At 33.9% G+C, this 71,485-nt stretch overlaps 6 protein-coding genes, 1 non-coding gene and 1 pseudogene across 11 annotated transcripts in view; 4 read left to right on the forward strand and 4 right to left on the reverse strand.

Annotated features, from left to right (window-relative positions):
- Positions 1-528: 528 nt before the first annotated feature.
- On the reverse strand, positions 529-1,071 carry LOC114722705 (thaumatin-like protein). The gene has a single exon (XM_028908798.1). It carries the CDS (start codon positions 1,069-1,071, stop codon positions 529-531), a length of 543 nt encoding a protein of 180 aa, XP_028764631.1.
- Positions 1,072-9,824: 8,753 nt separating this feature from the next.
- On the reverse strand, positions 9,825-10,508 carry LOC114722709 (protein P21-like). Its single transcript, XM_028908803.1, has one exon. The coding sequence runs from the start codon at positions 10,506-10,508 to the stop codon at positions 9,825-9,827; it is 684 nt and encodes a 227-aa protein (XP_028764636.1).
- A 12,020-nt stretch (positions 10,509-22,528) lies between these two features.
- On the reverse strand, positions 22,529-25,239 carry LOC114722715 (uncharacterized). Its single transcript, XM_028908810.1, has 6 exons — positions 25,226-25,239; positions 25,009-25,123; positions 24,745-24,920; positions 23,909-24,188; positions 23,138-23,301; positions 22,529-22,753 (listed from the first exon to the last, which is right to left on the reverse strand). Exons 1-6 carry the CDS (start codon positions 25,230-25,232, stop codon positions 22,599-22,601), a joined length of 897 nt encoding a protein of 298 aa, XP_028764643.1. The 5' UTR covers positions 25,233-25,239; the 3' UTR covers positions 22,529-22,598.
- Positions 25,240-30,132: 4,893 nt separating this feature from the next.
- Positions 30,133-42,877, forward strand: LOC114722708 (protein EXPORTIN 1A). The gene is made up of 32 exons (XM_028908802.1): positions 30,133-30,430; positions 31,163-31,279; positions 32,737-32,829; positions 32,929-33,000; positions 33,373-33,480; positions 33,554-33,636; positions 33,747-33,885; positions 33,965-34,033; positions 34,115-34,216; positions 34,388-34,450; positions 34,550-34,594; positions 34,933-35,040; positions 35,215-35,316; positions 35,677-35,883; positions 36,124-36,183; positions 36,616-36,726; positions 37,273-37,370; positions 37,451-37,559; positions 38,617-38,682; positions 38,793-38,891; positions 38,971-39,051; positions 39,158-39,247; positions 39,947-40,032; positions 40,154-40,234; positions 40,317-40,499; positions 40,696-40,762; positions 40,897-41,007; positions 41,118-41,225; positions 41,332-41,469; positions 41,554-41,691; positions 41,763-41,867; positions 42,219-42,877. The coding sequence occupies exons 1-32, from the start codon at positions 30,332-30,334 to the stop codon at positions 42,339-42,341; spliced, it is 3,261 nt and encodes a 1,086-aa protein (XP_028764635.1). The 5' UTR covers positions 30,133-30,331; the 3' UTR covers positions 42,342-42,877.
- A 1,807-nt stretch (positions 42,878-44,684) lies between these two features.
- LOC114722710 (ER lumen protein-retaining receptor-like) lies at positions 44,685-47,806 on the forward strand (annotated as a pseudogene).
- Positions 47,807-51,297: 3,491 nt separating this feature from the next.
- On the forward strand, positions 51,298-56,861 carry LOC114722707 (ADP-ribosylation factor). Of its 2 annotated transcripts, none has more exons than XR_003738182.1 (7): positions 51,298-51,584; positions 52,628-52,718; positions 53,826-53,941; positions 54,106-54,165; positions 54,245-54,310; positions 54,775-55,042; positions 56,357-56,431. XR_003738182.1 is itself a non-coding variant. In XM_028908801.1 (7 exons), exons 1-6 carry the CDS (start codon positions 51,528-51,530, stop codon positions 56,546-56,548), a joined length of 582 nt encoding a protein of 193 aa, XP_028764634.1. In that variant the 5' UTR covers positions 51,305-51,527; the 3' UTR covers positions 56,549-56,553; positions 56,633-56,861. The 2 variants fall into 2 exon arrangements, 1 of the variants encoding a protein (XP_028764634.1); XM_028908801.1 differs by lacking the exon at positions 54,775-55,042 and adding an exon at positions 56,633-56,861 and having other exon boundaries at positions 51,305-51,584; positions 56,357-56,553.
- Positions 56,862-60,146: 3,285 nt separating this feature from the next.
- Positions 60,147-60,220, reverse strand: TRNAT-AGU (transfer RNA threonine (anticodon AGU)). Its single transcript has one exon. It is a non-coding gene; the product is annotated as a tRNA-Thr (tRNA).
- Positions 60,221-62,134: 1,914 nt separating this feature from the next.
- The window catches only part of LOC114722714 (probable GTP diphosphokinase RSH2, chloroplastic), an 18,349-nt gene continuing 8,998 nt past the window's right edge, over positions 62,135-71,485 (forward strand). For 2 of the 4 annotated variants that reach the window (XM_028908805.1, XM_028908807.1), the window contains exons 1-4: positions 62,135-62,560; positions 68,714-68,772; positions 68,845-68,976; positions 70,433-70,573. In XM_028908805.1, coding sequence (XP_028764638.1) covers positions 62,212-62,560; positions 68,714-68,772; positions 68,845-68,976; positions 70,433-70,573 — 681 coding nt within the window. In that variant the 5' untranslated portion in view covers positions 62,135-62,211. Of the gene's footprint in view, positions 62,561-68,713; positions 68,773-68,840; positions 68,977-70,432; positions 70,574-71,485 lie in introns of all 4 variants that reach the window. The other 2 variants (XM_028908808.1, XM_028908806.1) reach the window with 2 other exon arrangements.

A 71,485-nucleotide genomic window follows, 5' to 3' on the forward strand; every position in this document is an offset into this window, starting at 1 on the left:
AATAAAATAAAAGTGAAAAGATAAGTTTAAAATTTTAGATAAAAAGGTTTGTTTCTTATATTTAAGGACAACCACTATATGAAGAGATTGTTCCTGACAAACAGGGACGGAGTGTGGGTATATTTTCAATGATACAAGTTCACATGTAGGTAGAAATTCTCGGTAGTACTTCCACCAACTCATTAAGGCAGGTTAGGGATGGCTAAAACCCAACCCACCTACAAACATATCGTTTAACCCGCACTGCATAGGTTCAATCCATCATGAGCCAATCAACATCATGTCAGTTGACCCCCGTATTATCACTCCATGTAGTGACAACCGAAAGGTTGCATAAGAATTTAACGTAAAAATACTACTTATGTGGAAGCTCGAGGGGTCAAAGGAGCTTTGATGACAAGACGACCACAATAGCATTAAAGACATCCTACATGGGCAGATGTTCTGAGAATGAATCTCATTGCATTTACTGCCTTATTTGAAGGTAGGAATATGAAAACATACTACTTTACATACTTGCATCTAATCTTAATAAGGGCAAAAGACGACCCTATAGTTGGTTCCTGATTTGCAACTACGAGTTTTGCTGTCCTGTGGGTAAAGATAAGCGTCAGGGCACTTATCGCCGTAGCATCGGAGGCGAGGGCAATTAGAGGTTGGACTGAACTCCATCGGAACATTGAAGCCAGTTATACTGGATATCATATAGAAGTCCATACCACCCCATGAGTTAAGTGAGAACTCCGCCAGGGTGGCCGGCGGTTGGCCGGCGAGTTGGCAAGAGAGCTGGCCTCCACAATCACCGGTGTCGCAGTGCCCACGTCCCGACCAGTCAAAGTTGCAGTTGGTTCGGCCCCATATGCGAGCACTGCCGGTTCCTGATGCTATGCCGAAGCCCCACCTCTCGCCGGGGTTCAGCTGTCGACCTCCTCCTGCCGGGATGGCGGCCGCCCACACTGTGTAGGGGCAACTGTTTGTGACCTCAAACCAGGCGGCCTGGGTGAAGGGGAAGTTGATGAGAGCTGGAAGGAATAGTAAAACCAGGAGGTGGCTTTTGATGATGAGTGCCATTTTTTGAGCTAGGGTTTAAGGAAAGGCGACTGGTGTGAAGAAAAGAGATATCAACGTGGGGTATATATAGGGTTTATCAGGCTGGGTTGTTCTGAAATTTTTGACGATGATGATGTTATCGAAGTGATGCAACAGGCCTGACACCATGGAAGTGGGGCTCGATATTGTGCTAGTCTAGTCACGATATTGCCCTAAAATATCTTCCATTTGCTTAATCGTGCATAAAATACCATCTCGAGGAGGATGAAGATAATCGTGCGATATAACTAGGCATTATTCACTCTTGTTTTTCTACATATTTTTCACTTGCAAAACGATATTAAAGATAAATAAGCAATTTATATTGAAAATAAGTGCTACTACCTCCCCTCCTTAATACAATGCTCATTTAATTTTTATTTTGATCATAAATATAAGACTTCAATCTATTTTATTTCTCATATTTATCTAGTAGTCTTTGTAATAATAATAATTCTATTAAATACACTTGATCAGCAAAAATATTTTAGAAAAGACAACCACTATTATTACAAATAACTAACTTAACTAGTTTTTTTATCTACTCAAATTAGTTAACTAGCTCTTATATTAAGAACCAGAGGTTATAATTCATAAATGTTACCTCTTTTTCTATGTGTTGCATTGAGTTTCACTTCTCATAGTGTGTGAATAATGTGGTGCATCACTTTGTTTTGGTTATCGCCTAATATTTCACATATCGATTTATATTGGTAGATTTTGTTACAAAAAGAATTCTAGCAACAAATTATGTGTCATCATGTTAAAGTCATTTCACGGGTTAAAAACTATTAGTTGGATAAATATATAAAATATTATAATATATTATGTGGGAACTCAGAGTCTTTTTAACTTACTTTAGACTTGAGACTGATCTCTATTGGACTGAAAGTGTTTTGGGATTCAAACTTGTGTTCTCCTCTTATAGAGATGAGAACTATTAGCATATATTGTTAAGTAGAATAGTTCAGTTGATAAAGAAACAATTTATCTATAATACAGCTTTGGATCCTATTATTGATGTGAAACTCAATGATAAAACAGTGTTTGTAAATCTTTTTGGGCTTCAAGCAATTTGTTGTATCCTTTTTGCATTATCAAGATCTAACTCACATAAACTTTTATAGCCTGTTGGTTTGATCTTCTCTACATATATATTTATCGATTCTATTGTGTATGTTTACTTGGGTTTATACATAATGGGAAGAAAATGACATTATATGTGATCATAATCTCATGTGCATTAGAATTATACGTTTTGAAACTCATGAATGTGGATTACATCACATGTTAAAAAGACACTCATATCCTTATTTATATTCCTTAATTCTTACCTTCGTAATTATTCCTCCTTCTCCTTCTACCTCACCTCATCGCCTCCTCCTCCGCCCTCTGCCTTCGTGTCGGCCTCGTCAACTACCTCCGACACGTCTCTGCCTTCGTTGTCACCCTTTTCATCCCTATAAATCGCCGCCACTAGCTCTTACTCCTCCCTTTGCCTTTATCGATCACCACCTAAACTTTCTTCATCTTCCTCCTACCTAAATTTGAAGGTCGTTAATTAGACCAAAATATGTGAGACGCAGCAGCCCCGCCCCTGTCTTTCCTCTCCCATTGTGATTTCATCATCATGAATTTATTCCAATGTGGTCTTATGAAAAATTTATTTTTTAGTTCGCAATGTGATTCTGTGTTTTGTATTTTTTATTTTTTTTTAATTGATTAATTTCGGAGTGTGCGTGGGTGGGGTTAATTATGTTATGGCAGCTAGGGAAAGGAGATTGAAGGGAAGAGGGGAAAGAAACTATAATTTTTATGGAAGATCGAATGGAAGGAAAAGGGGGGGGGATTTTTGTGAGGCGGTTATGGTTATGGTCTTTTCACTTTTAAGATCGCTAAAATAAATAAAAAAAATTAATTTTGTTTCAATATTTCCAGTGTTATATTACGTTCGGTTCTTCATATAAGGGCTAGTTGACTAATTTAAGTAGTATATTAAAAAAATTAGTTAAATTAATTATTTATAATAAATAGGTGTTGTCTTTTCTAAAATATTTTACTAATCAAATATATTGATTAAAACTACTATTATTATAAGAACTATCTTGTAAAAATAAATAAAAATAAGAAACAAAATAAATTAGAATTTTATATTTAAGATCAAAATAAAAGTAAATAAACTCTTATATTAAGTACGACAGGTAGTATCAAACAAACCCATGATAATCAGCATTACACTCCATTATATTCTCCATCATTATATTCCCTTGCATTAAAAAAAAAAAAAAACACGGCGGATATTTTACAAACCATTGATGTGGTTATATTAAAAAGATAGTGGTTATAATGATGTGATGGTAATGAGGGTAATCTGTAGATAGTGGTTATATTTCTGCCCGTGCCCATTAATTTCTAACTCAGGTCAATTTTGTATCCATACGTGGTAAAAAAATGGAATTAGAATATATATTATTTCAATTAAAGTTCACAAAAATCAATTAGATTAAAAATCATTAAGGAACTTGAGATGTATTTTTTTATTGGTTTACCCATATTGACAGTTTGTGTCAATAATCATCAAGTATTGATTGGCAAACACTTAATGGTTATTTTCAGTAATCGTTAAGTATTTAATACAAGAAGATGATTAATACGTTACAATACTTGACGGCTTTAATTTTTGTAAAACCATCAAATATTTTTGCAAATATTGAGGGTATTTACCATGTGAATATACGATGCTTACATATTTGATGGTTTATAATCGTTAATTATGATAAAAAAAATAACCATCAAATATTTGTATTTTTGTTGTACAGTGAACATGTATAAATCTCTAAAAATTTTGCGGGAGTTACTTGCAAATAATTTCACTCGCTAGCTGACTCGAACCAGATGCGTAATAAAACCATAGAGACTTCTGGAGTTTTAGTTGACTTTTGGTTTTTGATGATTTCAATCTTGTTTACTATGTTCTTGTTGGTTGGCTTCTTACAAAAGTTTACAGATCAAATTCTGATCTTTCACTCTTTTAAATAGAATTCTGTGAGTTTTAAAGTCTATTTTGATCAATAATGTTGAAAGAAAAATAATAACATTTATTGTACTGTATGTATAACTTTGCAGCATAATAGAATATACTTCGTCCCTTTTATAAGATCTTTTTAATTAAATTACACAGTTTAAAAAAATATTAAAATTAGTTAAAAGTAATTAATATGTAGTAAAATAATTTTTTCTCCAAATATACCCCTATATATAAACGGATAAACGTAAGTGAGTAATAGCGAGATAAATGAAAAAGAGAATATATTAAGTACATTAAATTAGGAGTAAAATAGGTAATACTACATTAAATACTCAATAAAACTCAAAGAGGATCATATAAAAAGGAAAAAACTCATTCTTATAATGAAGAACAAAGGTAGTAAACATTAGCATGAGTCTATGTAAAAACGTTAAATTCAAAAAGTGAACTCGTGAGTTTGATAACAATAATCATAGCAAACAATCCATCACCACAAACAAAAATATTACAACTACTACTATAGATGGTACTTTCTATATTACTCCTCCAGTCCTGAAATATAAAACTTTTTTGTAGTATAATTTATACTATAAAAGGGGTTTTATATTATGATCGGAGGAGTAGCTAGATACTTGCATCAATTAGTAGAGGATAGTTGTATAGAAACGTAGTAATTTTGTCCAAAATTTATGTGATCGGTTAGACACAAAAACATAGACAAGGAAGGGGGGAAAAAAAAGGATGTTTACGTCAGTCACATAATTGAGGTTAATATTTATCGGCATTAATGCACATGGACATAATGAGATATTTATTTCTTTATTAAATCATCCTTCACTTCACATAGTTAAGTCTTCCAATTAATGCAGAAATACCCCTTCTTTAAACATTTAAAAATGGAAGTGAATAATGACTACAACTTTAAACAATTCAAAGAATCGACAACTGTAAATAACGAAGGCTGCTTAATTACTTAGCTTTATAATTATGACTATATTGATCATGAATTCGGTGCGTTAGTAGTGCTGCAAAAAGTAATTTGCAGTGGACAGTCCCGATTAGTAAAAATTAATTTTATTTAATATAATCGGTTTTACTATTTGAGCAATCTTTTAGTGCTCATCCACTAATGCCCAGGGAAGAAAAATATTCAACTTAATATAAATTATATACATTTCAATGTGGGTAAACGACAACTTCTTGCTAACTAACAAAATTGAATCTAGCAAAAGAAACTAGTTTCTCATAACATAAAGAATCAATATTTAAATCCTTACTAAGAAAGATGTCTATATTTAGTATATGACAGTATCTTGAACAAGAACGCTAACCTCTGTAATAGCGAGATACCTATGCATAATTTTTTAATAATACACTCTTCATAGTTTCCATGAATGACCAAAAGGAACATGGTGAAGCCATTTCATGGTAATATTTCCCCGGCAGTATATGACACGAAGAAGGAGGAACCAAAGGAATAATTATTGTTAGGCAAAATTACATATAGTTCTGAGGCAGGAATACAGGGTAGAGGTACCCAAAAAAATTAATTTATTTTTGTAAAAGTTGACTTATAAAAGACACAACTCCACTTATAAATATGAAAATTTGACTTGTTATCGCTATTCAGGTTTAACTTATAAATATGAATTTTTTTTTTTTTTACCTCTTTGTGTTTAATTTTCTTGCATGAAACTTATGGGCAACTTTTTTTCTTATGGTTAAGCTTGAGATTGTGTGATGGATCTTGTGGTTAATGGTTATGATAATAACAAAATCATGATTTTAATCATTTCCTAATATATTTTTTCTCAAACTAATATGATAAGATATGAGAATTATGCAACATTTAAGATATGTCATAGTGCTGGATACACTATAAAAAAAAATCGGAGTGCTGAGTATACTTGGAAAATAAGAAAAAGTAGTTGGATGCATCTTTATCCTATTTTTAATTAATAATATAATGTTATATATATATATATATGTGCTAGTTGTCTAGTTGCAAAAAGGAGAAAAAAAATCTTGATTGAGCAAGAATGGAGCAAACTGTTTGATTGGATTTTAACCTAACATTTGGACATAATTAAAAGCCACCTTCTTGGCCTACCTATTTTTGAAACACAGTAATTTCTCTCCATTTTCAGGTTCTAGAATCTTTAATTAATAATCATAGGAAAACCATAGGATAAAGGTATGCCAACAAGGTCCACCAAAACATCATAATCCTAAAATGGTTCCTCGAAATTTTATTTCTATGAAATTTAAAATTTTTATGAACTATTTTGAAATGGTAAAATGATCTAATTATCCTTATATTGAAAAAAAAATATCTTTCCTGTCCGTCGCCAGAATTTGAGCAACAATATATATTGGGAAAATCCCATATAAATACCTATTGAATTCTAAAATCCCAAATAAGTCACTCTAATTTCACAAAAGACAAATAAGCCTACAGGTATTAAATCGGAATTTGCGAATTTTGACAAATTACCTCCATGCCCTTTTTCTCATTTCCTTATCTTCTCTCTCTTCGTCGTCTTTTTTACGGCAGAGACACAGCTTGTATGGAAAATTACTTTATGCCGTGGCTGCATCATTCTTTCAATGGATTTTGTTAGACATTGGAGACGCAATTGAAATATTTTAGGATCGAGAAGAGAGATCGCCATTGATTTTGGGAGCACACCATTCTACAACGGATCCTCTTCTTCTTCAAATAGCGGCCATTGCGAAACTTTGTTGCTTATATTTATGAATCAAAAGAAGCTGTGGGAACCAAAATATAACAACTATGAGTCATCTTCTTTAGAGAGAGAGAGAGAAGACACGGCTAGATCTTCTTTTTCCTCAGTCATGGGAGCACTAAATATAGTTACTGTCATAGAACATTCTGGTTTTTGGTAAATGTCATTAGTGCAGTTGTCAAACCCATTATAAATGTTGTCAATCATATTATTTTGTAATAGATTGACTTTTGTAGTCTGAATGACAAGAAAATATTATAGATATTAGTTTAATCTTAATGCTACCTTGTCATTTGAATATATTAATGTAACTTCTGTCATAGGCTTGTTGTTTTTTCGTAAATATTGTCATTTTAGTGGTCAATTCCATTGCACATGTAGTAAATTATGAAAGTTATTGATATTATGTTTATTATGATGTTTTTCTAGTGTACTTGTATACTACCTTGTCAATACATTTTGACCCTTGTTTAATTCCCCCAAAGGCTAGGCTTAAAACAGGTTGCAAAACTTGCTATGGATGTAGTAATTTTCATTACGTAAGTTATCATTCCCATTACATGTTTAATAAAGTTGCCTGCAAATGAACTAAAATTGGATTGCAAATAATCAAGTTACAAGTCTCATAATGCTTTTGTGCAACCTGTTTTAAGTCATTTACATATTATTTTACAAAACAAGTAACGAAAATGACAACTTGCATAATGCAAGTTATCATTTCCATCAAGCGACTTGTAACTTGATTATTTGCAATCCAATTTTAGTTCATTTGCAGGCAACTTTATTAAACATGTAATGGGAATGATAACTTGCGTAATGAAAATTACTACATCCATAGCAAGTTTTGCAACCTGTTTTAAGCCTAGCCTTTAGGGGAATTAAACAAGGGTCAAAATGTATTGACAAGGTAGTATACAAGTACACTAGAAAAACATCATAATAAACATAATATCAATAACTTTCATAATTTACTACATGTGTAATGGAATTGACCACTAAAATGACAATATTTACGAAAAACAACAAGCCTATGACAGAAGTTACATTAAATATATTCAAATGACAAGGTAGCATTAAGATTAAACTAATATCTATAATATTTTCTTGTCATTCAGACTTCAAAAGTCAATCTATTACAAAATAATATGATTGACAACATTTATAATGGGTTTGACAACTGCACTAATGACATTTACCAAAAACCAGAATGTTCTATGACAGTAACTATATTTAGTGCTACCATGACTGAGGAAAAAGAAGATCTAGCTGTGTCTTCTCTCTCTCTCTCTAAAGAAGATGACTCATAGTTGTTATATTTTGGTTCCCACGGTTCTTTTGATTCATAAATATAAGCAACAAAGTTTCGCAATGGCCACTATTTGAAGAAGAAGAGGATCCGTTGTAGAATGGTGTGCTCCCAAAATCAATGGCGATCTCTCTTCTCTATCCTAAAATATTTCAATTGCGTCTCCAATGTCTAACAAAATCCATTGAAAGAATGATGCAGCCACGGCATAAAGTAATTTTCCATACAAGCTATGTCTCTGCCGTAAAAAAGACGACAAGAGAGAGAGAGATAAGGAAATGAGAAAAAGGGCATGGAGGTAATTTGTCAAAATTCGCAAATTCCGATTTAATACCTATAGGCTTATTTGTCTTTTGTGAAATTAGAGTGATTTATTTGGGATTTTAGAATTCAATAGGTATTTATATGAGATTTTCCCATTATTATATAAGATCACTACCAATGAAACGACAACAGCTTTTTAATTAAAGTATTGACAACTAGTACTCCCTCCGTTCCTTATTATAAGAGACGAATAACCGAATTACGTTGATCAAAAAAACAGTTAAAATTAGTTAAGAACAATTAATATGTAAAAAGTATAACTTTTTTTCCAAAAATACCCTCATTAATAAGGAGAGAGAGCATGAGAGAGAACAATGGTAAATTATTAAAAGAAAGAGAAGTGAGAATGAGAGAGAGTGTTAGTTGGAGACAATAAATATGGGTAAAATAGGAAATTAACACAAAAAAGTAGAGACAACTTTTAAGTGTCTCTTATATATAGGAACATGCCATAAGCATCAAATGTCTCTTATAATAAGGAACGGAGGGAGTACTACTTTAGCGACTAAAAACTATGTGATAACAAAAACAATTTTTTAATTCACCAACACCTAAAATCGCAGAGACTGAATTCCAAGAGAATAGTTCTAATTCATATTATTGTTCCATAAAAAATAATTCTTACATTCTATTGTTAATATAAGAGCTAATTTGACATTCAATAATTGGTTATAAATATAAGATCCTAATTCACCGTCTCTCATATTTATTTATTTTTTTAAGGTAGTTCTTATAGTAATTATATATATTAAAGGTTTTATCAAATAATAGTTACAGTTTATAATACACAACTAACTTAAGTCATTTATTTAATCTACTCAAATTAGTCAACTAGTTCTTATATTAAGGATAAGAAGTAGTATATTATAACTTTTTCATGAATTATAAATTTCTTAACTTTCTAAAACTCAAATAAGAGTATTGATTCGAATACATAACCTGTTTATATACATTTTTGCAAAAGCTATTTTAGCATTCGTCTGATTTTATGATGTAATCATCGTATTTATGGTTTAATGATCCCATGCAGCAGTGCACCAGAATCAAAGAGATATTTTGGAAAATTAGCGCAAATTTTATATAAATAACTAACTTAATAAATTAAATTAGTTATTTGACTCTTATATTTCACGATAAAGTAAACATAGGTTGGGAATTTAATATAACCTCATCAGCAAGTTTTTTTTTTTGGTGAAACCTCATCAGCAGATTAATATACCAGTGCTTGCACCGTAGATATGGAAGATTGACGCACGTCTGATTGCATATAGTCTTTTATTTGGAGTGAGAAAACACAATACAACGTAACGTACGACGTACATATTCTAATTCAAGGGCAAAAGACAACCTTATAGTTGGTTGTTCCTCCTGGGCAAGTGAAAGTGCTGGTAGCATCATCCTTAGGGTAACTATAAGCATCGGGGCACTTATCCTTGAAGAATCTTGAATAATTAGTGGGTCCACAATTCCCAGAATTGCAACAATATTGATCCGTTTTAAACACTGTGCAAGCGTTATTACAACCACCTGGAGCTCTTAACTCGTTTAAGCACTGCCGGTTGATGTCAGCGGCGCACCGGATTCCGCGGCACCGATTTGACGTCGGACTGAACTCCATGGGAACATTGAAGCCATCAATAAGTGAGATATCAAAGAAGTCCAGGTTCATGTATTGGTTTAGGGCAAATTCTGCAAGTGTGTTTGGGGGTGTCCCATAGGCTTGGCATCTAAGGAGACCTCCACAATCGCCGGTCTGGCACCTTCCACGGCCCGACCCGTCGAACTTGCAATTGGTTCGGCCCCATATGCGAGCAGCGGTAGTGCCAGCAGCCACGTCAAGGCTCCACATCTGGCCGGGGTTCAGCTGCTGGCCTCCGCCTGGCACGGCTGCCGCCCAAACGGTGTAAGGGCATCTGTTTGTGACGTAAAACCTAGCGCCATGGGTGAAGGTGAAGTTGATAACAAGAAGGAATAAGGAGAACACAGTAAGGAAGCTCTTATTGATAACTATCATTTTTGTGATTGCTTGGTGAAGAAAAGAAGTAAAAACAATGGAGTATATATATAGGGTCAGCAAAGTGGTGGTGCTTAATTAGCACATTAAAAAACTGGTGGTGATCGGTGAATCAATGTTATGATTGGTCCAGGCAAGAGTTTTGAACAGACTATGATCAAGATGAATTTCTTTAATTTTTTTTTTCCTTCTCTCCCCGGGTTTAATTAAAGTGATCGATGCCATTTTGAATGAAAAAAATAAGAGTTGGTCATAGTTGTGTTTTAATAACTCTTATTTGTTGGATTATGTGTATTTTATACATAAATACGTTCTGAATGTTTTGTGTATTTGTGAATTAATAACTTTTTATTTAAATAATATTCTTTTCAGCCAGCTTATATATGAATAATAAGAACTAGTTTGGAGTTAAATTTAATTTTAAATACAAGACATCAATTCACTTTGTCTATATCTATTATATTTGTTTTTTTTCAAACTAATTTCCTAATCTAAAATAATAAATAAAATAAAATATTACATCTAGGAGTGTTTTCAAGATTAAGTCATATTTATTATAATGAACTAATTAATTCATCTAACTGCTTTAATCTGCTCAAATTTCTTAAAAACTCTTTCATAAAAGACAAGAGGTAGAGTACTATTTTGATCATCATAACTGAGTTATCCCAATTTAATTATAATGAGACTACTAACACTTTAACTATTATTATCACTTTGAATGGTTTTGAAGTTGACATTGTGCCATATATTATGGTTGGAGAACTGGATCCACTTGTCCTGAAAATTGCATCTGCACTTTTTCCTCCACTCACGAATTTAAACAAACAAACAAACAAACAAATAAATAAAAGAACAAATTGCCAAATAAAGATTATTCCGCTTAAAATCAGTTCAAACTACCTGTGCATGCATTTTTTTTGGTGTTGCATAGAGTTTGAAGAATGTGGTGAAATTAATGTTTGGTTTTTAATTATGAATTTTCATAGATGTTTTGTAATATATTAATATAATTATATATTGATTGGTTTAAAAATAATATCGCTTCTTTTTTAGCCAAACAAAATTGTATATCTTCAAAACAAATGTGGCGAAAGGGAAATACATATTCTATCAGTAGTGGTCAGAAAAAAGTCTTTTTACAGAAGTTAGAAAATGGTTTTTACAATCATTATACAATCAATTGGTGTAGGAAATTGTTAGCAAAAAAATGGTGTAGGAAATTTAATAGCACCCTCTGATATTTGTAGAAAACATTTTTTTATCCCGGTTTATAATTTGTTTTATGAGCAAGAACTTGATTTTTTTTTATTTTCGTAAATTTAATTATATGCAGAATATGGATGTGGTGGAGTTGTTTCAACAGAAGCACAGATGAGTATAGCTATGGAATTATAGTACTCATATGAGCATTCATTAGGGGGAGAAAGGAACTAATAAACATCAGTTCTAGTGAGGAAGGCTTTAGCCTTTTAAAGACGGATCTCGAATTTGAGTTTTACTAACTCCTGCATTACCTCTAGCTTTGTTCTTACTTGTTATATTCTAATTATATATGTTCATTATTTTGCCTTGTCTTAAAAAAATAAAAAAAAAAAGCAGGAAAATCCTTTGGAAAAGCAATTCCTAATTAGACCCGACAATGATCAAATTTGACACAAACAAATAGCCATATAAAGAAAACGCTTCACACATCTTTGTGCAAGATAATATATAAAAACATAATAATTTGTGTTAAATTTTAAGTCCATAAAACAAACAGCGTAGAAGGGCTACATAAAGTAGAATTCAGCCCGCAACCTTCCACTTAAAAAGCTTTCATGCCACTAGATTACAAAACTATTCAAATTATTTTTTTTTAATGGACTATTGAGATTATTATTAATTATGGAGGCACATTTGGATTCATTTAAGTAAATAGGGATATTTTACATGCATTCAAGGAAGCATTTTTTTCCCCCTAAGTACATGTATTCTCTTATTGGAGTTAATCCTTTTTAAAGCATTGTTTGGAACTAAGTGTGGACGTCTCTTCTAATGGAGATTCAAACCTTTGTTCAGCACGTTTTGAGTGACTAACTCTTTCTGTTAAACCCAACCTGATTGGTTGTTCAAAGAAGCATTTTTTTTAATGTTATATATGCACATGTATTCTCTTATTGGAAGTAATTATATTCAAGACACTATTAGATACTAAGGTCCCGTTTGATACGAAGCATTAAAAATAAGGGATGGGAATGGAGATTGAAAGTGTAAAACTATATTAAAAGTGTATTTGGTATGAGTAATTATATGATACTTGGGATTAGACAAACCCATATATATAAGATTGGCGAATACCATGAAGGGAGTTGGTATTCTCCAATCTTATCTACATGTGATCACCTAATTCCATATGATGAGAAATCACTCATGCTAAGCATCCTTTTAACATGTGTTTTCAACCCCGATCCCAATCCTTGTCTCTCATTTTCAATATTCCATACCAAACGTAACCTAAATGTGAAGCATCTTTTTCAACAAGAATTTGAATCTTAATTTGTTGAACTATAAAAGACTAACCTCTTTTACTAGATCTAACTCTATTAGTCGTTCAAAGAAGGTTTTTTTTTAATTGCCCAAAGTATCTTCCTATCCAAATGGTACTAAGGGATTAATCTTTTGGGTTATTGCCAAGTGCCATATAAATAGAGACCTTTTCTAATAGTGTTTTTCTTCATACACACTGTTTCAAAGATCAAACCTAAAATATGATGCTTAAGATGTCCAAGCCTCTTACATTTGGACCAATACTTATTGGTAAAAAAGAATTTTTTTTGCAGCATTAACCTAAAAGAATGTGAGCAATTTTTAACATGCCACAGACCATGATAATCAAAACAAAATATATTAGAGTCTTGTACTTAGAATCAAAAATAAAAGGGAAAATGACACTAAAATACCACTTGAATTCCAAAAAGACAAATAAGGGACCTGAATAAGCAAAATGACAAAGAAGGCATCAGGTACCAATCTGGAATTTTGATTTTTGGCCTAAAGACTGAATTGCCCTTATTGTGTTCGCCTCCTCCCAGCGAAAGCAATTCCCCCCACTCGACGAAAGAGAAACTGCCCCCACTTGGCAAAACCAATCCATCTACTCGGTGAAACTAATCCCTCCCCTCAGTGAAACCGAATCCCTCTACTCGATGAAACCAATCCCTCCACTCCACGAAACCGAACCCCCTCTAGTTGACGAAACTAAATCCTTCGCGCATCACCATTCTGTAGAGATTGTTGATTTGGTGGGTTTTGGTTGTGGGAAAGAGGATTTGTAGTGAGAGAGGGAGTGAACCTGTGGGAAAGACGAAGCGGAAATCAAAAAACAATGGCAAGTAATTACGTAACGTAACTGCTGTCATATGCCTGCTGGTTTTTGGTAAATCCCATTACGTGAATGGTAAATTTCACTATACATGTAGTTAATTATGAATTTTACAAAATACATATTGTGATTTACAACTTTTGTAGTGAAAGTAACTACTTTGTTAATGGGTTTTGCAACCTGTTTTCAGGAAATAAACAACTTGTTTGTAAAAACTAATAAAATTTCACGCTAAATTTGACAAAACGTATAGTGGGATTTACAACTTCCGTAGTAAAAATGACCACTTATTCAATGGGTTTTGTAACTTGTTTTCAGGGGATGGGCAGCTTGTTTCTAAAAACTAATAAAATTTCCTACTAAATTTGACAAAAACATAGTGAGATTTACAACTTTCGTAGTGAAAATTACCACTTCTTAAATGAGTTTTGTAACCTCTTTTTAAGGAATTGGCAACTTGTTTCTAAAAACCAATAAAATTCCATGCTGAATTTTACAAAACATAGAGTGATATTTGTAACATCCTAAGTTTTATCGGGTTTTAATAGCCTCTTTTGGGTTGATTTTAAGGATAGATTAGTGATTTAATCTTGATCTTGGTGTTTGGGTTGAATTTGAGGTCAGTTGGAGGAATAGGTGAACGTACCCCTCTCAGGGTATGTTCGCCGCGGCGAAGTTTACTTGGCCGCGGCGAACCGGGAGTTTCAGAGAGGAGTGTCTTCTCGGGAAGGTTTCGCCGCGGCGAAAGCAGGGGTATGCCGCGGCGAATGTTTTCTAGGCGAGCGAGAGTTCCTCTCGGGAAGCTTTCGCCGCGGCGAAGTCGGTTTTTCAGGCGAGTAATCCCTCTCGGGATTAGTTCGCCGCGGCGAAGATGGAGTTCGCCGCGGCGAAAGGTCGCGATTTTATATAATCGCTGGAGGGTTCAGATGTGCGGAAATTGGAAAATCTGAAGGAGGAGAGAGAAGCTCTGCTAGGGTTTCGTGGAGGAGGCTTGAGAAAGGCATTTCTAAGGATCCATTACCTCAAGTAAGTGATTTTAACCTCTAATCTTCTTTCTTTCTTGGAATTTCCTGGAAATTTCTGAGGATTTTTGGTGAAACCCTAGATTTTCTAAGTTGTGATTGAACTGAGGTTTTTGACCGATTGTTTTGGGTTTAATTGATTGCCTTGGGTTAGTTTAAGTATTTAATCGGTGTAGTTTCCTTGGATTTAAAGAATCTTGAATTTTGGAGTTAGGGCTTATGGAATTGGATGATTTGGGATTGAGGATGATAATGTAGAGATTGATTTTGAGTTTTATGAATTGGGTTATGTTAAGGAGGGTTAAATTGGATGTTTAATCGGTTTAGATTTGTTGTTGGAACCTTAATTGTTCAAATGGGTTGTTGGAGGTTGAATTCCTATAGTGGGCCCTTGAGGTTTGAACTATAATCGATGCTTGGAAGGAGGCTTGATGTTTTAATAGACTTTGAGGACTTTGGAGTGTTGTTTTGATAGTTATACCCTTTGAGTTGGGTAGAGTTTTGATGGGAGATAGGAATTTTGTGTCCCCAAGTGTTGTTTTGGCCACATTATTAGTTTGAAAGCTAATATATGTTGGTTGTGTGTTTGTGTGCTTGTGTAGACCGGTTGTGAGTCTTGGTGGTGCACGGGGCCACATCGTTGGTTTGTTATTCCTTGCTCAGGCGAGAGGTAACCACTTTCCAATCCTTAGTACTTGCTTCTGTGGTATCGTGAGTAGATTTGTGTTTTGTGCTCCAAATAGTAATTGTGTTCGAATTATATGTTGTGTATAAAAATGGAAAACCGTCTTGTGGGGTTTGGATTTATGATGAATGAATTTGGGGAATTGTGAAAGATATGCCACTGATTGAGGTTATTTGTGAAATGATCATTACTCTTGATTATGATTTGAGCATGATGCATTAATTGGGAAATTGGTGAGAGTTTTGTCTGTTACTACCACGTGGTAAGGCCTCCATTAATGCATGATGGTTGGCTCTTTACGTCCCCCATAGTGAGGGATAGGCCTTCGGGCTCATTACGTCCCCCAGAGTGAGGGATAGGCCTTTATGGCTCCTTACGTCCCCCATAGTGAGGGATAGGCCGGGTTCGGCTCCTGAAAATCCCCCAAAGTGAGGGATTTTGTTGATGGGATTGCATCATTTCACTTGCATAAATTGTTGTGGCTATCATTATGTATTATTTGTGAACTGCCCCACTTGACACCTCACGAGCACCTATTTAGTAGTACCTAGTATTGGAAAGGTTGGTTACTGGGACTTTGTCTCACCCGTGGTTTAAAATGTTTTCAGGTGAAGGTTCTAGGCGTGTGCCTTCGGGAAGAGACGCGGAGGCTTGAGCTTGGTTAGCTTTAGGCCTCTAGCTTTATTCATGTATGGATAGTTGTATATTGCCACAGCTAGGGTTTTCTTGAAATATTTTGATTTCCCGGCCTTATTGTAAACTGGAGAATATATTACCTACTCGTTTTGTTGGCCGGAGGCCATTCCTATTACTTTATGAAACTTTGTTATTCGTGCTTGAGATCAATTGGAAAGGGGCTGATTTTGATGTATGTCGTTACCCGGGCCGGAGGCCCGGAGGCCCAGTGATTGTGATTGAATGATGATAGTTGCATGCAACTGCGTTTGAGAGGGAACCAAGTTTAAATGTAAATTTTCTAAAATTACGCAACCTCTTTCTACTATGGTAGTTGAAGTACATTTTTCCTTTTTCTACCATAGTAGTGGTCTTATGAAAAGTATTGATGTTTAAGGAAGAGGGTTTTTACAATATTTACAACTTTTGTAGTGAAAATTACCACTTCTTAAATGAGTTTTGCAACCTCTTTTCAAGGGATGAGCAACTTGTTTCTAAAAATCAATAAAATTTGACGCTGAATTTTACAAAACACACAGTGATATTTACAACTTTTATAGTGAAAATGACCACTTCTTAAATGAGTTTTGCAACCTCTTTTCAAGGGATTGACAACTTGTTTCTAAAAACCAATAAAATTCCATGCTGAATTTTACAAAACACAGAGTGATATTTACAACTTTTTTAGTGAAAATTACCACTTCTTAAATGAGTTTTGCAACCTCTTTTAAGGGGATGAGCAACTTGTTTCTAAAAATCAATAAAATTTGACGCTGAATTTTACAAAACACACAGTGATATTTACAACTTTTATAGTGAAAATGACCACTTCTTAAATAGCTTTTGCAACCAGTTAATTCAACGTGACTACAAAAGTTGTCACTTTTATTAGTTTTTACAAACAAGTTGTTTATCTCCTGAAAACATGTTGCAAAACCCATTAACAAAGTAGTCACTTTCACTACAAAAGTTGTAAATCACAATATGTATTTTGTAAAATTCATAATTAACTACATGTATAGTGAAATTTACCATTCACGTAATGGGATTTACCAAAAACCAGCAGGCATATGACAGCAGTTACGTTACGTAATTGCTTGCCTATTTTCTGATTTTCGCTTCGTCTTTCCGCTTCGGTTCACTCCCTCTCTCACTACAAATCCTCTTTCCCACAACCAAAACCCACCAAATCAACAATCTCTACAGAATGGTGATGCGAAGGAGTAAGATAATAGCATTTCTAACATTCTTCTTTCCTTCTTCCCGCATTTCATCAGCGTCGGTCTTCCTCTCTCCTTTCTCTCACTGCGTCGGTCTTCCTCTCTCCTTTCTCTCACTTTCAGCTTTCGGTCTTCCCCCATTTCATCAGGGTATTTTGGTCTTTTGGCCGAAAATATGAATTCCAGATTGGTACCCAGTGCCCTATTTGTCATTTTGCTTATTCAGGTCTCTTATCTGTCTTTTTGGAATTCAAGTGGTATTTTATTGTCATTTTCCCAAAATAAAAGTTAAACAAGCTCTTATATTAAATACGGCAATTAGTGTTAAACAAACCCATGATAATCAGCATTACACTCTATTATATTCTCCATCATTATATTCCCTTGCATTAAAAAGAAATTAAAACACAGCGAATATTGTCAAGCTAGCTCTTTGGTTTTCACAAACCATTGATGTGGTAAATATTAAAAAGATCAAAAAGTAATCTGTAGATAGTGGTTATCTTATCTTTCTGCCCATGCGCATAATTTCTAACTCAGGTCAATTTGTATCCATGCGTGCTAAAAAAAATGCAATTAGAATATACTACCTGCGGTCTTAATTATAAGAGCTAGTTGACTAATTTGAAGAGATTAAGGAAATAAGTTAAGTTAGTTATTTGTAATGAATAGGTGTTGTCTTTCCTAAAATATCATTGCTAATCAAGTGTATTGGCTAGAACTATCATTATTAGAAGAACTTTCTCAGAAAAAAGTATAAATATGAAAAAGAAAGTGGATTGATGTCTTATATTTAAGACTAAAATAAAAGTCAAACAAAATTTTATATTAAAGATCAGAGGTAGTATATTATTTCAATTAAAATTCACAAAAATAAATTAGATTAAAAATCGTTAAGCAACTTGAGATTTTTTTTTATTTGTTTACCTATATTGAGTATTACTTGGCAAATACTTGATAGTTATTCTCAATAATCGTTAAGCATTTAATACAAGAAGACAATTAATAGGTTACAATACTTGACGATTTTAATTTATTGTTAAAACTGCCAAATATTTTCACAAATATTTGTTTTCCAAACTAATTTACCTAATCTAAACTAATAAATAAAATAAAATATTACATATAAGTGTGTTTTCAAGATCAAGTCATATTTATTATAATGAACTAATGAATTTATCTAACTGCTTTAATCTTTAATCTGCTCAAATTTATTAAATAACTCTTTCATAAAAGACAAGAGGTAGAGTACTATTTTGATCATCATAACTGAGTTATCCCAATTTAATTATAATTAGACTGCTAACACTTTAACTATTATTATCACTTTGAATGGTTTTGAAGTTGACATTGTGCCGTATATTATGGTTGGAAAACTGGATCCACGTGTCCTGAAAATTGTATCTGCACTTTTTTCCTCCACTCACGAATTTAAACAAACAAACAAATAAATGCAAGAACAAATTGCCAAATAAAGGTTATTCCGCTTAAAATCTGTTCAAACTACCTCTGCATATTTTTTTGGTTGCATAGAGTTTGAATAGTGTGTTGAAAGCCAAAAAAACAATTGGTGTAGGAAATTTAATAGCACTCTCTGATATTTAATATAAAATCCATTCTGTAATACTCTTATAATAGTAGAAAACATTTTTTATATCGGTTTATAATTTGTTTCATAAGCAAGAGCTTGATTTTTTTTTCAATTTGCGTAAATTTAATTATATGCAGAATATGGATGTGGTGGCGCTGTTTCAACAAATGTAGATGAGTATAGCCATGGAAGTATGTGGCCTTGTTTGGTACTACCTCTGGTCTTATTTATAAGAGCTACTTGGTTAATTTGAGAAAATTAAAAAAATAAGTTAAATTAGTTATTTGTAATAAATACGTGTTCTTTTTCCTAAAATATTCTTACTAATCAAATATATTGGCTAGAACTAATATTATTAGAAGGATTATATTAAAAAAAAGTCTAAACATAAAAAACAAAATGAATTAAAATATTATATTTTTAACTAAAATAAAAATTAAATAAAATTTTATATTAATGATCGGAGGTAGTACACGGGACTGAGAGGTTGGCATTAGGATAGAGACGGGGATTGGCCCAGATGGTCTCGTTTGGTAGGAGGGTCTGGAAGTACCTTGCGACTGAGGAATTGCTGAAGCTATCCTGGGATTGAAAAATTCGGGACAAAATTATCCTTGTTTTAACCTGAAATTGCCTTCACCCCACCACCTCTTCTCACCTGTCTCCCATGTGCTCATCTGAGCATTCTCTTTTTTTTTGTGTGTTTTTGTTTTGGGGGGGGGGGGGACAAGTAATAAACATCAGTTCTAGTGAGGAGGGCTTTAGCCTTTTAAAGACGGATCTCGAATTTGAGTTTTACTAACTCCTGCATTAGCCCTAGCATTGTTATTTGCCTTTTCTTTAAAAAAAATGCAGAAAAAATCCTTTGAAAAAGCGATTCCTAATTAGACTGACAGTTATCACATTTAACACAAACAATAGCTAAAACGTTTCACACATCTTTGTGAAAGATAATATATAAAAGCATAATAATTTGTGTTAAATTTTAGGAAAATCCCCAAAAAAAAATCATTGTTGAATTTTAAAATTCTAGATTAGGAATTACTACAAAAATGTGTTATTATTTATTTTTTTAGTGTAGTTATTTTCTTTACGAGTATAGTAATTAATACTGATTTGAAATTTTAAAATTCAACAGTTAATTTTTTAAGATTTTTCCTAAATTTTAAGTCCATAAAACAAACAACATAAAAGGTCCATATAAAGTAAGATTGAGCCCACAACCTTTCACTTGAAAGCTTTCATACCACTAGGTTAGAAAACTATTGAAATTATTTTTCTTAAATGGAAATATTGAGATTGTTCTTAATTATGATGCGGCAAATTTTGATTCATTAAGTAAATAGGGATATTTTACATGCGTTCAAGGAAGCTTTTTTTTAAAAAAATGTTAGGCACGAGTATCCTCTTATTGAAAGCAATCATATCCAAGGTACTGTTGGACATTAAATCTGAGTCAAATCTTCCAATAAGAATTCAAATCTTAATTCATTGAGCTATAAAGGACTAACTTTTTTTTACTAGATCCAACTCTGTTAGTCATTAAAAGAAGATTTTTTTTCTTTGGGTTGCCCAAAATATCTTTCACCTGTATGATAAAAAACTAATCTCTTAAAGCACTATAAGTGCCATGGTGGAAACCCCTCCCAATAATATTTTCTTCATATACACTGTCTCAAAGATTAAACTTAAAACATGATGTTTAAAGTACTTAAATTCCTTCTACTTAGATCAATACTTGTTGATGAAGAAGAATTTTTTTTTGGTAGCACTGACCTAAAAGAATGTGAGCAATTTTTAACACGCGACAGACCATCAGATGGTCCTGCAAATTTCTGAACTTGACCCAATACTTGCTAATTATGATCCAATTCATCCGAATTAAATGAAGCCATTGGGCCACTCCCTTTCTGCTCCAAACAAACAGTGTGACGTTTTGGGTCTCTTTGGGTTGAATGACTAATACCCTAACCATCAAATTTTTAAGGTTTAAAATAAATATCTACCACCTTAACTTATAAAACGTAAAAAATTATTTTAATTTCACATGTTAAAAATTAAACCTAAAGGTAATTTAAACAAAGAAAGAATATTTGGACCTAAGCATGTGTTCTCTTTATCAGGACCAAAGCAAGCATCTGGGATCAAAGAGTGCCTATAGGAATGAATAATTTTTTATTGTTAGACAGAGTGGAAAAATTGAAAAATTCAACCTAATGTTTTGTATAATGAAGAACTTATTTCTTAGTGTTTAAAATATTTCAATACAAAAAATAAAACTTAGTTATTTCAAATTTGTTTTATAAAAAAAAAACCTCAGTCCAATGACGTAATCTTTAATGTTTAATAAAATATTTTGACAAATTTTTCCAGTGCATCAAAAAAATATTTTGACAACAAAACGTAATGAGTTTTAATTTATAATTATTAAAAAATCTATACTAAATAACACCGAAATTACGCACAAAATCTCTCAATCCTCAAATCAAATTCCATATATTATAATAATAAAATTAGAGCCACAGAAAATGTGGCCTAATAATCTGCCAGAATCTACGTCTTTATCAATAATTAAATAATCTGGTAAAAAAATAATTAACTAATTAAATAAAATGAATATAAATAGCGTGAAAAGGAATTATTCCCCCAGCCACAAAAGCAGGGGTTCTTGCCTGCTTTCCGGTGAGAAGGGAAGGAATATGTCTTGGCTTTCCGTGACATTACATAATAGCTATCCATGATCGTTGGCAAAATGATCGATCGGAGGGCTAGTTTTGAAAAGGAGCATCTCTCTGCCTCTGTTGGCGGCAGCACAGAATCGCCACCCATGATTTGAGCATGTGGATTCCTCGTTCACGTTAGATTCAATCTCTACCATCCACTTCTTATGCACCGTATTTCGCCACCTTACCCGCACATTTGATGAAGTCTATGTCAAAGGGGTATACAACGCAACAAAGTTATATTGACTTTGACTTTTCCCACTCGGAAACACGTAGATATTAATTTCAAGTCGAAAATAATTTGAAGATATTCTGAATTATTTTTCATAAAGTATTGGGCTATACGTATGCGACATCATAAGTTTTTTTATACAAAAATACATATAAAATTTTTCAAATTATATAAAAATATCATGGCCATTAAGTCAATTTAAATTAATCACTTACTTGGCGAATTTTTCATTAAATATGGTTACATCATGTCCCCACAATAATTTTTTTTTTTACCAGCAGTCCCCACAATAAATTTGAACTATTAAATTATGCGACTCTGTGAATTTTTTTTAGAGAAATTTGATTAAAAAATCTCCTATATATCAAAAGTTTTATTGATAAGGATAACCTAAATTAGAGCACCAGTAATCTGTAGAATGACAGTACTTCCTGTGTATAAAAAATTATCAGACCATTTTTATCAATAAAATATTTAATAAGAATTTTTTTTCAATTTTTTATTGAATCGAATACCAATATACAAATATATATTTCACACGGTTACAATGAATTCTTTAATCATATATCATGAGCTGATCACAGGGCTTTCAGTAAGCCCAGGACTTTAAACTCCGCTTCCATGATGCAGCTATTTCCATATAAAAAGCCTTCAGCAGGGTCCTTCAGGCCAGCCAATGGCAACAGCGTTCTTGATCCCCATGTATGATCCGAGCTGGAGAAGTGCCTGTAGACTGAAAAATGGGGGAAAAGATGGACATATCTTCTTGAGATCAATCTTAAACATGTGCTCCATTGAAGTTTCTAATTTAAAATATTCTATATCTGATTGTTAATATAAGAACTGGTTTAAGGGATTAGGTTTGATTCTAAAGATAAGACCTTAATTCACTTTGTTTATTTGTTTTTTTTTTAATATCCCTATATATTACAAGAGGTTCTTGTCAAGGAATGATTTTAACGATCTAATACACATGATTAAAAATAAATGGTTTAGAAAGATGAACACATATTTACGACAAATAACTAACTTAACTAATTTTTAAATTAGTTATATAACTCTTATATTAAAGACCGCAGATAATATAAAACAAAATTTATTTAGTTGTGGATCTCACATTTTGTTTCGACATGGCGCCCCTTGATCTGATCCTTGACACGCAAATTGCAGTGCACATATATTTTAGTGTTGGGTGGAATTGACGGGGTGTCTATGGTCAGAAACAGTGAGACACTATTGCCTTTTCCCTCATATATCCCATTAGGGTAGACAACGAGTTTCCTGCAGCAATAATACCAAAATAAGATATTTCATGCATTTAAAATATGATTTAGGAAAAGGAATTATGAAGATAATGTAACTTTTATTAATCAACAAAAAGAGACAACAAATCTCATTAAGGGTAAGTAAGTAACTCCTTCTTTAAAGGATGGCAGGCAAATCCCAGAACTTTTTGAAACTCATGAGAAGAAGACCTATGTTAATTAATCTCATTGTCTTTTTCTTTTGGGTGAGGATTAAATCAATAAATGCATCAATATACCTCAATCTTCCCCTTCATAATTATGTTTCGTATAAAATGAGTGACATTTTAATATTTTATGCTGATGAAATTGTGCGGTACATATGTCAATTTTTTTTTTTGAAAAAATGTTAAAGATTTATTGTTGCACCATTTTATCATTGCAAGATATCGAAATATAACTCATTTTATGAAAAATTGAATTAAAAAAAACACATTTTGAAGATTGGCACATTACCCAAAACAAGAAAATATTAGGAGAAAGCACATTAGGGACCCAAACTCGAGCATATAAGAACCAATATTCCACCAAAAACGTTAGTAGCTAGGCGATTGGCCAAGAGATTAGGAAGCATAGTTTCATACCATTTGTAGTCCCCAGCAAAGAAAAGTGCAGACTCGTACTTTTCCAGACTAGCTCTTGAAAAATTGTCGAATCTCCACCTATAAGAAAGAAGAGGAGGTTCTTCTATAATTGACAGGCATTCTTGCTTGGAAGGAGGCTTGATCACAAAGATTTCGGCTCCCAAAACGCAGGCATCCCCAATCAAAAATCCATTTGAAGGGTGCTCGAACAAGTCGAGGTCGATGAACTTTGGAATGCCCCATTGAGTTTGCAGCTTATGAAAACGCTTTGTGCCTGCGTCTGCATTTCAGCAACTGAGTTAACAACATATGCACAGTACTATCTCCCCTTTACTTAATACTGCCTTCAATCGTTAATATAAGAGCAAGATAACTAATGTAAAGATATTAATAAAATTAGTTAAGTTAGTTATTTGTAATAAACCAATGTTATGTTTTCCAAAATACTCCAACCAATTACATGCATTAAAATTTTCTCTTAATAAAACCTCCTGAACACGTGTTTGGGGCAAAATAAATAAATATTATAAATAAAGTGAATTGGGGTTTTATATTTAGAATTAAATTAAATCTCCAACTATTTTTTATATTTTGTTATTCAAGTATGTAATTTTTTTTCAAAATACCCCAATTAATTACAAAAAGCTCCCACCAAAACGTAATTCCAATACACATAATTAAAGATGATAATTTAGGAAAGTCAATGCATATTAAAAAGTAACTTCTAAAATGGTCTTGTGCAGTTTACGAGACAACGTGTTTACCTCAAAATAGGCTAATCAATCAAACATACTAATAAAACGCTTGGCTAAATGGCATGTGTGCTTGTAAAGTACCTTCATAAGAAAAATACTCTTCGCGAAGAAAATCATATACAAACAAATTTACAATAGCATTGACCTCCCAACCAGCAGGAAATGAGCTTGAGCTTGAAACAACCAGATTCAAATATACGGAGATATGATCTTCCCCGTCTTTTTTCTTGTTACCAGTTGGATATATGGATAGAGTCCTGCAATTAATAACGGCATGTCATCATCTTTTTTTCCTCAAAAGAATTCAAATAATTTGAATGCAAAAGAACAAGAATGAGAACATGCCATTGGTAGCCCCCTGCTTCGAATTCTTCCGAGGTGTAATTCTCTAACGAAGCCTTTGAAAGCAACGAAAAGGACTCGATTTTGAATAAGCAGTGACAAGGCGGAACTTTTCTTCCTAAAGTAAAGAAAATTATCACCCAAAAGAACAAAACTTATCAGTTCATTCGGAAGGGCAAAGAGAGAGTGAAACAAAGCATAAGGTTCTCGATTGCTACACCTTTCATGGGCCTGACTGGTTCTCCATGTTTCATGGCGCAGATACACCCCTCTGCGTGCACGGGCCTGAATATTGATGTTGCTGAGACTGGTAATGCTAGTTCAGCCATGTTGTTGGGAGAGGGAGATTAATGGGGTTGTGACTTGTGATAATTTTTGTCCGAAGAAGGACCCTTTTGGCTTTAATAGCCGCTCAAAGATTCCACCTTTTAGACGTTGTGTTCAATTCATTCCTAGGACACTGCTGGAACAAGAAAAGGATTTCTTGCTAATATGTGCATGAGATTATATATGACAACGGCAAAGCATAAGAAGAAACCTGCCTTCGTCATCCTTGCATTGTATGGCAACAAGAAAAGGATCATATGGGAGCATGTTGATTTGATTATATCATTCCTTCTTAGAGTAATGAGTTTTTGGCTCTGTTTATCCCTGTTTCTTGGACCAAAAACAGAGGTGGAATGCCATCTTCCATTAAAAAATTTCAACTATTACCTCCGGTCTTAATTATAAGAGCAAATTGACTAATTTAAGAAGATTAAAAAAATAAATTGAGTTAGTTATTTGTTCTAAATAGTTGTTGTATTTCCTAAAATATCATCGCTAATCAAATATATTGCCTAGAACTATCATTATTAGAAAGGCTACTTTGAAAAAAAATGTATAAATATGAGAGACAAAGTGGATTGGGATCTTATATTTAAAGCCAAAATAAAAGTCAAATAGAGTCTTATATTAAGTATCGGTAGTATATCGAATAGAATTCATTGAAGCCATTGACATAATGTAGAGGGGGGCCCAGTATACACTTTTTGACTTGAGAAATCCAACAAGTCTACCCACTGCTCGCATGAAGATTGGGATATTGGATAACACTATGCTCAATAGAGAAGCACTGAGAAGTTATGCAGATTACCTTACAAGAAATGGCCATGAGATCGTTCCTATGCAGGATGCACTTGAGTGTTGAGTTTTTGTCTCCTCCTGATTGTTAATTAACCAATTCATTTAAAAGACTAAGCTACTGTTTGTTACGAGGGAAATGAAAGGGAGAGGAGGAGAAGAAAAATTTTAACAAGCTTTATTTAAAAAATTAGAAAATTAGGGTTTTAAAATTTTAATAAAAAAAGAAGTAATATAAAAGAGTAATAAAAATTAATTAAAAATTTTTAACCCCACATTTTAAATTTTTTAAATTGAACTTATTAAAATTTTTCTTTTCCTCTTCCTTTTTTTCATTTTTCTTCATACCAAAGGAATGTAGTAGATAGTTAAGGACAAAAGGAGAATGACGTGTTCAAGAGTAATGTCATATTCCCGTCTAATATGGTTAAGTGGATGTCTTCTGGATTATAATGTATTAGGAAATTGATGATTGATGATACAACGCGTAAATTGTGATTATAGTAGAGTTTATTAAGATTAACAATCTATAAATTTCCTTCCTCTGTCCTCAATGTATCAGAACAAAAATTGATACGGATTCTCCTAAAAAGTTAGGAAATAACTTGAAAGCAATAAAATTTTGATGATTGCACTAAAAAAAAATAAAAATAAAAATTTGATGATATAAAACTCTTATTTCTAGATCCTTAGTTATAAAAGATATCAGATACTTGCTGTCAAGAATACAAACTCACAAGTAAATACTTGCTAAAAAAGACTTCTTATTCATGACTTGATAAATTAATTACTACAAGCCTACAACTGACTCTTTAAATAGATAAATTTTTTAATCCTAATGAGATTCTAAAGATTAAAAATATATATATTCTAAAGATATGCTATCTATCTGGATTTTAAATAAAAAAAATATAGTAACAAGATATTAAAATAATATCCTTGAACTTCCTATTTGGCAACTCATCCAAGGACAAAATTGGGAGGAGATTCCTATAGGAAATGGTAAAACTGCAATTTTATTTCTTATCTTATTTTTCAAGTTCACCCAGCACTTCGATATCTTTAGTGGTATTTATGATACACCCAACATTCTAATATTATGTATAGTGCATTCAGTAAAAATTGCACCTAATAAATAAGATTAGAGGTAAGATTATACATTTATTCTTTTTATCCAATAATTTTAAGTTATGGGTAAAACTGCATGTTTATCCTTTTTATCCAACAATTTTAAGTTATGGGTAAAATTGTGAGGTGCAATTTTTCTTGAATGCACTATAAATAAGATTTCAATGCTAGATGCACTAAAAAAGATTATCAGTAAAATTGTATCGCGCTAAAAAAATCAGGGTGTTAGATATATACGGGAAATAAGATTAGGACTAAAATTGTAGGTTTATTCTTCTTTGTAGTTCCCGGGCTCAGACTTTAATAGTTGAAGCCATAAGGCCATATATGAAGTATTAGTGCCAAGAAAATAAAGTGAATCCATTATCTTCTCTTCTTTTCCAATTTATTGCCCCGCCACTTGCTTTTATCCTTCTACCCCCTAATTTTTATAACATGAATCTATGTACAAGGCTGGTCAAAAAAAGAAAAGAAAAAGAATGTATGTACAAGTGTTCTTTTTTTTTTTTTTTGGCCACCGTATGTATAGGTTTACTTGCATTTTAATCTCAGTGATATTGATGACCCCAAAAAGGGAATTGAGGTCGCACATGGCTTAAAATATGAGAAATTCATTCTACACACACACATAATTATATATATGTCATATACTATTTCTGGTCTTTAATATAAAACCTTGTTTAATTTTTATTTTGATCTTAAATATAAGACTCCAATCCAATTTGTCTATAAATATTTATGTATTTTTTTTGAAGGTAGTTTTTCTAATAATGAGAATTCTAACTAGCACACTTGATTAGTAAGGATATTTTAGAAAAATCAATACCTATTTATTACAAATAACTAACTTAATTTATTTTCTTAATATTTTCAAATTAGTCAACTAGCTCTTATAATTAGAACCGGAGGTAGTATTTATTTGATATTGATAATGGTGATTCTGATCATACCATATAGATAATCCAAAATAATAATTCAACTAAAGAAAAGGATATTGATCCAACCTTTGGTAGTTTTTTTTATAAATAAAATAAAGCCTTAAACACTTAAAAAATTCTATTATATTATTTGGGATTATATATTTTTGCGTAATTTCAATTTGAGTCCACTAAGTTTTTAAATTGAAGGTAAAGTTCTCCTAACGTTGTTTATTTGAGTTTAAAATTTATTTAAGGAGTATTTTTGGCTTGACTAAGTCATTACTATACACTCTGATGTCAAATCTCAACAAATAATTAAAATCATAATTTAATACTTTTATAATAATATAAGACCTAATTAATTAATTTGAATAGATTTAACATTTTGGTTAAATTAGTTAATGTGATATATTTTTTTAAAAGATACCCTAAGTATCTTCTTTGATTCGTTCCCTCCATCTTCTGCTAATTATTATTGGGAGAATATTAATAGGATTAATTTAAAAAAATTGATAAACATATGAAATAAGTCTTATATATATTATCAATATCAATTTCTCAATTAGGTTTTATATTAAAGATAATAAAAGTATAAGCTGGACGATACCTTTACTCGATTCATTTGCAGTCCTTGCAAAGCAATTTTCCTTATTAACAATTTTGTCCTTGTTTAAAGAGGGAACAAAATGTGGAACTAATTAGTTTGATTAGCAAGGGTTCCCTCTGTTGCTTATTTAAATCTATAATCTAGAGTTTCAAATTTTTTAACCCATTCTGATAGAATCTAGTGCTTATTATATCAAATTAGAATCATATAAAATAGCAAGCTCAAGGAAAAAAGTGAAGGGAAAATTGGGCAAAACTTTCCCATTAAAAATTTTATTGTTGAGGAGGACTTAAATTAGAGCAGCGATGCTTTGTGTACATAAAATTCAGAGAGTAATTGTATTTTTTATGGATAAGAATTTATCAGGTCATCCTCACCAATAAAATTTTTAATAGGAGATTTTTTTCCTTTTCAAAGTGAATCTTACTTTTATTAGCATATTTTCTCTTGAAAAATATCTTCACCAATTTAATTCCCCGCATAGAATATTCAATATATATTTTTCCAAATAGAATATTCAATATGTAGCAGTATTAGTTAATACTCCTCCAATCTTAATGTAAGATTTATTTAACTCATTCCATTAAATTAAAGAAATTAAGTGAGTTAGTTAATTATAAGAAATATAATATATTTTTCTTAAAATATCATAATCATTCTTTTTAATATCTTCTTACACTGCTACTTGATTATGGTTGAGGGAATATTAATAACGGTAACTTAAAAAAATTGATAAATATTAAAAATAGGTCTTATACTTAAAATAAAAATTAATGCATGTATTAATGACTAGAGAATTAGTTAATTAAACCTTAAACTTAGTATTGCATGGAATCTAAAAATGAACAGTCATAAGTTGTCTTTTACTTATAATATTGACATTGATATTAATTCACAGTACCAAAAAAATATTGATACCAATTCAAATTTAGATGAGGTGATATTCTTAAATTAAAAACAAAATTGAAAAAATTAGAGAAAAATCTCATATTAAATTTTTGCTGATGCTGATAAATTTTCATATACATAAAGTGATGGTATTTTGTAAATTTTGTACAGGACGCATATACTTTGATTTGAGTCATTTTTATTAATAAAATTTTTCATGGGGAATTTTAAAACAATCTCCTCAATCAAATTCTTTTGATATTTATTTTTTATTCAAATATTCGGATATTTGAATTGAAAATTTTACTAAAAAAATGTCAAATGCTTTTCATTTTAACCCATCATCGTATATAAACATCCGAGTTTGTATCCGCTCGCGTCTCGCTCACACGCTCAAACTCTCCCTCTCTCTCTTCCCCCAACTCTGCTTCAAATTCAAGCTGTCTTTTTTCTCTCACTATATAAAGTCTAAACCCTCCCTCCCTCCTTTTCTCCCTCATTGCAAATCTCTTTGGAATTTCGTTAGCTCTCTCTCTTTTCCGCCTGCTTCTTTCTCTAGAACCTTACGCTCCTCTAGGGTTTTGGCTTGTTGCTTGGTGGTGTAGGTGGTGGCCGTACACCTTCTAGGGTTTATCACTGCCCACCGTGTTAATTCTTCACTATGGCCGCCGAGAGGCTTAGAGATTTGAGCCAGCCGATTGATGTGCCTTTGCTCGACGCCACTGTTGCTGCCTTCTATGGCACCGGATCTAAGGAAGAGGTCAGGGCATGGTCCCTCCAGTACTTTAACATAACTCGTATTTGTTTTTCGGGAAGGGCGGGAAAATGGTGGGGTTTAGGGGGCAATTGGGTGCTGGTTGGGTGTCTTTAGTGTCACTCAGTATTTACTGGAACGTTCAGTTTTGGTTTAGTGGGTTCTACTCGCTCATTACCGTTTTGGTACTAGATAATGTGTGGGGCAGCGGAATGACGCGAGTTTGACTGTTTTAGGGTTTAATTCTCGTATCGCATTTGTGTCTATGTCTTTGAGGAGATAGCGTCTCTTTCTTGATATAGTACGATGCTCTTTTGTTTGTTTACTCAAAAAAAATTGTGAAATGAAGTTTTGACTGGCCCTCATCATTTAACTCTTCATAGGCTGTTCATTAGCATAATCCTCGTAAACTATCTTTTTCCCCTTTTTGACACAATTGAATCGAAAGATCGAATCAATGGTCGAATACACAGTTGCACATTCAAACTGATATGTAGTGTGCCTAGTCTTCTACAACTGCTGTTATATATTTTGAAGTGCTTGAATAAACTCGATTGGGTATGAACTTTGAACAATCTCAATCACAAATATCAAATCTGGTCAATTTGACTTGCTTTACTCAACCTCGTTACCGTGATATATATCAGAGGCTGTTTTAGTTGTATTTCTGGCGAGTAGTCGAGTTCCCCCTAACTCTCAACCTTTCAATTTATGACAATTCTTTCTCTTACATTGCAGAGAAATGCTGCTGACCAGATTTTGCGAGACTTGCAAAATAATCCAGACACTTGGCTTCAAGTCATGCATATTTTACAAAACACTCAAAGTCTGAATACTAAGTTCTTTGCCTTGCAGGTTGGTGCTTTTTTTCTGGGTTTGATCTAGACTAAATTCTATGTTATGGGGAACGATTTCGTATGCCAATTCCTTTTATAGAAGGTTGATCTTATTTTGATGATTATCTAGGTGTCTTTAGGTGTTCGGCAGGATCCCATAATGCATCTTTATCTAACTAATGTCTAATGTTTTGGGTGGGGTCTTCGCCCAAATGCATGTGCAAAGTACAACATTTGCCATTGCCAAGTACTGTAGGAAGTATGGATTTTGATGTGAACACAAGACACAAAAAGATTTCAAGTATTACTTAGTGCTGTATTATGTCCATTATGTGTGTCCAACGTGTGTCACAGTTACATCTCGTTTTTTTAAGTGGTTGTGCTTATTGGTCATTATAGACGCATGATATCGGGGTACTGTGGAATTTTTTGTTGCAGCAACATGCCTTGATTTGTTTTTAAAAAAAGCAACACGTCCTGATTCGTTTCGCTTGTGGTTTGGGTGAAGATAAAGATATGTATGCTAGGTTGGTCGTACTAGTAGTGCATCATATGGTCAAGAAATTATTCTAGTGGGTTATCAATGAGGTATGGAAGTTGTAATCTGAGGTTTTACTGAAAGTAGATGCAGTTTGAGTTGAATTATTTGAGGACTTGCAGTATCGTGTGGAATCCATATTTTTGCTAGTCTCCTAACATGTATCTTTAATTTTTAGGAGGTTCATGTCATCAATGGTCTAGGGATTTATCTTTGTCTATGAGCCAGGCTGATTTATGTGTTCAGGATGAGCTCAATGCTTAATCTATTGTAGCTGGTGCGTTTTGTTATGGGATGGCCATCAAGCTCATGCCAAATATTGTGTGGAGACATTTTTGTGGTTATTCAAGGAAATATGGAGTGGATTTGCCAATTTAAATAAATAAAGATGATTTCAGTCAAAGTGAGCCAAAAGCGCAGTTTACATTAAGTTTAGTGCAAATTTTATAAATGAGGTTTTTTGTCATAAGAAGTCACACTTTTATTACATATTTTTACTGAAATGCGGGGTTAAAAATTGAATTGGGTAGACAAAATGCTAAATGCAGAGGTTAAAGAGTGGTTAGGTCAATGGATTAGGTTGTTCTGCCTAGCAGATTGGCCCAAAAATTGTGTGGGAGTATTTTCTGGACCCATTGACCCTAAAAGTCAGTCCCAGGGCTTGATCAACAGAGTTGGTCAAGCATGCCCATGGGCTGAACCTTCCTGTTCCTGGAAATACTTTATCATAAGATACGAATACGACTATGGACCTTTTTTCAACTATTATATGGTATTTACGTTGGACCTTTAAATGATTGAGCCCATTTGGCTATTGTTGCAGTGTCTTCCTAAGGATGAACTGCTAGGCGTTAAATTATTATTATTTTTTTTGAGAATCTTACTTATAACTCCTTTTTTAATTAATGCACCAATTCTCTGTTGTCCTGCTTTTACAGGTTCTAGAAGGTGTGATTAAATACAGATGGAATGCTCTACCTGTTGAGCAGCGAGATGGAATGAAGAACTTTATCTCTGATGTTATTGTAAAGGTATCAGCCATTATTAGAGAAAGTTAATCTTTTGTTATCAATAGTTTCCTGAGTGCCTGCTCACGTTATTGTTACATGTATATTTGTTTGTTCTTGTAGCTTTCTAGCAACGAGGCCTCATTTCGAGCGGAACGGTTGTATGTCAACAAACTGAACATTATTTTAGTTCAGGTAAAATACTGCAGCTCCATAATGTTACTTTGATGTTCATTACTCTTGTGGTTTTCTTTTTTGTTGATCTTTCAATTAATATATTCTATGCTTTTCCTCACCTTCATTAGTTTTAGATGTGCTGAGATCTCTGTCCTCCTTCCTCTTCTTTGGTTTTCTTGTGATGCCTTATGTTTGCTATGCTTATTTATCATGGTTAAAAGTATATTTTCTTGAACCTTTAACTTGTTATGTAGGCTGTTGCTTTGCCCATTCTTTTTAATATGGATTGACAAACTTTCTTTGAATGGAACTTAGTTGTGTTCTTGGTGGCATATGTTGTATCTATTGATGGTTATGTGCTGTACATAATGGTTGGCGTATCTTATGCAGATATTGAAGCACGAGTGGCCAGCAAGATGGCAAAACTTCATCCCTGACCTTGTTTCAGCAGCCAAAACTAGTGAAACAATTTGTGAGAATTGTATGGCTATATTGAAAGTGAGTCTATTCTACCTTTATTCCTCAGATTTGATTCTTTTAGTCAATACATAACATATGCATGTTCTGTCAGCTTCTGAGTGAAGAGGTTTTCGATTTTTCAAGAGGAGAAATGACTCAACAGAAGATAAAAGAGCTTAAACAATCACTAAATAGGTAACTGTTGACTGCTTTTGTATTCCTGAAAAGAACTGGTTATACATTCTACGTTGTCTGTTCAATCGGTGGATTTGCAGTGACTGAGAAATTTACTTGGCTGTTTACAGTGATTTTCATCTCATCCACGAGTTATGCTTGTATGTCTTATCAGCATCCCAACGGACTGAACTCATTCGTGCAACATTATCTACATTACATGCCTTTCTATCTTGGATTCCCTTGGGATATATATTTGAATCGCCCCTGGTTGGTGCAGTCTTCTCCTTAATCTATGCCTTTGAAGGAAGGAAAATCGTAATCATTTTGGTATTTGTCTACTTGACAGCTTGAGACGCTCCTCAAGTTTTTTCCAATGCCGGCATATCGGAACCTGACATTGCAATGCCTAACTGAGGTATGTGTTGCATCATCTGAGTACTTTTTTTCTTCCCATTTTTTGAAAATGTCACTCATATTTCTTTTTTTCTGCTTACAGGTGGCAGGACTTCAATTTGGGAGTTACAATGATCCGCAGTACATTAAGATGTGTGAACTGCAATATGTTAAGATGTATAATATATTCATGGTTCAATTGCAGGTTTGTTGGATATGTTTCATTCCCTTATGTAATATGCTATGTTTCTCATGTCTCTGCTTCAGTTATGTTCTTTTATTTTGCTTTATTTGTTTGGCTTTATGTACAATTTTGTGGGTGATTATTGGATGGCTGCTCTTCTCTTCCCCCCCCCCCCCCCAAAAAAAATCGCAGAGCATACTCCCTCCTACTACAAATATACCAGAGGCTTATGCGCATGGCTCCAGTGAGGAACAAGTAAGTGTCTGTAATTTGTTGATGGAAACAGAATCTTGATTTGCTTGATAACTTGTGCATCATCTGTCTGAGACCTTGGGTTGTTTATTTTAATTTTAGGCATTTATCCAGAACCTGGCGCTGTTCTTGACTTCATTTTACAAGGCAAGTGTTTTTTTTCTCTTGGTTCTAATGATTTGATGAGGACGTGTCTCTTTTTTATTTTTCTGGACACGAATGCTTTTTTCATGACAGTAGTCTCACTTCATGAATGGAACACTATCAAATTATATCATCCGTGTCATGCATGGGCCATGTTAAGAATTGATCTAATTTTTCCTGTGTACTGGCTTATGAAACATCTGTTTTCCGGCAGCTACTCCTTCTTGTTTTCACTTGTCCTCTTTCAATCTTTTTTATTTTTTAATTTTTTAATTTTCGGTTTGCTTACTGGGGATTCAGCTGTCTATTGATGTTAGTCTGGTGCCCTTCTCTATTTGCAGACTCACATTAGAATTCTGGAAACTTCACAAGAGAATATATCTGCTTTGCTATTGGGTCTGGAATATCTTATCAACATTTCGTATGTAGATGACACAGAGGTTTTTAAGGTATGTTCAGGTTTACATTTGCCTTATCTTTGCTCACACGTCTTATTCACTTATTTATTTTGCACTCTTCTTATCGTCGCTCCCTCATGTTAATCTCTATCATCTGCTAAGGTGTTTGCTGATTTCTCTGAATATTTATGATTTGTTTCCCTCTTTGATTTGCTAAACTAACAGGTATGTCTGGACTATTGGAACATCTTGGTATTGGAGCTGTTTGAGGCACACCGCAATTTGGAAAATCCTGCTGTTGCTGCTGCAAACTTGATGGGTCTTCAGGTGTGTGTCTCTTGATAACTGAAATTAATTCCTGAAATTAGTTGCCAATCTCTTGCATCTCTTTTTGTCTTTCCCTTGTCCTGATTAATATATTGTCTGTTAGTGTATGTGTTAGAAATGTGGTGTTACAATTAACAGGTCTCGGCCCACTCCAAGGTGGCGCTCAAGTATATTGTTCTGTCCTAACACTCTGGACCATGGATGAAAAATATGAGTTTTACTTCAAAGTTAAAGAATATTTAGCATCGTTCAAATCTCAACTGTTTTGTTTAGTGACACTTTCTGTAGTAAAATCTGAATTTATCCTGTCTATTTTACATGGAAGTGTTGCTTATCAATGAATTTCAATGGATCTAGTAGGTTCCAATGGTGCTACCTGGTATGGTTGATGGTCAGGGTTCACAGGTTCTTCAGCGCCGGCAGCTTTATGCTGGCCCAATGTCGAAGTTGAGATTGCTTATGATCTGTCGTATGGCTAAGCCTGAAGAAGTTCTTATAGTTGAAGATGAAAACGGGAACATTGTTCGTGAAACAATGAAAGATAATGATGTTCTTGTACAATATAAGGTAATAAAATGACAGTTTTAGTTCTGCTAAAATTGCTGCTGTGCGTATGTATTATATGTATTTATGTCTGTGAGTATATGTATGTGTGTTGACATAGAAACAACACACAAGAACTCAGAACTTCTTCCTTAGGCCATTTTTCATAGTTTACATGCTTTGGCTATAAATGATATTGTGAAATTTTGAAGAACTTCCATAATGTCTTTTCTACATGGCTATTAATATAATTTGATCAAACAGAGTATGAGGGAGACTCTTATCTACTTGTCGCATCTTGATCATGAAGATACTGAAAAGCAGGTATGTGATTTTAAAAGCATAGGCTCTTTTGAAGTTTTGAACTGATTCTACAGTGAGGAAGGCATAAATTTTTTTTGTTTGTTCTTTTAGTTATTAATATGGTTATTATATAAACACTGTAATGTCGTTTTCTACTTCCAAATTGCTTTACATTTTATTGAATGGAACATCAGAATAAGCTCTTTCGTACTTATGTTAGCTTCTCAATCTTAAATGTTAACATAAGCATACCAAGTTGTTCAACGCTTCATGAAATATATTATATTATTAATGGAAACTAAAGAACCAGAAGACATGAATGATGGCGGTTTATCTATGGCTTTTTTAGGGTGACGTGACTCGCTAGTAGATGCTCATTATGAAATTGTTGCACTTCTTTGCCTACTTGGAATCTTGATGTGGGATTGTCCTTCTTTGTTGGGTAATACGCAGATGTTGAGGAAATTAAGCAGACAATTGAGCGGTGAGGATTGGACATGGAATAATTTGAACACTCTCTGCTGGGCAATAGGGTCCATATCTGGTTCCATGATGGAAGATCAGGTACTGCTCCATGTTTCAGGGTTAAAATTGATATGATAACTAAATATGCACGTTACAAAATGACTCTCCTTTATAAAATCATAGTCCCCAAACGTTTGATGGTGGATGCTGGCACAGGCAACATATCATACAGCATTTCATGTGAAAATACATGCCATGCTAAAAATAGGGCCATATGTCAATGGAGGTCTTTCCCTCTATGGTGTGCTGTTCTTCATCCTTCATCTTTTGCTGTATAAACTTCCAGACTTGACTCATGCTGTCACTGTTATTTCCTCCACGTCTTAGTTTTCACGACTTCATTTATAACTGACTTGCTTTTTCTTACTTTTTGGATTGTTTGAGTTATCCAACAGCTTACGTTTTGACTTGATGATTTAAGTGATTTATCTGCACTCATTTTGATTTAAAAGATTGATGCATCTAAAAAATCAATTACGTAAATGGTTAAAGTTTTCATGCATGTTTTGTAATGTTTTGAATAGCGTTCTCTTTGTAGTGATGTTATTTCTATTGCTTATTGTCTAAATTTTGGATCATTGGCAGGAAAACAGATTTTTGGTCATGGTCATCCGGGATTTGTTGAATCTTTGTGAGATTACGAGGGGAAAAGATAACAAAGCTGTTATTGCTAGTAATATCATGTAAGTCTTCTTTATTCAGACCTCTGGTTTTTGGAATTTTCTTGTTTTCCTTAACATTGTCTGATTGTTTCTGGTGGCAGGTATGTAGTTGGGCAGTACCCACGCTTTTTGAGAGCCCACTGGAAGTTTCTAAAAACTGTTGTTAATAAGTTGTTTGAGTTCATGCATGAGACGCATCCTGGAGTTCAGGTTATTTGTTCACCCTCATGGCTTTATTTATTTATGCATGTGTCCTTGTTGGGTTTGAGCTTGGAAGTGATGAATTTGATTAATTTCTTTCATGCTTAAACCCACCAAGAACGCTGCAAGTAAAAATAAAGCTTATGCCTCTGATACGTCTAATGTGGATCCCATCTGTCGTTTATGTTCTGCAGTTTACAAAAATTTGTATGTTTTAACAAGTCTATGCCTTCTTTAGTAATTTTGTTGCCTTTATTTTTGGGGAATTAGTGGAAAGAATACGAGTCAAATGTAGAATGAGCAGAAGTTAGAAACCATTTAATCAATGGAGTAATTTATAAACAAAAAGTTCAAATTTCTTCACCTTTTTGTGCTTTAATTTTCTTCCCTTCCCCCCCTCCTTTCTTTCCTTCCCCAGCAAAGAGGGTATAGTTAATACACGTGATCAATTATATTAGTAATAATAGGGTTAGCGGAGTTTATAAATTTATGGTCTCACATTTTTGGTCGCCATCTTTAATGTTCTGTGGCTTGCAACAGTGCCACTCTTCAGTACACATGTGCATATGAACGATAATTGGAAATATACATTGTCTTATCAATGTAGTGTCGTAAAACAACATATTCCCTTTAGTCTTCGATGTAGGAGTTAGTTGAGCCGTTTGCTTTGGTTCTTAACATACAATTTCAATCTTCTTTGTCTTCTATATTTGTCGTTTTTCTTCCTAACTAACCCCGTCATTTGCATGCATTAATGTGTGCAATTAATTGGGGTAGTTTCCGATGCAGATAATTACAACTAAGGATTACAGGGAAATCAACATATCTTTTTTAACAAATGACTAATTTAATTAATTTTCTTAATCTATGTTGATTAATTATCTACCCCCATTAGGGACAAATTATTATAAATATTACAAATATGCTTAAAAGAAGCTGCGCAATTAGCTTCTAAATATGATGGGATACATTTTATGGTTTTAGCTCAATACTAGTGAAATTTAAATATATATGCTGCTGAAACTGCACTCACTCTGCCAGTATCTCTATGCTTATTTTCTTTCAGGATATGGCATGTGACACTTTTTTGAAAATTGTTCAGAAGTGTAAACGTAAATTTGTAATCACCCAGGTAATATTTGCTTCAAATCCCCTCTCCCTATAATTAAGAATGGACGACACAAGTGAATTGTGCTTGTGCACAATGCCATAATATAATATTTACCATTATTGTTTTTTCAGGTTGGTGAATCTGAGCCATTTGTATCTGAACTTCTCACAGGCCTTCCATCGACCATTGCAGATCTTGAGCCCCATCAGATTCACACATTTTATGAATCTGTATGCCTTTTGGATTTCTTATATTTAAATACATGAAGATTGTCCTTGTTATATTTATTAATGGTGCTTCTTCTTGTAGGTTGGCCACATGATTCAGGCAGAATCTGATGCCCAGAAAAGAGATGAATATCTTCAACGCTTGATGGAACTTCCAAATCAGGTTCTTTCTTTGCTTGAAAAATCCTCTCTCCTTGCTTTTCCCCCTTGCTGCATCTGTGGACTTGTATCATATTTCATGAATTATTTTCATCATGCTGTTTCTGCAGAAATGGCTTGAAATCATTGGGCAGGCACATCAAAATGTTGAGTTTCTGAAGGATCAGGAGGTGATCCGAACCGTGCTTAATATATTACAGGTATCTAACCAATCAATTATGTATATAATCGTTGTATGATCTATTTTATAATCTGATTTGGATTTATACAATTATCTGTTTTATAAGGCATGTACCGATTTAGTTGCGGACTTCATTTTATTTTGTTGTTTGATCTGTACTCTGCTAAACGTCAATTTTCTTCGACTTGGATATGACTCTTGGCATGTTATTCCTTGAATAACAAGTAGCCAAATAAAACATGAACGGGCTAGCTTGATTTCTAAATTTGGTATTTTATGGCATACCAAAAATTGGTTGTGTATAGTTAGGCCAAAAAACAGTTAACTTTTCTTAAATTTTTTACAGTTTATTTCCAATTGTAGTTATAGTTATATGCATGTTTTTTCCCCCTCCTGGAACATGAAATTATCTGTATCTCTAGCTCATTAGTCTTGCCATGTACTTTTTCTGGTTCGATACTGTGGATTTGGCTCCGGATATTGAACTTTATGATTAGCAACAGTAGCAGAAGGTTCATCCCATCACGTTACTATTCTTGACAATGACTTGGCTGTTTGGCAGTTGGAGCCATGTGTTGAGCCCCTTTGCTAATAATAAACTCTTTTATGTTTCGGTTTCCACTATGGTTGATGTGCAATGTGACAGTATATTCTAAGTCTTTATCTTGATTAATTGTTACCTTGTGATGACTAAATTGTCACTTGAATCACTCTGCAGACAAATACAAGTGTTGCATCTTCTTTAGGAACATATTTTCTGCCCCAAATTTCGTTGATCTTTTTGGATATGCTGAATGTGTACAGGTATGTTTATGTAATATATGTGATATATTGAAATGACCATAGCATTGTGGATATTCAACAATCTGTTTGATTTGTTTCTTCTTTGCTGGCAATTACCAATGGTATTTGATTTCTGGTGCAGAATGTACAGTGAGCTTATATCAACAAGCATTTCAGAAGGAGGCCCGTATGCATCTAAAACATCATACGTAAAACTCTTGCGGTGAGATTAATCGAGATATGTTTACCTTGCACAAGCCATTCAACTATCTGAATGATTTTTGATATAATGGCATTTTGTGCAGTTCGGTTAAGCGGGAGACGCTTAAGTTGATCGATACATTCTTGGACAAAGCTGAAGATCAACCACAAATTGGGAAACAATTTGTGCCCCCAATGTTGGATCCTGTTTTGGGAGATTACTCTAGGAACGTGCCAGATGCTAGGGAATCAGAAGTTTTGTCACTTTTTGCTACCATTGTAAACAAGTATTCCTCTCATTCTTTGTTTTATTAATATTTTTGTCTCCTATACTTTTATAGATTGAAGCATGTTGCTTTGGTATTTCAAGTTTTCTTGTATAGTTGTGTCATTATTTTGTACCTAGCTTAGCCCAAAATTGGATTAGCCCAAAAATGCAAGGGGGTGAAGTGACATTTCCCCATTTCTTTCATATGCTTGCAGATATAAAGCTGCAATGGTTGAAGATGTACCTCGCATATTTGAAGCTGTTTTTCAGTGCACACTGGAGGTAAAAATGTGGCCTATTTAGCTATGATGTAAAAGAACTAGATTAGCGTTAGATGGTGGTGCGTGTAAAAATATATTGACTGATCTGTTTTTGTCTTTAATTCTGTTTTACATGCCTTCTTGATGTGCTTGCAGATGATTACCAAAAATTTTGAAGATTACCCGGAGCATAGGCTCAAGTTCTTCTCTTTACTCCGTGCCATAGCTACTTATTGTTTTCCTGCATTGATCTGCTTATCAAGTCAGGTGTTGTTTCGTGTAGCCTCTCTTCCTTCCCAAAACAAATGGCATGTCAATTAATTAATTTTCAGCCTCTGTAGTATGTTGTGGCTGATGTTGTTTGTGATAACTGGCAGCAACTAAAACTTATTATGGATTCAATTATATGGGCATTTCGGCATACTGAAAGGAATATTGCTGAAACTGGTCTTAACTTGTTGTTGGAGATGCTTAAGAAGTTTCAGGTGTGGTTTGTGCATATTATTTATTTTTTAATATTGCCTATTATATGTTTCCAGCAAGGCTCTTACCTTTTTTTTTTTCCTTTTTTTTTTTTGGGGAATTAAACAGGCATCTGAGTTCTGTAATCAGTTTTATAGGACGTACTTCTTGACAATTGAGCAAGAGATATTTGCTGTTTTGACAGACACATTTCACAAGCCTGGGTTCAAATTACATGTTTTAGTTCTACAGCATTTGTTTTGTCTGGTATAGTATAATAGTTGTGGTTCATCCTTGTTCTGTTTTACTTTGTCATGGAATATATTTATCGAAGAGTTTGAATTTCTTCAGCTGGAAAGTGGTGCCTTAACTGAGCCACTCTGGGATGTTGCTACAAATCCATATCCTTACCCAAGTAATGCTGCATTTGTCCGTGAATGCACCATAAAACTTCTGAGTACTTCATTTCCCAACATGACCTCATCAGAGGTAAAGTGAATGATGAATACTATTAATTTTTAGCTGGTCAGAACAGATAACTCATTTCCAGTAATTTTCAGGTTACGCAATTTGTCAATGGACTTTTTGAGTCTACCAATGATCTGCCTACATTTAAAAATCACATAAGAGATTTTCTTGTGCAATCAAAAGAGTTTTCAGCTCAGGTAATGCTGATGTAATATATAATTGATTGTATTGTACTATATTGAGGCTTTCCTTTGATCAAGGATGAGATAAGTTTGGACTTTTGCTTGTAATGTTGTATTAGAATTTTTAACATTACCTCTTGCCAGTGAAAGTATTCAATTATTGTGAAGCTAGATGTTTGGCAGTTCTCTGGTCATCATGGTGTTTGCTTATTTGAAGTTTTTTTTCTCTCCCTTTTTTGGCAACACATGGAAAGTTTTGACGTCCATAACTGCAGATCATTTCACATATGTGCTTTCCATTTGCTTATCACGCATGTAATACTTAATCCTGTGATATCTCAATCTTGACAAACTTGGTCGATTCAGGATAACAAGGATCTCTATGCTGAAGAGGCTGCGGCTCAGAGAGAGAGAGAAAGACAAAGGATGCTGTCTATTCCGGGGCTTATCGCCCCAAATGAGTTGCAAGACGAAATGGTGGACTCATGAACCGTGTTGTAACGTGGGAATTGATATGACATTGTTTTTGCAGGTGCCTTGGGTTGAAGCTGTAGACACTTCGAAACAGATGTGCGCCATTTTTCTCCCAAAGTTTAGTTTTATGCTCCTCCCATGATTTCACGATGGGATTTGGCTTTGGCAAAAAGGTTGCTGATTGCAGAGGTTTGGTTGGGCGGCGATACTGCCTTGTTTATTGGGTGAGTGTAGATTATTTTAGTGGCTAATTTAGGAAGGGTAATATTGAGTCCTGTCCTCTGTAAGGGAATTGAAATTGATGAAGGCTTCTTTCCAATAGTTTCACAGGATGGATTGGATGACTCAAATCTTAGTATTCATTACTTCTCTTAGATCTGACCTCCTAACCTCTGGCTGTTTGTGCAGAAAACCCTTGTGTTTTTTTTTATATTTTGTATTCCCCCCCCCCCCTCCTTTTTTGAAGGATCAATTTTTAGGGCATTAATGTACACTCGCTGCATTTAATATATGGGCTTCGTGGTATTAGTGTTTCTTTTTTGAAACATGTATCCTACCCGCAATTTTTCCTCCTCCAACTCAAACTCGAGTCTTTCTTTTTTTTTTTGGGATATTCTAGGTAGGTAACGATGTATTGAATAAAAATCAATCTGTTGTGGATTGGCGTGACTTCATACAGGCTTCTGTGTGGGGAATGAGAGTCTAGCCTGCCTTCATAAAGTGGAACTTCTTTTGTTGTTATGATGGTAAAAAGATGGATAATAGTTCGACTTTGAATTCCTTCCTTTTCACTTCGCCGGTTTTTTGTGACATTTATCTCCATCGAAATTAACAGTAGCCGTTTCCTAGAAGACATTAGATTACCTTGATACTGAAGTTTTATGTATGTAAATACTATGAATTTCTCTATGATGATGTGCCCTCGTTACCTGAATTTTTTATATCATCGAGTAAGTTTTCCAAGATTTTTTATATTTTAACATAGGGGGTGTTTGGCAACCCTCAAAAATGTTTTTTAGGAGTATTTTTTTACAATTTTTTTACAAATTGAGGTAAATTTTTTTAAATATTTGTTTTGTGAACCGTAAAAGTAATTTTGAAATTATGGTTTGGTTATATCTAAACACTTTTAATTAATTAGCAATCGTGGTTTTTTTTTGCTAAAAAATAAAAAATATTTTAAAATTTTATAAATTACTTAATTAGATCAACAGGTTTTGGATATTCACAATCACAATATCAATTATTAAAACCACGGTGGAAAATTGAGGTGGGTCTTAAATTTGTTCCTCAAATTTGTAATATTTTATTTAAAATATTTTTATTGATTGCCAGGGATATCTAGCAAGAAAAATATCAATGTAAATGATTAGAGTGGAAGTTTAGGGTTAGTGAATTAATTTTTTTAATTTCTATTAGTTATCTAACTCGATAATTGGATGGCAAATAAAATAACTAATGTTAATATTAATAATCAATAAAATAACGATAACGCAAGCATCCAATAATTCGGAGCAAAAGCAGCGCGCTCATCGTGACGCACCTCAGTGGGCGGATGCGATGGCGTCTATCCCTTCGGAGCCGCCTGTTGGCTTCAACCCTTCAGGTATCAGTATCAGATTTTGGTCTGCGTTGACTTCCAAATTCCAAATTACTAATATAATATTTTTTAATTCTCATATTTTGTTGGCAAAAAAAAAAAAGGAAAAAAAGGCAGAAATCTAACTGAGAGGGGAAAAAAGCAGCGAGCGTATGCGAGGGAAGGACCCAATGGCGCGAAGTTAGAGACTGCAGGCGGTGACCAGAGTTTTAGACCATAAAGTCGCGATCTTGACTTGAACGTCCACTTTGGGTGCAAAAAGAAGAGAAAAAGGAAACCATTGACACTAACACAGTCACACAAGCAGTGAAAGAGAAGAGAAAAGGCTCCATAACTATTATTAAGTAGCGATTAGCGCATATCAGTGAATCAAGGATGAACTTGTTCAGGTTGGCTGGGGATTCACACACCTTTTTGGTCTGCGTTGACTTCCAAATTCCAAATTACTAATATAATATTTTTTAATTCTCATATTTTGTTGGCAAAAAAAAGGAAAAAAAAAGGCAGAAATCTAACTGAGAGGGGGAAAAAAGCAGCGAGCGTATGCGAGGGAAGGACCCAATGGCGCGAAGTTAGAGACTGCAGGCGGTGACCAGAGTTTTAGACCATAAAGTCGCGATCTTGACTTGAACGTCCACTTTGGGTGCAAAAAGAAGAGAAAAAGGAAACCATTGACACTAACACAGTCACACAAGCAGTGAGGAGAGGGATTTGGATCCTCTCAGAATCCTTCTCTCTCAGAATCCTCTCAGAGAGAAGAGAAAAGGCTCCATAACTATTATTAAGGAGCGATTAGCGCATATCAGTGAATCAAGGATGAACTTGTTCAGGTTGGCTGGGGATTTCACACACCTGCTCAGCATAGTGGTTCTTCTCCTCAAGATTCGAACCACTAAATCCTGTGCAGGTCTCTCTTCTTTCAAGTTTTCAAACTCTTGTTTTCCCTATTTATCTCCAGACTTTATAGTTAGTCTTGTCTTCTATTGCTTCTACATTGGTTTGTGCAGAAATAGAGATAAGATGCTGTTGAGTGTTCTGTTTTAGAATCTGGCTTGCTGCTTCTCATTTCCCAATGAGAGGCTGTCGGTTTTTGAGTCCTGAGTTCGATTGGATGATTTTAGTATCTTCCGACGCAATTACTATACTTTTCGCAATTGTAGGTCGAAATTGGGTTTTAAATTTCTGAACTGCTATATAGCTAATGCTAAATCTAAAATTAAGGGGTCTTTGATGTTCAGTAATTGAAGAAAATTGTGAATACGCCACTGTGTATCGGCATTAATTTAAATTTCCTAAGCATGATAGGCTAGCTCTGAGAGCTGTTTCTCTTGCTGTTGGTTTATCCTTATAATTGACTATTAATTCCCGTCTCATTGCGCAGCACATTTATAAAAAAAAGGTTGTTGATGGAGATATCCCCTTCTTGAAACTGTTTACCCTATGTACGGTTAAAGTCCTCTTTGTTATAATGCTCTGCATACCATAAGTTACACTTTTGAGGTTATATACCTCGGATGTATACGCTATGCAACTACTTGTAATTGGCTTTTTTCAACTGTCTTCTCTTTTACTTTCAAAAATAGAATCTCCACATTCTATTTAAGTCCTCTTTTGTTGTCTCTGTTTTTCTTTTTATCTTTTGTTCTGTAAACCTTCTGTAAATTTTGAGGATGTTGAGCAACAGAAAATTGAGATTTAGTATTCTTATCAGACACTGTTAAAAAACTTCATGGACTTTTCTGCTCATGCACTTTATGCATGATATTGTTTACTATTGCTCCTAAAATGACATTTTCCCCATATTTTAGATGATAAGTACCTTTAATCTTGTATATGGCAGAAATGAGAGCTGCGTATCTGTTTGATTTTCATAGCATATTACTAACTGAGTACAAAACCCTGCTCACTCAAACCAATTAGACTAATGCATTTGATTTCTTCCTGTAAGTTCAGAGGTTTCAGTTTATTGTGATCCATATTACAACTAGGATGAAATTTTTTCCTTTTGTCGGATGAATTTTAATGACCTGTACCCTTTTCAAATGTATTGATTCGTTGCCTAAAATTTTACCTTTGCAATTACTTGGTCCAGGAATTTCACTCAAGACTCAGGAACTCTATGTTATTGTTTTCATTACTCGATATCTTGACTTGTTCACAAGGTACTATTCCATCTACAACATTGTAATGAAGCTAGTTTTCATTGGAAGTTCAATTGGCATAGTCTGGTACATGAGATACCATAAAGTTGTGAAGCAGACATACAACAAGGATCAAGATACTTTCAGGCATTATTTTCTTCTTTTGGCGTGCTTCCTGCTGGCCATTTTGATCCCCTGAGTTTACTGTATTGGAGGTTAGAAGTTTATTTTACATTGTGTTTCCTTTATGCATCAAATAGGGTTAGCTGAGTCATTATAACTTTCAACTAATTTCACAAAAACCTAGCTAGGAATTTATAATGACTTAGATGGAATTGAATATGTTCGTACTGAAATTTTATATATGACATTGTGCTTCAAAGTCATCACAAGCAACCAATTGGAGTTGGCAGAGGTTGCGGTGCTCAAGATTGGCAAGTTTTAAACAGTCCTATACATTGCAAAAAAATGTTTTTATTTGGTTTTGGGCTAGTAATGCTTATAGTATCAGTGCTTGTAGATGACCATCTTTAATGGTTATGGCTCAACTTTTTCAAAGCTGTTTTAGTTTCTTTATCCTTCTTTTTGTTAAAAGGTTTAGGCAGAAAAGACCTTTTTCCATGGCTCTGTGTGATAATGAAACCCAAGGTTAAGATTTATATTCCATCAAAATGTCCAGCGAAACTGAATCCATCTTCTACATCATTTCTAGCAAATCCATCATTCAATTTTAATATCTTAAAGGAACTTCTGCGTCATGATTTTCAACTTCCCTGCGTTCCTCCACGAAAGAATCAAAATATTGTCCTAAAGACAACAAACCTATGTTTAAATGTCATGACACAAGATACCTTGGCTATCTATTTTCTTCAAATCCAGCGTATTGCTCTGAGATTCCGTCCCCCCAAGGTATTTTTTTTTAATCTATGATACGTTTGGGTTTAATTTCTGATGGATGCCTGTTTTTCCTTGGGTAGGTATTGTGGACATTTTCAATATATCTTGAAGCAGTAGCTATTCTGCCACAATTAGTATTACTGCAAAGGTCAAGGAATATTGACAATCTCACTGGGAAATATGTATTCCTGCTTGGGTATGTGTTGCCTTTTTAATTCTTGTGAACTGGGTTGGCTGAAATTCTGGATTCTATGCGAGAAAGCGTAATTATGAAAAGCTTTTCAGCGGTGAATCTCCATTATACATGCAAATAAAACTGTGTATCTTAGTGCCTCACCTAGGTAGGAAAATAACTGCCTTTCCAGTGACAGTCCAAGTACAAGGGGTTCAGATTTTAACACTGTCATGAAGTTGAGCTCCTGATGGTTATGAGGTTTCAAGTGATGGTCTAGTTCATTTCATGCTTGCCTGCTTTTAATGAGATATCATTGTTTTATATGCTTTAATTTTGACCTTAAAAAACATGCTTTCTCAATTTCATATGGATGAAACCACAATACAGAACGATGACCAAAGGCACTGAATGCACGAGCTTGAAAGTTTCTCAACGGAATGAATTTAATTACACTACTGAGTTACTGGATATGCATGAGACCATGAGTATTGTTCGAGTTTGAGAAACAAGAGGATGCTGAGATTTTGAAATGCTGATCCTATAGCTTCAATAACTTTGTCCCCCCCCCCCCCCCCCGGTTGGATGAATTATACTTTACAACGTGGTATATCCTCATTATAATGTGATGACACTTCCTGGTTGATGTTCTTGCAGCGCATACCGGTAATTTGAACAAAAATCAGAGGATATGTTTATAATTTCCTCAATGAAGGTTTATGTAGGTTTAAAAAATATTGCAAACTTTTGTTAGCATAACTAATAAATGTCTCAATAATTTACATTTCTTTTTTCTTAAAAGAGATGTCTATGTACATTTTCAAAAATAGAAGGGAGATTCAATTTTTTTTTTTAATGTAGTTTATTCTACCTTATTTGCAAGCATATCTGTCTATCCATCCATCTATCAATCCTTATCTTTCTCTGCAAAAGCATTTTTGGAAGACAATGTGACCCTTAACAATTGGCTTGTTTTTATTCAGCTGGAAAAACAATGAGATATTGAAGCTTCCTGCTTGAAGACAGTACATAAAATAGCTCAGTGTCATGTCACAAAGGTTTTGGAAACAGCCATTGCTTTGCGCTGAAAGCTGTTTTTCCTTTTGTAAGATAAAGACAGTGAAAATACTCAGTCATGTCACTTTCCATTAGAAACTTCCTATACTTTTCCAAATAATACATATCAAATATAGTGGTGAAACTTGAAGATGAAGTTGCTATTTTGAGGCTCAAATCAATGCAAAATTGTGAATCAACTCCTAATAATATTAAGGGGAAAAACATTTTGGGTAACTATATTTTCCTTAATTTTTAATTTGGTGCTTATATTTTTTTCTTCTCTTGATTAAATCTTTTAATTTTGTTCTTTTAATATTATTTGTCCATGTAACTTTAGTCTATTAACATACGGGTTAACACAAAAATTAAAAATTTATTAAGAGAGAAAAACAAAATTAAAAGGAAAAAAAATAGCTGCCTACAAAATGGTCAGATATTAATAACTAATAATCATCCTTGACTTATAGATTACATAATTATGTATAGTTTTTTTAAAAAGAAAAAAGAAAAAGAGAATGAATTACTCTCATCTGTATTGATTAATTATTGCTCTTCATGTATAGTTTTTTTTTAAAATTATTATTATAGAAGACAGAATAACCTGATATCTGCATGAAAGAGATATTTAAATTTAAAAAATACAAAAATTGAAAGATGTATAGTCAAGTAAAATAAATAATATTATTAGTTAAAAGGATTGTTTCAAAATATGATCTTAAGATGAGTGATTTATTGCAATAAGTGGTTAAACTATCCTCTTTTTAGATATAAAGTATTCATAATAGATCATGCGAAAAGTAAAAACAATGCTCATGTAATATGATGTGACAAGTAGGTTGAGGAAACATTAGAAATAATAATAATGATGAGTCTAATCATAATATTACATTCAGTTCTTAATATAAGACCTTGTTTAACTTTTATTTCGATTCTAAATATAAAATCCTAATCTATTTTGTCTCTCATATTTATGTATTTTTTTCTCAAAATGGTTTTTCTAATAATAGTAGTTTTAGTCAATATATTTGATTAATAAGGATATTTTAGAAAAGACAATACATATTTATTACATATATAACTTACTTTTTTTTACTTCTTAAATTAGTCAATTAGTTCTTATAATTAGGATCAGAGGTAGTAATACATAAGATATTTCATACTCCAAAAAAATTAAACATGAGAACATTCTTTGAAAAAGAGAAAAGGGGGGGGGGGGGGCTAGCCAGTGCCATTCTTGATTGGCTTGCTAGGAAGGAGTGCTGGTGGAGGGAGGTTGCTAGAATCTTCCAGATTCTTATCTTCCGTCCTGCCTTGATGGATCCACCTTAACTTTCCATTAATTTTCCTTTGTAATATTTTTAATTTTTTTTAATGCAACGAGATAATGCAATGTGTGTTATAATCATGATGCCCTCTTTTTTCTACATATACATATATTTTTAATTTTGATATAATTTGAACAAAACATATTATTTATTAATGGACATTAAAAAATAATTGATAAATACTTTGTTAGAGTAAACCCTCTCTAGCTAAAGCCATATTAAAACTCGATTAATACAAGTTTGAGTCAGGTTCAACTCAAAACAGGAGTTAATTCTTCACAGAATTAAATAATTTAATTAGGTTGTTGTTAATAAACCTAAAACAATTTTTATAAGCAATTCCTTCTCATGTTTTGTGAGTTGTGACTTATGTATACCCTACAATATTTTGCAAAATTCAATGTTTTTTTCCGCATGAAAAATTATTACAAAATTCATACCATAAAATTAACTAAATTATAAACCTGAGTATTGCACGGTATATATTATGATACACAAAAATATATAATGGTAATATATATAATGGAATAATAAAACAAACTTAATGGAAGAAGTATGGAATAATTGTTAATAAGAAAATATGTAAGAAATAAAAAAATAAGAAAATATGTGCGAGCTATAGCGTAACTTTAATTAAAAAAAATTTAAGCAAGTCATAATGATTAAATAAAAGTTGATAATAATAATAATAATTTAAATGATTAAATTTATTCAAATTAAATCCTAATCCAAGTGGAATCTGAAAAAGATAAGTCTAATAAATCAAGAAATCCTAATAATATAAAAAACTACCTTCGGTTTTTAATATAATAGTTCATTTAATTTTTATTTTAATTCTAAATATAAGACCCTAATTTATTTTATCTATTATATTTATTTATTTTTTTCAAGACAGTCTTTGTAATAATAGTAGTTTTAGCTAATACATTTGATTAGTAAAGATATTTTAAGAAAGTAACACTTATTTATTATAAATAAGTAACTAAACTAGTTTTTTTAATCTATTCAAATTAGTCAACTTTTTATTACATTAAAAACCGGAGGTATTATAACATTAATGAATATAAGATTTTAGGGTTGTCTATTTCTAGTAAAAGTCCTCCATCTTTTATTATTGGTCTTCCTTATTTTATTTTTACTTCTTTCATGTGGTTTGATTCGTTCAAATTTAATTAGAATGAGCTTTTCTAAGATAATTTTTTTGGAAAAAAAATAGAAGATTCCAACTGTTAAATTTATTTAAGGAAGATCAAGCCTTTTCTATTCAATCCACATTTGATTAAGTGAACGATTTTGTTGTTGTTTTTTTTCCAATTATTATTGTCTTACATCTTACAGTTGTTTAATAGGTAATTTGTCTTAATCTTTTAGCACCTCAAGAAGATATATATTTTTTAAAATCATTTAAATTTTGAAAAAAATCAAATTAAATATTAAAAAATCAACATTTCCTAGTACTCGCATGTTTCCCCATTTTATTGTCATATAACATATTGATTGATTGATGAATATTTTTTTATTACTTTTTTGACGATCCTCTCATTTCCTTTATTTCACTTTTTTCTGGGTAAGAATTTTATTTATGTTTTCAATAACGGATCCTCTTTTTCCTTTTTTCGGGTAAGATGCAAATATATTCCCATTCAAATATTCTCCTTTTTTTTTTTTGGCCAAACCCATTCAAATATTCTGCTTTTTCTTTAATTTTCTTTTAACTTTTCAATTATTTTGTTTCTTCAAAAGAGGAAGGCAATAGCAAGTTAGCAACTAGGAAGGAAATAACGCGAAGGCCGAGGCCGCCCGCCCTGTTTGGTCCTCTTGCTTGATACTTTCTCATCCTAAAGATTTTTCTCAAAAGGGGGATTTCACAACCCACGAGTCTCTAACTTCGCGTAAGCCCATACTGATTCGCGTTTCTGACGGTACCACCGTTAAATCATCGGCAGAATTTGATCGCACTCGCACATATAAATTGCTAGCAAGAGTTTCAGAATCTTAGTCACCACCATGGGTCAAGCTTTCCGAAAGCTCTTTGACACCTTCTTCGGGAACTCCGAGATGCGGGTGCCTCTCTTTTTCTTCTTTTTTTCCTGTGATGGACGAATTGCTTAGTCGTTTTCCCCCTTCATGATCTCCTTTTAACCCAGAAGTGAATATTTCTGTTAGTGATGATACATGTGTTTTTCCCTCTTAATGGACATGGGGTTTACGTTTTCTTTGTTGTGATCATTACTTTGTTAGCTCTTTAAGAAGTATAGAGTTAATAAATTTATAATTATTATTTGTTTCTGACTTAACTTGTAGTTTTAAAAAACTGAAGTTATTGCTTTAATAACTTCCTTACCATGTGGAGTGAAAGTCTTGATGAGTTTTTGTTTATTTCCGAGCCTTTGAAATTTATAAAAGAAATTTCAATCTGTATCTCACTTTTGCAGCCTACAATTCTTGCCGATCCCAGAGAATATGCTCGTTTTGTGGGCTGTAGTTGAGTGGTTTTGGCAACGTTGTGAAGCCTCTTTTCAATATGTCGATAGCAATATCGAACCATTTTCATAATTTGACTTTTAGTCCTCGTGCTTCTTGAGCGATCGGGTTGTACTCTCTAAAATAAACGAACATTGGAATTAGACTATGCATCAATGCACAAAATTTTATCACTTTAACTGAGCTTCTAAATGCATCCTTCAGAACATGGTGCTTGGCCTATGGGACAATGCATTAATGTACTATACTTCATCCCCTCTCTCAGTTCTTAGTGTGTAAATGTGGTCCTATAGATTGCAATGATTGTTGTGACGTTTTGGATATGTCTGATTTTTCTTAGGAGTACCTTAGCCTTGTTTCCATTTTTTTGATTTTTTTTTTTTCCTCTGCAATTTATATTTCAGGTTGATTTTTATAATTATTGCTGCCTTTGCATTCTTCCTTCCCCATCATTTGCATGAATGCTTTATTTCTTCGCTAAGTGCCCATAGCCCTTGAAATTTTCTTTATCTTCAAGACTTTGTTGTGATGATATGAGGAACTCCTGTTAATTACTGATCCAAAAACCTTTTTTAACCAAAGGCCTTCTATGACGCTTGTAATTTTCCCTTGACTTGGCTTAGGTTGTGATGCTTGGTCTTGATGCTGCTGGCAAAACAACTATATTGTACAAGCTGCATATTGGAGAAGTCTTATCAACTGTTCCTACTATTGGTGGGTGCTATTTTACAAAGTCATGAATCATGACTAATATTTATTGATTAACTTATGAATTTTAAACAAGAATTTATCTGGTCATCTTGCATGGAGATAAATGCTTTATTTCTGCCTTGATAGCTGAAAGTTGTTAAAATTATGCATGTTAGTTATGTTCTTTATTTATTTTATTTTTTTCATTTGTTTCGTTTGCCCATATATTCAGAGGTAAGCAAAGCTGTATTGTTGCTCTTCTTCTTGTTTGGTGACATATAGAGCTTTTGTTATTGGAGCTAGCTTAAGCGGAAAGTGTATTTATTTTTATTGTGATGGAAAGAGAACTTTCCCTGAATTTATGAGGGAATAAATTAAGTAGCATGGTTTATACAAGAAATGCTCGAATGCAATAGAAAAAAAATGTAATCATATCTCAATTAATTTAGTGGAATGAATAATTAATGTAGATATATTTTTTCAATGAGATAGTGTAAACGATCTCAATCTTGTTAGCATTTTTGTGATTAATGTGTGATTTCAAATATTGAAAATAATGGTCTCACTAATTGATTTTGGAAGGATCAGCTTGATGTATAAGTTGATGGGAATGTTATTTGAGAAGACCTGTGAGTTTTTTAATGTTTGATATTATTTTTTATGGTTACGGAAACTACCTATTATCAATAGGGGGATGTGGGATGTGTGACACGCTGATATTTTGCTATCTGCTGCTGAAGGCCTCATAGAACCATTTGTTGTTGCTGTTTAGTTACATCACTTGGAGGGTTTTATTTGGGTTACTGACAAACACTTGGCAATTGCTTTTTACACGGGATTATCATTCATGATTTTTGTTATTTGATTTGATGTGATTTATTCATTGGTATTTTGTCTAGAAAATATGTAGAGACCCATGTTGTGTGCAATTTCACAAGGGTTTCCCTTTTTACGGGAAAAGTTTTGTTTTCATTCAATCAAAGAATGTTCCTGTAATTAATTTCATCTCGGCCTTCTGATGCCCTTTAGCATAGTCTTGCTGGCTGTCAAATGGGTGCGTACAAGATGATTTTCCAGTTCTATAAAATGAAAGTTGTTTCTGCAGTCTTATGGTCTGCTTTGGTCTTGTAGGTTTCAATGTGGAGAAAGTTCAGTATAAGAATGTTATGTTCACAGTTTGGGATGTAGGAGGGCAAGAAAAATTAAGGCCACTTTGGAGGCACTATTTTAATAACACAGATGGTTTGGTGAGAATTATTTTCTATGTTTTTACACCTTTTGATATATTGAGTTGTTCTTTGAATTATGATGGTTTTTCTACAATCTCTTATAATTTCAATGGTACTTATTGGAAAGAACTAATTTTTTAAGTTTGGTACATATCTATATGCTGACTTGTGCATTTGTGCAGATATATGTTGTTGATAGCTTGGACCGAGAGAGAATTGGGAAAGCAAAACAGGAATTTCAGGTGGTAAAATCAGATTCAATGCTTATTATTCCATAAAACTGTGTAACAAGCTCCAAGTTTATCCATAAACTACATGCAGGCTATCATTAATGATCCATTCATGCTCAATAGTGTCATCTTGGTTTTCGCCAACAAACAAGACATGGTATGTTTTCGTTACTTATTTTATTATGTTCTTTTACAGAATGAGAACTCTTGTCACTGATGATCTAATAATAAGAGCCAAAGCTTGAAGAGGGTTGATAATTTGACATGGTTTTCCAAATAATGGATTTGAAGGGGTAGTTGTACTATGTTAGCATGTATAGGATGTATGCTGGGCATGTTATCATCATTGCAATTGGGATGGGATTCTGTGTTATTGAAATGTTTGAATTATTTAAGAAACTAAAGAGGTTTCTAGACTGTTATTACTTCTATACAAATCTTTTGGGCGGATTCAATGCAAGCTGTTTGGATATTTTCAACTTACAACTAAAAACCTTAAGAAACAATTGGAGCTGCTACTGATAAACTACGTTATTTTAGGAGGCCTTCACTGTAAAATTAGGAAGAATTGTAAGATCAGAAGTGCTAAATGATAGATATTTTCTACACCAACTTTTGCAGGATAACTTTTCTGGCCAATAATTTTTGCACAAACTTCAAGTCATATATATATATTTGGTAAATGAGGCTGTCAATGTCCCTTCATGAACTGAAAAGGCCCCTGCATGAAATATGTTTACCTCACTGTTGTATACAGTGGCCTGCAGGTTTATGTGTATTTAGGTCTGGTGGACAGGATAAGATGCTTGTATTCTCACATTGGTTGTGGAGAAATTTATAAAGTAATGGTTCCATCTTCCATCAATGATGATGCTATATTACGAAGAAGGTTGAAATGGTTGTTATATCTAAATTCCAACAGTGTTTTCTCGTGTTTCATTAAGAAAATTACCCAGCATTTTTCATGATCTCATTAGCAGGTCTTAAGGTTAATCAACTGAAAAAGAACGTGATGCTTGAAATATATCATTTACACTGTGAACATATATGTTACGAGTTGGGATTACGTGGTTCAAGTTGATAAGTTATGCGGATTGCATTCTCTGCATCTCAGTTTATCTTAAGTTGTATCTCAAACTCTACATTCTGTGAACTATGCTTCATATCTTCCAGTAACTGTACCTCAGAGCATTGAGGTATCATATAGAATCACGGAGCTTGGATTCATCCCCCAGCTTTTCTTTCATCTTATTGGAATGGAATCGCTCTGAGACCGATTCGTATACTGGAGGCAGACGTCGTGAATAGAAAACACTCCGGTATTCTTTGTTCATAGGATTCTACGGATGCAAGTCACCTAATAGAAATAGCAACTTCTACTAGCTAGTCCGACTGATCACTTCTAACAGAGACTAACTAAAAACACCCTCTGCAAAGTACACAAGAAAACCCACAAAACTAACCCTTTCCGATTTGGTATCTCAAGGGGAGGAAGTGTGCCTAATTATTTGAGATTTATGACCCAATTCAACTAATAATAAAGACCATACATAGAGTGCTACAAGGTTTTACCTTTTTCTCTCCTTGTAATGTCTGAGTAGTAACGAGAGAACCTGTTCCAAGTTCTCAATTCTATTGACTGCCATGATCTGAATAAATGACTTGAGCTTTTGAGGTAGTTTTAGGTTCCAAGAAGACCTTTCATGAAGGAATGGATCCCTAGCATGAGAATGAGGTAATGAAAGTAAGGCTTAGAAGAATATGAATAGAAGGATTTAGATAATCTTGTCCGAATTTTGAGAGAGACAAATAGGGTTAATGAGAAGCATAAGGGATGAAAGTTCATGAATGTACCTATTTGTATTGTTACTCATATCTGAAACATATCCAAAAGAAAGCCAAGCCATTTATATTATAAGCAGATGGCTGAAATGAACTTCTGAAACTGTGTTTTTATCTGTTGGCCCAAAAGGGGGAAAAAAAAAAGAATAAAAAAAGAAAAAGAAAAAGAAACTGTTTTTACTTTTTATCCCTACTGGTCATGTGCATGCTTGATGTTACTGATGATATCCCGGAAAACCAAGTCATCCCTGGTAGGCTGTCCCTCTTCATGAACCAACTACCCCCAACCCCTAATTAAATCCTAGGAGTTTTGCCTCATGTCCATAGCAGCCTTCTAATTGTTAAAATTTTCCCTTTTCAGAGAGGAGCAATGACGCCAATGGAAGTATGTGAAGGACTAGGTCTCTTTGAACTCAAGAATAGAAAATGGCACATACAAGGAACTTGCGCGTTAAGGGGAGATGGCCTTTATGAGGGCTTGGATTGGTTGGCTGCAACTCTGAAGGAGAGAAATGCTGCTGGGTACTCTTCACTAGGAGCCTCATCTTTCTAGTCCAGGTTTGAGCTACATCTTATGTGCTGCATGTCAATGTCACCTCATTGATCACTCAATTACATTGCCTTTGTGTCTTATCAGCTGCAGGTATTCTATCGACAAGTCCAACGACCGTGAAGTGAAATGGCGGCCATTTTCATCATGACGTTGTGAATTGTAATCATATTTTTTCGGAAGCTGCTGATGAAGTATATAGTTGCTTTGCCGTGCCAGGCACTTAGATTATGTGACTTGATCCAATGTATAGAGGTTTGAGCCTGATAATATGATTAACCAATATGATCAGAGTGTGGATGTCCTTTATCGTGTGCGTATGCGTCTTTCAGGAGTTGGGGAGATCATATCTTCACTTCCCTTTGATCTGCCCGTTCCCCTCCTCCCCATTTTTACCCTGCATCACGTTTGAGCTCCTAACATCAAATTCATGAGAGGCATGATTTCTTTCTCCTGAGGCTTGCACAATAATTGTTCTCCCCCCCCAGATCAATATTTCACAATTGGTGTGGCGGAAGGTTGCCTTGTTCTAGTTCAATTTGCTGCAATCGCCTTCCTCCTTTTTCTGTTTAGAAATTGAGAGGTTAATGAGTTGTCGCAAATTAAGAAAAAGTTATTATTGGCTTACATTCTCAGCCTAACAAGTAACAACCGGGTTCTTAATTTACCTAAATTTTCTACTAATTCGAAGGTTCTAAATGATATTAGGCCCCTCACAATATTAAAGCTTGAGCCACCGTATACCTCTATAATTCGAGGTCAAAATTTCAATGGCAAACTTCCAATCCCTCTTCCTCTTCTCTCACACACACACCCAGAAAAGAAAACATGCAACTTAGTTGCTATTCTCATAAGCTCGACATCATCTTTACTGTGTTCCTGATCAAATGTATCATTATGATTATTGTAATGCTTCTTTAAACTTCTCTACTGAAAGGAAAAAAATATTAAATCTGTGTTTTATGATTTTAGGAAAATTAATCTGAGTTTTTATAGTTTTACCAGGTTTTTAATCATATCTTTATAATTTTTTTCTTTTTACTCAGTTATTGGTGTTAGTTCTTCTGTCAAGATTTTATTAGTGCAAGCTGACAAGAGCGTGACGTGGTATTGAGTAACGTCTGAACAGGCACACACATTGCCACATGGATCTTGCATTGGCAAAAAATCCTTCAAATTCTTCCGCCTCATCTTCGTCTTATTCAGCGTTTTTGTCAGTTTTAGGTAGTGGGAATGATTCAATTACCAGATGTAGAAGCTAGAAGTGGCTCATCATCGTCATAGGACTCGTATTAATCAAATCACTTTGTCTATTTTTGTGGTAATGTTAGGTTGGGACAGTTCAACAACCTCGATCTTGGAAAATGAGGATAGGTTTTATTTAGGGTGTGTTTGGATGAAACCAAACCGTGGTTTGGAAAAGTGATTCTGGAGAATAGATTCTGAAAAAAATAGATTCTGTGAAGAATAGATTTTGTAAAAAAGTGATTATGAGAAGTGAGAGTGTTTAGATAGTTGTTATCAGAAGCACTTTTTATATATACAAATTACTAAAAAAAAGACATAAGTTAATATGATAATTACAGAAAAAATAGATTTTATGATATATTTTAATTTGAAGAAATAAAATTGTTAATAATATGTTTTTTACCAACATAATTAATAATACACAAGATAATATAATTAATAAATAATTAATGTCTATATATATTTATAAAATATAAGATTAAATATATTTATAAAAAATATGTTTATAAAAAAAATAACAAGATACATATCATATAAGCCCTCACACTCTCCCTTTTTTCTCCAAAAGCAAAAAAATTTTGCTTTTTCCAAAACCATGGTTTTGGAGTCAAAACCATGGTTTTGACCCAAAACCATGGTTTTGGTTTTTAGAGAGGCTGTTTGGGTAGCATTTTCCCCAAACCATGGTTTGGGTCCCCAAACCATGGTTTGGGGTGCTATCCAAACAGAGCCTTAGTCTTCTGCCTCTACCTTAGGCTTTGTTTGGTTCAGTGGAAGGAAGGGGAGGCTAATTAAAGGAAGGGAAGATAAAGGAAAGGGAGGCTATGGGTTTTGTTTGGTTGGAAGGGAGTAGAGATTTCTAATTTGGTTTATAAGAGGAGGGGAGGGGAGGTAATTATAAATTGACAAATATGCCCTTTTATCTATATTTAGACTATTTTATTCTTTTATTACAATATTTATATGAAAATTATTATTTCTTAATCTATCAATTTCAAAAAAACCAATTACCTCACTTACATGTGATAAAAAAATTATGATAAAACTAAAAGAATTAAAAAATATGATAAAAAGTTTAACATTCTATCGCATTAATTTTATAATTATAATACACATGTATTATGATATGTATATATTAATATATATGCATGTTTGCAACCCATTTGAGATTATAATACACACATGTTATAATATATATAATTATATTACACCACCCTCTAATAATATATACTTGTGATATTATATTATGAAAAAAAAATTACTACCATGATAGAAATATTATAGTATCATTATCAAATATTATTAGTGACTAAAAAGAGAAAGAAGTGAGAAAAAGACTTCTAATAAGAGGGTCAAACTTGAAATATTGAAAAATTAGTATGAATAGTTTAGTCAATATCAAACATAATATTTCTCTTTCCTCCAAAAAACTCCAAATTTGGAGGGAAGGAAAAAGAAGGGAGGGAAACACTAAAAGACAAATTTCTTCCCTCCCCTCCTTTCTATTTTTCCTAATCAAACATACTTATCTCATCCCTTCCTCTCCCCTCTCCTCCCCTTTCCTCAACAACCCTCCAACTAAACAGAGCCTTAATCCATCATTTGTTGGGATCTAAAAATTTATACAAAAATATATTTATTTTTTTAATTTTATATAATATTTTACTTTAGTTTCTTAATTTTATAATTATCTTTTTAATTCTTCATCTCTATCACTACTAATCTCATATGAATATTTTTTTTGGCCAATCATGATTATTTTAAGAATTAAACATAGTATGTGGTGAAGAAAAAGAATTAAACATAATAGATAAAAATTTGATAATATTTTATCAATATTTCAAATTTTAAATGACAATATTTTTTAATAAAAAAAATCTAACAATGTTAGGATTACAAGATTGAAAACACATTTTACGAAATTAAGGGATCAAAATAAAACCATATACAAGATTAGAAGATTAAATATGCATATATACAAACAATTGAGTCAAAAATAATTTAAATAAACTAAAATGAACAGTAATTTTATAGTTTCATTTTATTATAACACATTTATTTTTTCACTGAACTTTTGATTTTTTTTTTCCGTTTATGAAATTGTCACCAACAAAAATATTTTTTCAACTGACCCGTGCGTTGTTGGGAATTAAAATTTGTACAAACAATGTATTCAAAAAATTTAAAGGAAGTAATGAAATGGGAAATTGCATTAAAAAAAAATTATTTGCGGCAAACGAGTGGGGTTGGGGGGAACCCGGGTCGATCAAATATGTGTCAGAAAAACGAAGGACACGTCAGAGGGCAGGCCGTCCTACAACTAAACAAAATACCCTATGACATGATACGCTAATGCTCTTGTTGAGAGTTGAACTCAAGACCTCCCGCTTACTAAACGGGTGCTCTAACCAACTGAGCTACAAGAGCCTGGCTGCAAGTCGCAGGTGAACTATTTAAGAATTACCAGCATCTATTTAGCACTCACAAATCAAATTGCTTTCTCATTAACAGCTAGTGTCAAACATCACCACCACATTCAGATTAGGTTCCGACGTTTAACTCTTGCATATGTTTAATTATATTTAAAAAAAATGCGAGTTAAATATTCGTTGGACCACATTGAAATTTTCATTAAAAAATCATGCGAACAATTAGTCTGTGAGTCTTTATCTAATTTTTGAATTAGGTTCCTATAAATTTTTTTTATTTAATCCTTATTGTTTCTTCAATTATTAATACCAGTCCTTTAAGCTGGCAGGAGGGTGATGTGGCGCTGAATAACATCTGATCAAGCACCCACATTACCGCGTCGATTTTGCACTTGCGAAAAATTCCCACGGGTCCCTTTGATTTGGTACGAAGAAAAATGAGAAGAAATTTTTTTTTAATAAGCTTAATTTTAAAAAAAAATAAAAAATAAGGTTAAAATCTTTTAATTAATGTTTATTACTTTTTTATATTAATTTTTATTTTTATTATAATTTCAAAACCCCACTTTTTTAATTTTTTAAACAGAGCTTATTAAAAATTTTTTCCCTCCCCTTCTCTTCATTTCTCTTGTACCAAACAGTACCTAAAGTTTTTCCACGTCATCGTCTTCTTCGGTGTTTTCATCTGCTTCAGGTATTGGAACAATTCAACCACCGGATGTGAGATCTATATGGTGGCATCGTGGCGGCACCTCAACAAGGACTGCGGGGATTTAGCATTTGTTGTTATATGAATTCGGTTGAAATTTTGTTAAAGAGGTTTGCATTTTCATGGCTTATTAATCTCTGCATTTGCGAAGACAACAAAGGCTTTAGAATTTCCATATTTGCAGAGGTGAAAACTTTCAGATTCCATTTCCTAATTTATATGATTGGTACATTTTTGGATTAAAAAAGTGTATTAGTGCTAATGCTTTTTTTTTCCCCCTTGCAGACTTCGCAGCAAGCTATCATCATGGCGGTGGAATGGCCTAGAATTGCCCGAGTTGCTACAAAAGTTGGTGAGCCTTGATGGTCTTTGATCTCTCTTTCACGAGTTTTCATGCCTTTTTATAGTTTGTCTTGATCAAGTTGTTTTTGAAGATCTGAATTAATAATTCCAGACCTACTGAGCCATTTCGTGGAGGCTGTCTTTTTGCTACTAGATGCAAAAACTCTTATCCAATTGTTTACTAAATTTATATTTTGTTATTCAAATTATTTTTATTAATTACACTTGTTAAAAGAGTTACTTTTGCAAGTAGTTCACAATGTACTACGATCCTCAATGTAAGAATTAGTTTGACATTTAATTTAATTTTAAATATAAGACTCTAATTAATTTTATTTTTTATATTTATCTATTTTTTAAAATTAGTCCTTGTAATAGTTACACTGTTAAATGTTTTATCAAATAGTAGTTATAGTTAATATATATGATTAGTAAAGATATTTTAAAAAAGAAAATATTTATTTATTACAGATAACTAGCTTAACTAATTTTTTTTAATCTAATCAAATTGGTCAACCAACTTTTACATTAAGAACTGAAGGTAGTAAATAATCAAGTAATATTTTAGAAACCAACAGATATTTTTACACATAATTAACTTAATTTATTTTTTAATTTTTTAATTTTTATAAACTAATTATTTAGTATCCTAAAAGGGGAAAACAATAATTTGGTGGGAAGAAAGAAAAGAAAACAAGAAAGATGAATATGGATTTTCCAGAAAAATCCCAGACAAAAAGGAGCCCCTAAATAGTTTCAGACCAGACATAATCCACTACCAAACAAAACCAGATTTCTATTGAACTCCGTCTCTTTCTCACCACTCGTTCAAATTCACCCCTCCCTCCCTCCCTCCCTCTCTCAAACGTACTTTTTATTGCCGGGAAAAATAACTGCCACAACGACCAGCAATACTCACAGAGACCCACCCACACAGCATGCCCTCACCATGCCAACGGTGCGCCATGCTCCTCCACAGGACGACTTCCCCTTTTCTCCATAGGTTGCAACCCTCTCACCCTTTTCGTCTTCGCAATTCCTCCCGATTCCGCTGTGTGCTTCACTCGATCGTTCCCAAGTTCTCTGTCTCTTCCTCCTTGACCTCCGTTCTTACTCCCGAAAATGTGATTGCCGCTGCTGCCGCGGCTGCCAATAGCTCCGGCTCTGTTCATGGCGCTGTCTCCTCCGCCATCACGCAGGTGGCCGTCACCGCTGTGGCTATCGCTTCGGGGGCTTGTCTTTCCACTAAGGTTGATTTCCTTTGGCCCAAATTGGAGGAACAGCCAGGTGATTTGGTTGCTTTCTTTATCCTTAAGTTTAGATTTTGCTTATTTCGGTTTCGGAATCGATAGTGGAAGCAGAATTCGTCGCCCGTATTTATAATGCTCGACGGATAAATTTTTTTTTTTTTATGCAATTTTCTTTCTGGGCTAGTTTAGATAATTAGGGGTATTTTTCAGATTCTAAAACCATTTAATGATCATTATCTAACCAAATTAATTTAATCATTTTTCTATAACTACATAATTGACTCCTACATTATTTCTACGTGAGCAATAGCGTCCAGTTGAAATCCATCAAGGATGTTTGGTTAATTAATTTAGGTAGACAATCCAAAAGTTGTTTAAGATGAGTGGGTTGGGTGAAACTAGCGGGGTTAGTGCGATTTTAAAAATGACTAGCTGATTTGATCTTGTAGATGTCCTGCAGAACAAGTTTTGTGAATTACTTGTAGGATAAGAAAGAATAGTTGAAGCTTTGACTCTTGGTATGATGGATTTTTCTCTCCAATTTGATGAGTGATGCTGTCATTCAACACTTTCCCAAACAGAAATCTTGTGTTTGCTCTGGTTTCTTAGTTTTTATAGGTGTAAATGAGCCCCGCGTTTAAATTTCGAAGCATTTAAAATTCACTCTTTGGTATAAATATTAGTGATTTATTTTCACCTGACCTTGTGGCCTGGAACCTGAGATGTGGCTAAAGAATTAATGTAAAATGAAAATTTTGTTATTTGGTGGAGTAAAGGCTAGATAATAAGCAGATCGAAGGTTTATTGGGGTTATCTCAAGGGAAGAGTGATTCTTCTCAAGGTTTGTTCATCCCCGCTGTATTTGGACACGTTGGTACCGTCATGGTTTAATTGGATGATTATTGCTGGTGAGTTTACATCTTAGTGCGACGCTTCCTTGATGTGCTGCCGCATGTGAGTGGAGATGAAACAGCCATTTGAAAAGTTGTACTGCTTGTCCTCTGAAAGAGAATCAGTTGCCCCATTCTCTTTTCCCTTCTTGCGCTGGACTTTATTATCGTAACCTGTACGTTTTACAAACCAAAAGTGCTGGCATGAAGTCTTATCTTCTGACCCATCACAGTCAAGCCCCTTCTGCCAAAGTATAAGTACCATTGCTCTGCTACCTGTACAATTGTGAGCAGCTTCTTTTTGTGGACTGAGAGGGAAGCATGCATTGGTGATAAGGCTCTATTGTGGAAAGCTATGTCCAGGTCTTGTTGCATAAGAAGAACAGTCCCTTTGCCATGCGTGGAAGAATTTGATTCACCCATGAGCTATAGTTGATGCTTCTTTTAATGGTTGGAATGCTTTGGTGGTTTCACTTGTCCATGGAAAAGTTGCTCTGCTTCAGGAATTGTGTCAAGGGCCTTGCAATTTCTCCATACCTCTCAATGATCCTTCTATAGTATGTAGGTGGGCCCAGAAATGACTTTACTTGTTTGAGGGGGTCAGAATGGGCCACTGCATCATTGCTTTCACTTTCTGAGGATCTATTGCAACTTCCTATGAGCTGATGACGTAGCCTAATGCTGAATCTGCTTTTTTTTTTTTGGGGGGGGGGGGAAGTAAAAAAGCACTTATTTTGATTGACAAAGTATTGACACTATCCCAAACACTTAAGAAACTGTTCTGAGATGCTCCACATGGCTGTTCTGGCATGAAAAGACTAAAACAATATCAAAGAATACAAGGAAAAACTTCTTTAGTCTTTGATAATGCTGTTCATGGCTCCTTGGAATTACCCAGTTGAAGTGCTAGTAACGGTTCCTCAAAATAAAATCCAAGAAAATGCTGTTAAACAAGTCTCAGAATGGCCTTCAAAAATTGCCCTGAGTATAGCTGGTCCCAAGCCCGGATAAAGGAGGAGGGTTGTGTTAGGCCCTCGACAGCCAACGTAAAAACCCGTCGAATCTCATGAACATGGATCAACGAAGTAATTATGCTAATGCTAGGTCGTTGCCCAGATGTGATGCGCTGTATGGCTCGAGTACAGTGAGAAATGAGCTAGAGCCGCTGCATCGTCGTCCGGATGTAGTGTTAAATGAGCAAGGGCTACCGCACTCTCTTGGACAGAGGCGGCTAAAGAAGTTAGTTCATGAGAATGAGATTAGATTTGGCACTTGGAATATTGGGACGTTAAATGAGAAATCTATGGAAGTAGCAGGAGTTATGAGGGACAAAAGGATTAATATCTTATGCCTCCAAGAAACCAAATGGACTGGAGAAGCTGCCAAGGAACTTGGAGAGTATAAACTTTGGTACACAGGAAAGGTGAGCACAAGGAATGGGGTTGGTATCATCGCTGATGGGACATGGAAAAAAAACGTGGTAGAGGTTAAAAGGTTTGAGGACAGAATAATATCGTTAAGAGTAATTGTTGGAAAGGATACTATCAATATCATTAGTGCCTATGCACCTCAGGTTGGGGCAGAGACACACCTTAAAGATAAGTTTTGGGAAGATATGGAGGGCTTGGTTCAAAGCATACCACTCAAAGAAAAATTTTTTATCGATGGGGACCTTAATGGACATGTTGGTAAAGAAGCAGGACAATTTAGTGGGGCTCATGGTGGTTTTGGTTTTGGGGAGCTTAATAGTGGAGGACAATCTATTCTCGATTTTTCTCTTGCATACGATCTTAAGATTGTCAACACTTGTTTTAAGAAGCGAGAGGAGCATTTAATCACGTACAAAAGTGGTGTATCAAAATCACAGATTGATTTCTTTTTGGTTAAGAATCCGGACAGAAGATTGTGTACTAATTGCAAAGTGATTCCAGGAGACGGGGTGAGTGCCCAACATAGAGTACTTATCCTTGATGTATGTTTTAAGAGTACCAGGCAAAAGTACCATCAAGTGACAAAACCCAGGATTAAGTGGTGGCAGTTAAAAGGAGAGAAGCAGGAGTTATTCAAAAGGACTCTTTTGAAGGAAGGGAATTGGGAGTTGCAGGGAAATGCAAACATGATGTGGGAAGAGATAGCTTCAAGGGTTCGTTTGGTAGCTAAAGCAATTTTGGGAGAATCCAAAGGTCCTGGTCAAAGAGATAAGAAGACTTGGTGGTGGAATAAGAGTGTGCAAAAGAAAGTCAAACAGAAAAAAGATTGTTTTAAGGCCATACACTTGTGCAATAGTGTAGAGAACCAGGAAAAGTATCAGTTGGCTAAAAAAGAGACAAAGAGAGCAGTGAGCGAAGCACGTACTAAAGCTTATGAAGGGTTTTATCAGGAGTTAGGAACAAAGACGGGAGAAAGAAATATTTACAAGATCGCGAAGCAAAGGGAGAGGAAAAAGAGAGATCTGGACCAAGTAAAGTGTATAAAGGATGAAAATGGTAAAGTATTAGTTACTGATGGTGATATTAAGGACAGATGGGAGGCTTACTTTTACAAGTTGTTTAATGAGGGAAGCAATTATGCGACTCAGGACTTGCAGGACTTGCTAATTAACAAAGATGATCGGAATTTGGCTTTCTACCGCAGGATACGTATCGGAGAGGTTAAGGCGGCTCTCAAGAAAAAGCCGTTGGGCCTGATGGTATCCCTATTGAAGTTTGGAAATGTTTGGGCGATGAGAGGGAGGCGTGGCTAACCAAGCTTTTTAATGAAATTCTACGCTCTAAAAATATGCCGGATGAGTGGAGGAAAAGCATTTTAGTTCCTATTTACAAGAATAAAGGAGACATTCAAAACTATGCAAGCTACAGGGGGATAAAACTTATGAGTCATACAATGAAGTTGTGGGAAAAAGTGATGGAATATAGATTGAGGTTGGAGACTTCTATTTCGGAAAACCAATTTGGATTTATGCCAGGGAGATCCACATCGGAAGCAATCTATTTACTAAGGGGGTTAATGGAGAGATATAGAAGTAAAAGAAGAGATTTACATATGGTTTTTATTGACCTGGAAAAGGCTTATGATCGTGTGCCAAGAGAAGTATTGTGGAAGGCTTTGGAAAAGAAAGGTGTACGGGTTGCGTATATCAAAGTCATACAAGATATGTATAAGGCGGTAACTACCAGTGTAAGGACGCCTGGGGGGGAGACAAAGGACTTCCCTATTAAGATTGGCCTACATCAGGGATCCTCTCTGAGTCCGTACTTGTTCAACATTGTTCTGGATGTTCTAACTAAACCTGTTCAAGAAAGAATCCCTAAGTCCATGCTCTTCGCGGATGATATAGTTCTTATGGCGGAATCAAAAGAAGAGATTAACACTAGTTTGGAGTTATGGAGAAGGACTTTGGAGTCGAAAGGTTTCCGTTTGAGTAGGAACAAAACAGAATATATGCATTGTGATTTTGGAGGGAGGTAAGGTAATAGGGATTTGGAGGTGAGGATGGGAGAGCAAATTATTTCTCAAGTATCAAAGTTTAAATACCTAGGATCCATTATACAGGAGGATGGGGAAATTGATGGAGACATTTCTCATAGAATACAAGCTGGCTGGTTAAAGTGGAGGAAAGCTACCGGAGTTATTTGCGATAAGAAGGTACCTGAGAAACTTAAAGGAAAATTTTATCGGACTGCTATAAGACCAGCTATGATGTATGGTAGTGAATGTTGAGCAATAAAGGGAAAACAAGAGCACAAAGTCGGAGTAGCAGAAATGAGGATGTTGAGATGGATGTGTGGTCATACAAGAAAAGATAGGATTCGAAATGAAAAGATTAGGACAAGAGTCGGTGTGGCACCTATCCAAGAGAAAATGGTTGAAAATCGCTTAAGATGGTTTGGACATGTGCAGAGAAGGCCTTTGGAGGCCCCGGTGAGGAGGGTGGATCAAACAAGATAGAGTCCCATAAAAAAAGACAGGGGAAGACTGAGAAGAACGCTGAATGAGGTCATTGAACGAGACCTCCTAATCAACAACATATCTAAGGATTGGGTTGTTGACAGAGCACGATGGCATCGTGTGATTTATGTAGCCGACCCCACCTAGTGGGATAAGGCTTGTTGTTTGTTTGTTTGTTTGTTATAGTTTGGTGCTGTGGCTGTAAAAACCAAAGGTTAAACTCAATGAAAAGATCACACTATTTTTACTGTGTTTGCTGATCAGAAGACAGTTATTTTGATCATGTTTGTTGATGACATCATTGTAACTGGGGTTGATGCTGAAGAAATTAAGAATCTCAAAAGTGAATTAGCCAAAGAGTTTCAAATCAAAGACCATGGAGTTCTTCAATATTTTCTTGGTATTGGGGCAGCCGGATCCTCTAAGGAAATTATCACATGATAGAGATTTTGTTGTATGGGATATGAAGTCCCATATTGAGTAGTAGGGGATTCTTAATGGGGTATTTAAGTAGGTTGGTTCTCCCACCTCAATAGCTAGCTGTTGGGGTAGGGTTCTCCATCCCACTTAGGTACGCAGCACTATATCCCAAAAGAAGTACAATCCTTAGTGAGAATGGGATCCTGTGATGTAAACCAATTGTCACTCTTATGGAGCCAACTACAAGAGCAAATTCTCTGAAGAAAGTTCCCTTTTTTGATGTTGACATGGAAACCTGCAAGCAAACTTATCTACTTGACTTACATAAGACCTAATATTAGTTTCTTTGTAAGTAGTGATTATAGGAGCAAAGCAACTTTGATTTATACCAGGGCTGCCCTCACCCTGGGGCTGGCCATAGAATTATTAAGGTTTGCCTTGTGGCATTGAGATACTTTGTGACACTGATTGGGTGGGATCTAGTTTTGACAGGAAGTTCACTTCAAGCTACTGTACCTATGGATAGAAAAACTTGCTTAGATGAAAAATTAAGAGTCAGGCTACAGTTGCTAGAAGCAGTGTTGAAACTAAGTATAGAGCCTTAGCCCTACTAATGTAACAAAGATCTGAAGACTTCTCAAAGAACTAAGGGTTTATTGTGAAGAATCTATCAAGTTCTATGTGATAACTTTGTATCTATTTGCAAAGAATCCTTTCCAACATGAATGGACCTAACATGTTTAAGAAATTCATCTAGGAAAAGGTTGATATGGCCTATTTCAACTTAACCACGTGACACTAAATGTTGACTAATGTATAATCAATGTTTAGTCAGGAAAATTGTAGGGGTGGCTTTGAAAATTAATAGCTTCTTGTAATTACATAAATTTCATCATGGCATATATTAACAGCCATGAATTATTAACATGCAGGTGCTATTATACAGGATGGAGTTGACATTACAGGCTATCCTGTATTCAATGATGCGAAGGTTTATTGCCTCTATTTGCTTTGTGACTTGTTCTTGTGTTACATCATTAACATACCCTATTTGTGAAGGCAGGTGCAGAAGGCTATTGCTTTTGCAAGAAAAGCACACCATGGACAAAAGCGGAAAACAGGAGAACCTTATTTAACACATTGCATTCATACTGGAAGAATTTTGGCGGCTTTGGTCCCATCAAGTGGTAAACGAGTATGCACTATTCTTAGTAGCTATTTAATCTCTGAATTTGCAGAATTTGTAGTCCATTTATGTTCTCTTCAGCAAGGATTTTCTTATTCTATTTGCAGTTGATTGGTTGATACATCTATATATATAAAAAAAAAATTGAAATTGAAGGACATTACTTTGGCATATCACAAAAAATGTAATAGTAAAAGCAAAGAGATTTAGAAGGTTGAACTTAATACTACACTTAGTCAATTAATCAGTATATTTACTTACAAGCACCCAAAGTTTCGATTTTCTTCTTTGTTGAAAATTTATTTTCCTTTACTTTCTTTTTCCCTTTTTTATGTAAAAACCTTATGGAAATCTTGAAATTCTTCTTGATAAATCAACAGAGATACCGCCTTCTTCTGGGGAATGCATCAAAATAAAGGAATATTTCTTGCACTTCAAGGGGCTAGGCCTCCACAAAGCTCCCAAAACCTGCCTAAGTCCTTCTCTATTCTAGCCATCTACTTGGATACTATAAATGTTTCTAACTTATTCTTGAAATTTCTTTGAAAAACAAGTTCTCAATTCTTTCCTGAAATATTTTCCCAAGTCATTATTCAGGATAACTCACTGGCTTAGCAGGCTACTCCCCTTAAGGTCATCATTTTCCATTTCCCTTGTACAGAGCTTCCTAATGGGAATTATCTCTGCCATTGTTTTCCTTTAATCTGAGCTATTGAACAAGATGTTATCGTATTATTTTCCATTTCCCTTGTACAGAGATAATGGGAATTATCTCTGCCATTGTACAGACTGTGTTTATTTAAACTGCTTGATTCATTTGCTGTTGACTGTCTTGCGAGATGGAAAACATATTTTTGGTCATTTTTATATCGTATTATTTTTTAATGACTTTGTCAATGTTCAAAACAGATACTCAATATTAAACTTTGTTTTGATTTAGTTACCCTAATTGCAGGGTTAGGGAATGATGGAAAGATGTAAAGTGTAGATAAAGCTGCAGCCGTTTTTCCTATGTTTTTCTTAAATACTTAACTTGAGGGATGATTATATCAGATAAGTGACTCGAAGGAAATCCTGAAAAATTATGTATGTACTTGTGTGTGCCGAGAAGCTATTTCATTGTGTTGGGAGTATCTAATTGTAATAGGGTGTAAGCAGCGAGGTCCCAGTGGATAGATTGATTTTTCTGTGCTGAACAACTTGTATATTATAAGATTATATACAGGATTGTGATATATCTACATCATATCTTATGCTTATCAGTTAGGTGACCTAGTTATCTTTACCATTGTTGAACAGCTAGATCAAAACTATGCTACTTTGGATTGGACTTTATTAATATTTCAACTATTTCTGTTCTGTTTCTGGTCTGTTTTGAAGTATCTATTTAAGTGAAAGTTTATGGGTCAAACCATGTTTACTTAAAGCAGATTCCTTTGCTTGAGACTTCTGTGCTCTTTTTCAGGCTGTTGAGACGGTTGTGGCTGGTATTCTCCATGATGTGGTTGATGATACATGCCAAAGTCTGCAAGACATTGAAGAAGAGTTTGGCGATGATGTGGTTAGATTGGTAGCTGGCGTTTCTAGGTTGAGTTATATAAATCAGGTATCATTTGGACTATGAGTGCCTTTTCATTATGGTTTGGTTTGAGGAGGTGTCACATATTAGTCTGTCATCTTCAGCCAATCTTTATATTTCAATCTTCTAAGCATCTGCTTGGAGAATGAAATGTGGATGGAATGCGGAATTTGGATAGAAATTCATAACTTGTGGGAGTAATTCTTTAAATTAGGCCTCTGATTTTTAATTTTTGTTTTTTCCCATGTGCTGCAAGCATGATCTTGGTAGTCATAGGTTTTCAAATGTTTTGGTATGAAGCATTCATTCTACGGTGTGGTATTATATATGAGATACTCCTATGTTCAACTAATTGTCTGTTTGGAGAACGCCACGTCTGGACAGTGGGAGGAATGGAGAGCTTTGCTTCTTTGATTATCTAGTTTAGAAGTTCATCAAAGAATTATTATCTGAATTTATCCTATTGCTTATTCTGCTGCAATTCCCATTCTTTTTCCTTTATTTTTCATCAAAAAAGGTTAATAAAGTTATTCTTTGATTCTGGTTAGTAAGAGGGAACTTGAACTAAGGAACAGATTCTAGAAGCTACAAAAGAGTATCCTGAGAAATTTTAATAATTGAGTTTATTGATATTTATAGTATAGTTGATGCTATCACAAATAAATCAGACTAAATTCGATGAAATTATTTGAGCTCATTTCATAGTATGACTTTGTTATTTTGAATCTTTATATTTACATTATAATTTTTGTGTTCAGACCGTAGAAGTATTGAAGTGTGTAATATGATATTATTTGTACAACTATTATGGATAATATGAATTACTAGCAGGAAGATATATCTAGAATTCCTTGCTGGGCATCTAGTTCAGCCTATATCTAAGTGAGAAAATTCTCATCTTATTTCATTCAGCAACTGTTCATGATTTATACAAGGGAG

This window comes from Neltuma alba, unplaced genomic scaffold, assembly GCF_004799145.2.
Source record: "Neltuma alba isolate B1F8T4 unplaced genomic scaffold, ASM479914v2 tig00012105_pilon, whole genome shotgun sequence".
In the NCBI taxonomy this organism is placed as follows: domain Eukaryota; kingdom Viridiplantae; phylum Streptophyta; class Magnoliopsida; order Fabales; family Fabaceae; genus Neltuma; species Neltuma alba.

Bases quoted from the DNA above. Each gene is read 5' to 3' on its own strand.
- LOC114722707 (XM_028908801.1), top strand. From the start codon at position 51,528: ATGGGTCAAGCTTTCCGAAAGCTCTTTGACACCTTCTTCGGGAACTCC. The intron at 51,585-52,627 runs GTGCCTCTCTTT...GACTTGGCTTAG, and splicing joins TCGGGAACTCCGAGATGCGG to GTTGTGATGCTTGGTCTTGA. The intron at 54,166-54,244 runs GTGGTAAAATCA...AACTACATGCAG, and splicing joins AAGCAAAACAGGAATTTCAG to GCTATCATTAATGATCCATT.
- LOC114722708 (XM_028908802.1), top strand. From the start codon at position 30,332: ATGGCCGCCGAGAGGCTTAGAGATTTGAGCCAGCCGATTGATGTGCCT. The intron at 33,886-33,964 runs GTTGGTGCAGTC...TCTACTTGACAG, and splicing joins ATATATTTGAATCGCCCCTG to CTTGAGACGCTCCTCAAGTT. The intron at 37,371-37,450 runs GTAAGTCTTCTT...TTCTGGTGGCAG, and splicing joins GTTATTGCTAGTAATATCAT to GTATGTAGTTGGGCAGTACC.
- LOC114722709 (XM_028908803.1), bottom strand. From the start codon at position 10,508: ATGATAGTTATCAATAAGAGCTTCCTTACTGTGTTCTCCTTATTCCTT.
- LOC114722705 (XM_028908798.1), bottom strand. From the start codon at position 1,071: ATGGCACTCATCATCAAAAGCCACCTCCTGGTTTTACTATTCCTTCCA.
- LOC114722715 (XM_028908810.1), bottom strand. The intron at 24,921-25,008 runs GCATGTTCTCAT...TATTAATTGCAG, and splicing joins GAAGCAGGGGGCTACCAATG to GACTCTATCCATATATCCAA. The intron at 24,189-24,744 runs GTACTTTACAAG...GCTGAAATGCAG, and splicing joins AGAGTATTTTTCTTATGAAG to ACGCAGGCACAAAGCGTTTT.